Source organism: Azolla caroliniana, unplaced genomic scaffold, assembly GCF_043228905.1.
Source record: "Azolla caroliniana isolate FFs.n. ecotype wild unplaced genomic scaffold, voAzoCaro1.0.p SCAF_90, whole genome shotgun sequence".
Classification (NCBI taxonomy): domain Eukaryota; kingdom Viridiplantae; phylum Streptophyta; class Polypodiopsida; order Salviniales; family Salviniaceae; genus Azolla; species Azolla caroliniana.
Genome location: NW_028230525.1, coordinates 11,416 through 83,504, shown reverse-complemented (window position 1 = coordinate 83,504; position 72,089 = coordinate 11,416). Strand labels below are relative to the sequence as shown.

Sequence of the window (72,089 nt, the reverse complement as noted above, 5' to 3'; positions counted from 1 at the left end):
CGTAGAGTCGATCCTTACCGGTCGACTCGGAGTTCATTATCTTCTTCTCCGACTCCTAGTCGGCGAGCGTCTTGTCCTTCATGAAGATAATATCTCGACTCCGGAATACCTTCTTGTCGACCAGGTCCCACACTTGGTAGCCGAACTCATCGTCACCGTAACCGAGGAATATGCATGGCCGGGTCTTTGGGTCTAACTTTCCTCTCCGGTCCTTTGCTACATGCACGTACGCGAGACACCCGAACACCTTTAGATGCCGGTAGGACACTTCCTTACCGGTCCATACTCTCTGTGGCGTGTCTCCGTCCAAGGGTACTGAGGGTGATCTGTTTATCACGTATGTCGCCGTCGACAATGCCTCAGCCCAAAACTTCTTGGGTAGTTTTGCATGCGCTAGCATACTCCGGACCCTCTCCATTATGGTCCGGTTCATCCTCTCGGCCAGTCCGTTTAGTTCCGGCGTCTTCGGCACGGTAAATTCGAGCCGGACTCCCTTCGAGCGGCAGTACTCCTCGAACTGCCCCCGGTATTCTCCTCCGTTGTCTCCTCGTACCGCCTTCAGCTTCCGGCCAGTTTCTCTTTCCACTCTCGCGTGGAGCTCTTTGAAGACGGATAACACCTGATCCTTCGTCTTCAACGGTGTGGCCCACAACTTCCGGCTGTGGTCATCTATGAACGTCACGAAGTACTGCGCTCCGGCATGTGACTTCGTGTCTACTTGACACACATCCGTATGCACCAACTCTAGTGGTGCATTACGTCTCAATGGTGGCCTTGGTCAGAAGGAGGTCCGGTTCTGCTTACTGGCCAGACAATCAGTACACTTCTCTAAGTGCACGTTCTTTACTGGAATGAGGTTGTCGTCTGCAAGCCTCTTCATCCCCTTCTTGCTCATATGACATAGCCTCTTGTGCCACAGCTCACTAGCAGTGTCGGATGCCACGTTCACTTCTTCCGGGCATAACCGGGCATTCATCAGGTACAATGTGTTGACCTTCCGGGCCCGAGCCACAATCAGGCTCCCTTTGCTGAACTTCATGACACCGTTCCGGATGCTACCCGTGTAGCCTTCATCATCTAGCCGACTGGCTGATATCAAGTTCAGACGAACCTCCGGAACGTGTCGGACATCCTTCAGCAGCAACTTGCATCCGGTTGGTGTTGACAGCCACACGTCTCCTATGCTGACAATTCGGCATGTACCTTCATTCCCCATCCGGACACAGCCGTGGTCACCGACTGAGTAGGATGAGAAGCATTTCCGGTCCGGGGTAAGGTGGAACGATGCTCCGGAGTCTACCACCCAGGTCATCTCGTCGCCAGCAAGGTTTATCTCACTCTCCTCGGTGATGAGCATCAACTCTTCTTCACTTGCCGCGATTGTTGTCGTTCCCTTCCGGTCTTTACCGTTTCGGTCCGGGGTTCGCTTCGAATCGGTACCGTCGGTTTCCTTGTCTTTACGGAAATGCCGACAGTTCTTTTGGAAGTGACCCGGCTTGCCGCAATAAAAGCAAGTGGGCCTCCCCCTTGACTTTGATCGTGTCCCCGACTTCTCCCGGTTCTGGGGACTACGGTTTCTATGTCTTCCGCGTTCCGATTCGGTAAGGAGCGCTTTGGAGTCGGAGCTCGTATCTTTATCTTTCCGACGCGCCTCCTCATCTAGCAAGCTCGACTTTACTCTTGCTAGGGATAACCGTTTTCCTTCCGGTCCGGCGTTGCCCAAAGTGACAACCAACGTCTCCCAGCTATCCGGGAGGGAACCGAGCAGGAGTAGCGCTAGTACCTCATCGGCGAGAGGTACTTCCAATGACGTTGCCTGGTGTATCAACCCCTGGAAGGCATTCATATGCTCTGCCATGCTGGAGCCATCTTGGTATCGGAGTCTTACTAGCTTCCGGAATACCGAAACCTGATTAACAACATTTTTGTTTTGAAACATTATGCCGATCTTCTCCCAGAGCTCATGAGCCTTGCTCTCTTCATTGAAGTTGTTGTACAGGCTCATGTCGATGAAGCACCGTATGTACACCGTTGTCTTCATGTGCATCACCTCCCATATCGTGGCGTCGATTTTGTCCGGTCTCTTGTCCCCGAACTGAACCGGCAGCCAGAGGTCTTTAACCACGAGCATGTCCCTCATCTTCGACTTCCATACCGAATAGTTGGAGCTGGTAAGCTTGAACATGCCGCCAAACGATTCGTCCATATTTTTGTGTCGTTTCGACTCTGATACCACTTGACGGGAACTGACGGCTCCTTATGCGCAACACTCGGCCACAACCGAGCTTAGGATCATACACAGAAAAACGGGAAACAAATGCACGCGACACAAAGGAGAGAAAAAAGGTACACAGAATGTTTACGTGGAAAAACCCCAAAGAGGAAAAAACCACGGTAGCCCACAGGCTGCAAACTATCACTATGTTGGAATGTACAAAAGCAGTGAGTTCACGGAGGCAACGACCTCGTACTCACAATCTTCGCCACAGGCGGCGGTTACAACAGAGGCAGCGACCTCTTTCTCTCTCTCTCTCTCTCTGTACACTGTTACGTGCTCTCTCTTCTTCTTACACCAACAAGAAAAATAACAACAACATTTATACTAATATGACTTTTCAGCTATTTACAAATATAGCCTCGATGGGCTCTCAGAAACATATTTACGAATATGTCTCTTCCTCCGGTTCACACCGGGTCTGCACCATCCGGCTCTCCATAGCCGGGTACTCCTCATCCGGTTCACTCCGGGTCTGCTCTCCGTAGCCGGGTACTCCTCATCCGGTTCACACCGAGTCTGCACCATCCGGCTCTTCGTAGCCGGGTACTCCTCATCCGGTTCACATCAGGTCTGCACCATCCGGCTCTCCGTAGCCGGGTACTCCTCATCCGGTTTCGGCCTCGGCCGAGATTGTTCGTCGGCACTGTTCTTCTCCCTTCCCATCCGGAGGGACCTGTCTCCCAACATCATCAAATGATATCATCTCCATGTACCCCTTTATTGGCTCTTCCTCGCTTATAATCCCGATTTCTCTAAATTCTTCCTCTAGGATTCCTATTTTAATATCTCCTCTATTCATGTTGTTAAATTTACACATCCCATTTTCAGAAAACAAGACTTCATTTTCATTAATGGGGTGACAACTTTTATTACACTGAATTGGGGACATAGTTAGATGTCCCGGACTATTGTTGTCCCTCTCCCTAATAGCCCGAATTAAAAATCCTCCCTATCTTCTTTCCCTAAGCTATGCCTACTTCTTTCATGGTTCGGTCGTACCGTGAGGAATTGAACTGAGCTTGTCCCATCTTGACTTCGTATCCGCGCATATGCTGAACCATTATCAAGTACCTTTGTCTCCATCCGGGATGTTGTTATGTAACGCTCGCCAAGGATGACAAGATGTGACGCCGATTCCTGCACAAAAAAGTGTTTATCATGCTCAACGTCACCAATAGTTACCTTAACATTAGGGCAGGCCCCATGAAGCTCTTCTATCGCCCTGCTTGCCGCTCGAATCTTCCACCCATGCATAGTATTAATGGGCCAACAACCCTTTCGATAGAAGTCAAGAGATATGAGGTTGATCTCCAAGCCATGATCAATGAGCGCCAACACTGAATCTTTCAAATCTCCCATCCGCACCGGTGTCTCGGTAGTAGCCCTAACCCAATGTGGCCTTGCAAACTGGCTATCGACAAATTCTTGTTCAGTTTCGAGACCTTCTATTGTGATAGCGCTCGTCGAGACATTTGTCGGTCTAGTCCCTTCTTCACTTGTCATTAGTCTCTTCCTTTTTATCAAGTCAATGATGACATCGTGAAATTCTTTCTTTGCAATTCCTAAGACCTCTCGTAGTGTGAACTCGATTCGGCTATCTAGGATTCTTTCTTCCATCACACGCTTAAGGTCGGTGGATTGCTCTATTGCCGAGCGTAGTTTGAATGCTAGTCTGATTCTTTCCTTCCCTCTTTTGGTTATCATTCGGGGCGGTGATGATTCCTCCCTTCTTCGAACAACTTCTCTTGTGTCATATTTCTTTGAAGGGCCTGATTGGTCATCTGGTCTTTTTCGTTTCTCTTCAACTAGGACGTCGTAGTTTTGACACATGGCCTCGACGAAGCTAGACTTCTCCTCCACAGGGTCCTCCCATCTCATCATTTCTTGGACTCTTCGTTATGCTTTGAGTGCCTCGTTCATGCAGAGCTTCCCTTATCCGACTTGATTCAATATGATTGGCCAAAATTCTCCTACTTGAGATTCTTGGGCTCTCGTCTCGTGTCCAGCCCGAATTCCAGCTGATGAGGAATAGTAAATACTTTCACTTTGTTTTCTTCCATTTCTTCCATCAACTTCTTCATACCTCCTCGGCCAAAGTTGGTGTTGAGAGGACGTTGTGTCACCGAGGAGTGAATCTGATTGTTGGATAGATAAATGATATCTCGTCGGAGGGCATTTTGGAATTCTGAGCAATCTCTCCGCTAGTGTTCCAAGGAGTCACACCAAATACACCTATGGGGAAAGTCCAAGTGACGACCTGGAAAACTTTGAGTTTCGTCCTTTCTAATTTGAGAAATTCTCATCTCTCGAAGCATGTCTACAAGTTCATCCATTCTGGCTCCATCTGTGGGTTGAGCCACTTCATCATCCCTCGGTCTTTGGGCTTGTGGTTCTTGTCTCACGTTGTGAGCTTGCCGGCCAATTTGAGCTGCAACATTCGATCTTGTCTCGTTGTCCCATTGTTGACGCTTATCAAAACGTCCACATGCTCTCTTCACTACTGCCCAATCAGAAATGAGGCCTTCATCATTCTCTAATAGTAGCCCAAGATCTCTTCCGGATCTTTCTCATCTACTGATTTGATAAATAGGAGCACCTTGCTATCAAGAATCGTTTTGTCAAGTGCAAGCAAACAATCAAATCTTTGCTCGAACTCGTGGAGCGTCGCACTCGCACTCAACTCTTTGTTAGAAGACTCCACCCAGTCCATTAAATCTTTCTTCGTCATTTGAGATGAGTCACCAAACCCATATTCTTCAAGTAAACTTTGTTCGAAAAATGACCATTCAGGATTGGCATCTTGTAGCTCTAGGACCCGAGAGTAAAGACTTGAAGTTACAATCCTTGAGAAGCTTGCCACTTGTCTTGCCATAGAAATACCCTTTTTCCGCATTTCTGTTTTGTAGGTTTTAAGGTATCGTGTCACATCTCTACCATCAAAGCATCCGTTGGCATCCACGATCCTATCGCTGGCAACGTCAAGGCCTGCGACGGTGTCTCTCTCTTGAAGCATTTGGTCCATCATCCTCGCCATTGCTTGTGCTAGACTATCATTAGAGTCTCTAGCACTTGAAGTTCCGGCCATCCTCCCTTACCGTTCTTCATGTCGGGTTCACCAATTAATGTCGCGGAAATCCGCGCCTGCGGGTCGGTCGAAGGGGACCACCGGGGTCTTTGACCAAGGAGGATGGATCGGGTGACTTGTGCTTGTAAGGAGTCGACCGTTGTTTAGGTTTACAATTGGGTTCTTCTTGTTGTCGAAGATGCTTGTGTGGGTTGACTGAGAGAAAGAGAGAGAGAGAGAGAGAGAGAGAGAGAGAGAGAGAGAATAAAGAGATTGTGAAAATATTTATCGCACCACAAAGATGTCGTGAAGCACGCTACACATGTGCCAAACGTTGCGATGTGCGCGTTACACGTGCGCAGACAAGCACCGGCCTCTATCCGCAAGTGGTGATGGAGGAGCGAAAGGATCGTTGAAGACAATGGAACGGTGGAAGGATTAGCACTTGCGAGAAGTATTAAAGATAGATATGGATGAGAATCCCAACTCCCGGTTTGAACTTTTGACTTCAAAGTTGAGATACAAGACACATTGCCAATGAAATAACTAGGATTACTTTGCATACATTACTTGATTTCCTTTCCCTTCCTCTCCTTCTTATATAGATGCCCCCATGCATATGTGCATGTGAGGGTGTAGTACATGCATACAATGCATGAAATGCATGCAATGCATGATTGCCATTTGGCGCTCATGCATCACATGCAATGCATGATGACCATGTACCTCATCCAAGCTCTCATGTACCAGCAGTTCGTGTGAAAAGTACAATGAAGAAAATAAGTTTTAAAGGAAATAACCTAGTCTAATGGTATGTCAATTGCCTCTTGTCTTAGAGGTGTAAGGTTCAAACCTTTCCTTGCACCTCATTGTATGCGTTTGGCTTATTTTATATATTTCTGTAATGAACACCTAAACACACATTACACGTGCACATTCACGTGTTAACATACACGCCTAACCATCACTCCTTTCATACGTGTGCATATTGCATCTTCTCGATTTCCCTTGTTCCACGCGATTTTCATACTGTTGCCGAAAATCTTCACGAGATCGTTTATCTTTGTACTATCATTCACGCTCTTTGCACCCACATTCACATACGTATCAACTGGTTGTGGCCGAGTCGATTCTCAACAAACTGTACAATGGCTTATTAGGAATTTCCTTTGGGGATCTAAATATTGTTCATATGTCAACGTCAAGTGTTTTGGAAAGTTGTTATAACTCCAATGGAAGAGGGTGGTCTTGGATTGATTGACCCTCTTTTAAAATGTAAGGCTTTTTTGGGATAACATATTTTTCATTCTCATACTTTAATCATTCTTGCTCACATCGTGCTTACAATTTCATGATATATTGCTTTCAATTGTTATTCTCTTATCCAACATGTTCGAGTTGAGCAACTTGCTATAGTGTATGAGGTCTACAACAAATCTAGGCATTGTATAAGCTCAGACAAGGAAGCTCAACAATCCCTTAATCAATAGATAAATACACCCTTTGATGGTATCAACCCTTAACACAGTGACCACTCTACGCCACCTTGATACCACCACAACTAGCCACAATAGTCCTAACATTCATAGACACTACCACGGTAGAATGACCACCATGTTGATCTATATGATCATTGTGCAACCTCCCCTCACTAACAATTTGTATCATATGCTCTTGATCATTAGAGGGCAAAAGAAGACATAGCATTTTTTATGATTCTTTTCATTTTGGGTTCATTATGGCATTGTCTGACAAACATGGTGACAAATGGTGGCATAATGAAGTACAACATTCCACGATTATAAACTACAATGTAATTATGAATGTTAAGGAATATATTAAATATATAAAAAAGTAGAAGTTAAGAACTTAATGTAGTGCAATCGACGCGCCCGTTACGACATGTAAAGAATCGGATATGATTCTTGTGCAGCAGAAGAGATGTGTGTTATGTGTATGTGTGAGAGGAAAGAGATGAGAGAAGAGAAAACACATCGCACTAGAGATGATTATTGACCTTTTAGTGATCATAGATTCTCAAAGGGTGTGTTCACACGTCACACTAGGTTGAGCTTGATTCTCAACACAACACAAGTGAACGATATATGCAATAGGACTGCCAACTCTTGACCTCCTCTAGATTAGAGAGAAGAGGACAAAAAGAATAGAGAGAGAGAGAGGAACTAGAGCTAATCAGCCTCATAACACATCTCCTAGAATTAGAGTAGAACATGTCTCTTCCCTCATTGTTATTCATAGAGTTCTGCTCCTAATAATCATTTTATCACCTAAATGGAGCTTCCTTGAAGGAGTCAACACAACCTAGTGTTGAGAGTCGAATCTCAAAACTGTGAGAAAGATTAACTCGGAAAATACACAATAGCACATTGAAACAACAAATGCACAATGCACATGGAAACCCTAAATGGGGGAAAACCACGTGAACAGAGATTCCACTATACAGAGAGAAATACAAGGTGATATCACACAATACAACACTCTAAAACCGAATGTATTATTTGCACAGGGCTCTTGACATCCAAGCTCACTTAGTTATGGCGCTGCTCTCTCCTTTCTCGCTCTTCTGTTCTGCCTACACACACTTCTTAGCACACATTGTTTTTTTCTCATATTCTACGTTTGCCCTAGATGTATTTATACTCATACATCAAATGGGCTATTTACAAATGTAGCCCCTTCTATACATCACTACTATTATTATCTATAACAATAAGTCACCATTAGCCGACTCTAGTGTCGACTGTCCAGTCGGTCCGACTAGTCGGCCTGGTCATCGACCATCCGATCGGCCCGACTAGTCAGTCGTGTCTTCAACCTGGATCTCCTTTCTGTCAACTCACCCAGTTGACTCTCACAATCGACTCTTCAACCATCGACACTCGGCCCGAACAATTGGCTCCTCCTAGTCTTCGACTATCGACACTTCTTGGACCAAACAGTCGGCTCCTCCCACTGGAGGGACATATTCCCAACAAACTCCCCCTTCACTACAATGGATGGGAGTCGACTGGTCCTGTCTTTTGTCGACAGACTATCAGTCTATCCATTGGTAGGTTCTTCGTGAGTATGTCGGATCCATTGTCGTCGGTATGGATTTTCACGAGGGAAAACTCTCCTTCGTCTACCTTCTCTCGCAACCAATGATACCTCCTTTGTATATGCTTTGTCCGAGAGTGGTATGCAACGTTCTTTGCAATATGTATGGCACTCTGATTATGATAGTGGAGCAAGAATTATTCTTGCTTCATCTCGAGTTCACTGAGGAAAATCTTCATCCAAATCAGCTCCTTGCCAGCCTCTACCGCTACCATATACTCTGCCTCTATGGTCGACAAGGCCACAAACTTCAGCAGTCGTGACTGCCATGGCACTGCTCCCCCTGCATATGTCATCACGTACCCTAACGTGGATCGGCTCGAGTCCCCATCCCTCGACATGTCCGAATCGGTAAACCCTTTGAGCATGGGTTATCTGACACCATACTTTAGGCATACCCCCGAGGTGCCTTTTAAGTACACGAGTACCATTTCACTGTTGCCCAGTGTTCTCGTCCTGGATTACTCATATATCGGCTTAATGTTCCCACAACAAATGTTATGTCTGGTCTCGTGCAAACCATAGCGTACATTAAATTGTCGACGACTGAGGCATATGGTACTTTCCTCATCTCAGCCTTTTCTTTCTCCCATCTCGGGCACTGCTTTGCATTCAACTTGCAGTTGGTCGATAACACAGAGCTGATAACCTTTGCTTCCGACATGTTGAATCTTTCTAGGATCTTCGTCACGTATTTCTCTTGTGACAACAACAACACTTTCTTAGTTCTGTCCCGAACTATGTGAATCCCTAAGATTTGTTTAGTCGGTCCAAGATCTTTCATGGCAAACGATTTTCCTAGAGCTTTCTTCAAGCTTCCAATCTTCCTTGTATCTTGACCGACTATCAACATGTCATCTACATATAATAAGAGAATCAAGAAATCACCTTCTTCATACCTTTTGACGAACACATAGTGATCAACCGATGTTTTTTGGAACCGATGTTCCATCATGAAGGATTCAAACTTCTTGTACCATTGGTGTGGAGCTTGTTTCAACCCATACAAACTTTTCTTCAGTCAACACACCAAATTCTCTTTCCCTTTCTCCACAAAGCCTTCGGGCTACTACATGTAGATCTCTTCATCCAGCTCCCCATGCAAGAATGATGTCTTGACATCGAACTATTCGATCTCCATATCCATGCTCGCAGCAATGCTCATAACAGTTCAGATGAATGTCATCTTCACGACAAACGTGAATATTTCGTTGAAGTCGACACCCCTTTTTTGTTGGAAACCCTTCACCACAATGCATGCTTTATACCTGGGGGGGCATTGTCGACTTCTCTAGTCTTCACCTTGTAGACTCATTTATTCCTGAGTGCTCTCTTACCCTTCGGCAGCTCTACTAGGTCGTAGGTATAATTCTCGTGCAAGGAATCCATCTCTTCTTGCATCGCATTTAGCCACTTCTCACTATGCTTGTCGGTTGTGGCTTCTTCATAGCATTCTGGTTCACCTTCATCAATCAAGAGGATGTATTGACTGGCATATGTTGTCGGTGCTCTTCTCTCTCTGAAAGGATATCTCCTTCCATTCGTCCTTGGCTCCTGCTCGGATATCTCTGCCAACACTTCTCTCGACTTGGGTTCATTCATGTTGATCGGTTGTCGGATGTCCACTGACTCCGATTCGTATTCTTCAATCGACTTCAATAGGTTTGTCGACTCTGACTCATAGGTCGGTTACTCTAAGTCGACGGACTCCGATTCAGCTCTTCCATATAGTTGTCTCTGATTAGCCGATTGTGTCGGTTCAACTAGCCTTAATGTGGTAGTCAAGGGAGATTGGGGAGTCGATTCCGACATCTGTTTCTTCTTGTCCTCAATTGTTGTCTTCCAAGAAGAATACATCCAAACTCCTTACCACCTTCTTATCAACAAAGTCCCATAGCCTGTAGACAAACTCGTCCTCCGAGTATCCCATGAATATGCATGGTTTCGACATATTGTTGAGCTTCGACCTCTGATCCTAAGCCACATGCTTATACGTTGTCATGAAATTGACACTTCACGATGTGAAAACAATGTCAAAAATCTATAAAAAGAAATTTCCCATATGGATCTTGTGATGAGGAGCATATGCAAATTTTCGGTTCGTGAATCGGAGTTCAAGAGCCCAAGATACAAGCTTCGGAAGGATTAATGTTACTAAGGACACAAATGTAATTATGTCAAAAGGGATAGTCGAAATTAAATAAGGGTTATTTTTGTAATTTCTCAAATGTATAACTACAAAATCGAATTTGTAGAATACATAAATAAAAATAAAAAGATAAATAATATACAATAAAATAAAAATAAAAATAATAAATATAACCGCCTCAAGAGGGTGGTAGGGCGGTTGACCACCCTATATAAGCCACGTGTATGGTGGCTAAAGAGGGGAAAGAGGAAAGAGGGAGAAGGGGAAGAAGGGGAAGAATAAGAGAAAGGAAAAATGAGTGAATAAGCTAGTGTGGGTGTAAGATGCAGAGCTCGCCAAAGAAGATGGTGGCTTGCAGAAATCATGACAAGACTTAAAGAAAGAAAAGAAATAAAACAAAAGGAAGAAGTTGAAGTGGTGTATCTCAAATGCCTCCACGTAAATTGAATGTTGTGAGTTTGAATAACTTCTTTTGGTAATCAAATTTTGAAATATAAATTTAGTATATATAAAGTGAAAGAGAAAGACAAAAAAATAGGAACCAAAGAGATTGAAGTGGTCTATCTCAAATGCTTCTTCTCGAATAGAGTTTGTGAGTTCAAGTCTTGCCAAGTAACTTTTGGCAAATAAATATTGTAAGTGATTGTTTTACAAATAAAATTCTTTTCACGACAACGTCGCATTTATCTTGCCTTCTCGGCTTCTTGTCATCGCACCATCTGCGATTACGCGTTTTCACCCTGATCATCCCCGAGTCACAGAACCCCGGCAGTTGCGACACACAACCACAATCTTCTTGACAACGCCAACCATCCGAACACCCTCAAGTGTCAGTAGGAGACATCCTTCCCTATCCACACCCTTTGTGGGACATCACCTTTCAACGGTACTAAGGGAAACCTATTAATCAGATAAACAATTGTATGCATCCCCTCAGCCGAATACGATTTCAGCAGTTTAGCATGAGAGAGGTCACTTCTTACTCTCTTCATGATTGTTCTATTCATCCTCTCTACAAGCCCATTCAACTCCGGGGTCCTTGGAATAGTGTATTCGATTCGAATACGGTGGGCCTTGTAGTATTCCTCAAATTGCCCTTTATATTCACCACCATTGTCGGTTCGGACAACCTTCAACTTCCGACCCTACTCTCGTTTAGTTCTTGCTTGGAACTCCTTAAACATTGACAATACTTGATCCTTCGACTTCAATACGAAGGCCCATGTCTTCCGACTATGGTCGTCAATAAATGTCATGAAGTATTGTCCACCTCGATATGATGGAGCATCTACATAGCACATATCTGTGTGTACTAGTTCCAATATTGCTTCTCTTCTTCTTGGTGGTCTTGTGTGGAATGTTGCTCTATTTTGCTTTCCGACTAAGCAATCGATACACTTCTCCAAGTGTGCTCCTTTCACTTCTGGGAGAAGTTCCCAATTGGACAAGATGTGCAATCCTTTTTCACTCATGTGATCGAGCCTCTTATGCCATAACTCTCCACTCAAGTTGGTTGCCACACTCACCTCTGACTTACACAGTCGGGCATGCATAATATACAGTGTGCCCTCTTTCTGTGCTCGAGCCGCTATGAGGTTTCTGTTGGAGACAAAGTCGTCTGTGCGGAAGATCAAGAAGCATTCGATTGTTTTCTGTATACCTGCGTATGACAGTTTGTAGGTCGTTGCACAGAGAGAGTGAGAGAGAGAGAGAGACACAAAAGACTCTTTATTCCATAAAGCAAATAATACAACACCCAACCTCACAAAGAGGTTACAAGGTCACTATATATAGTGACCGACTTAGGGCAACTACCCTTTATGCTAATTACATAAATGGCCGAAACGGGATAGTGTGAATACGTCCATTATACACATGTATTCGACACTCCCCCGTAATGGGCGTATACATGGGTTATCTAAGATTACAGGTATAGACTTAGGTTCTCGGACATATCAGCTTTGTTCGAGTCGGCAGGGTCCGAAGGCAGAAGACCGAACTGGTCGGGTCGGAACAGTTGAAGCCGATCATTAAGGAACTGATGTCGGTTGTCGGGAACCATCCTGCTCTGTGTCCGGCTCTAACCGGACTGGTTTGTCGTTACGCCCATCTGATGCCGAAGAGACCGAAAGCGGTCTGCCGAAAGACATTTGGTCATTCCATCTGCGACATTGTCGGTTGTGGATATTTTCTCTAGACCGATTTTCCCTGAAATGACGCAGTCCCGAACGAAGTCATATCGAACGTCGATATGCTTGGAGGCGTTGTGGTGAACCGGATTTTTCGACAGGGCAACAACGCCTTGACTGTCGCTATAGACAACTGGGGCCAAGTCATGGTCGACTTGCCGAAACGTGTGCGCCAGCCGACCAAGCCATAAGGCTTCTTTTGCTGCGTCGGACGCAGCTACATATTCTGCTTCGGTCGTTGAGGTCGCTGTGCACTCCTGAAGTTTCGACTTCCACGAGATTGCTCCATTGCCGAATTTGAAGCAGTATCCGGTTGTTGATTTTCGACTGTCTATACAGCCGGCGAAATCCGAGTCGGTGTAACCGACTACGCCTGAGGTTCGGTTCGGACCGAAAAGAATGTCGTGGTCTTTTGTGCCAGCCAGATATCTGAACACATGCTTGACTGCGTTCCAATGCGATCGGCCAGGATTGTGCATAAATCTGCTAACGACTCCTACGGCGTGAGAAATATCAGGCCGTGTCGCGACCATCAGGTACATAAGGGAGCCGACTGCCGGTGCATATGGTACCGACTTCATATCTTCCCCCTCCGAACCGGATGTCGGGCAGTCTCGCTGAGAGAGCCGAAGATTCATGGGGAGCGGGGTTGAAGCAGATTTGGCTGATTGCATGTTGAAGCGTTCCAAGACACGTCCGATATAGTCGGTCTGAGACAAAAAAAGATGTCGTTTATCGCGATGCCGACTAATCTTCATGCCAAGGATGTGTCGTGCCGGACCGAGGTCCTTCATGGCAAACTTCAACCGCAGTTGCCGAACGAGATCGGCAAGTTCGCCCGCGTGGCGTCCAGAAATTAGCATGTCGTCCACGTAAATGATGAGGAAGATGGGTGATCCATCTTGAGCTGTGTTGGTGAAGAGACAATGGTCCTCATCGCTTTTTGAGAAGCCGATCGATTGGATGAAGTCGTCGAACTTCTTGTACCATTGTCGTGGTGCCTGTTTGAGGCCGTATAGACTCTTCCTGAGTCGGCAGACTAGATGTTCTTGGCCAGGTGCCACGAAGCCTTTTGGCTGCTCCATATAAATTTCCTCCTCAAGATCACCATGGAGGAAGGCTGTTTTGACATCTAGCTGAATCAGCTCGAGGTTGTCGGCTGCCACTACGCCGAGTAGAAAACGAAGGGTTGTCATTTTCACCACTGGTGAAAAAATCTCGTCGAAGTCGACGCCATATTGTTGTCGGAAGCCCTTCGCAACTAATCTGGCCTTGTACTTTGGGGTGGTCGAATCAGACGTCTCTTTTAGTCGATAAACCCACTTGCAAGGAAGAGCACGTCGGTTCCTAGGTAATTCGACCAGATCCCAAGTCTTGTTTGCCCGAATGGAGTGCATTTCCGACTCCATCGCCAGATGCCAGGTGGCTGAATCGACAGATGTCGATGCTTCTTCGTAAGACGTCGGTTCGCCGGCGTCGGTGAAGAAAATTCCAGGAGAATACCTCTCCGGAGGTTGCGACAGTCTCTCGGATCGTCGAGGTAAGATTGGACTGGTCGCATCGGGTATCGAGGTCGGATGGTCCGAAAGCGAATCATTCGGCTGTGCCGAGTCAGAGTTGTCCGAGTCGGTAGTGTAAGGTTCAGCTACCCGTGAAGCTGACCGTGTGTTAAGAGCGGGGCCTTCTTGAAGGGTCGGCACATCGGAAAATGTTACCCTTCGGACTTTGATCGGTTTTTCGACTGATGGATTCATAGCCGACTCGTTGAACACAACGTCCGAACTTCGAACGATTTGTCTGCGTTCGGGGTCCCAGAGTCGGTATCCCATTTCGCCGTCGGATCCATATCCAAGGAAAATGCATTTCCTGGACCGAGGTGCAAGTTTTCGGCGATCATCTTTCGGAATAAGGGCGTACGCCTCGCATCCGAAGATCCTCAGCTTGTCGTAATTCGGCTTACTGCCGATCCATAGTTCCTGAGGAATTTGAAGTCCTAGAGGTCTACTTGGCGACATATTGATTATGTGTACTGCCGTGAGTAGAGCCTCTGCCCAGAAGCCATCCGACAGTCCGGAGTGTTGGAGCATGGAAACTATCCGTTCTTGGATTGTCCGATTCATGCGTTCGGCAATCCCGTTTTGCTCCGGACTGTGTGGTGCCGTAAATTCACGTCGGATGCCGCGTTGTCGGCAGAATTTGACGAATTCTTCGGATTTGAACTCTCCCCCATTGTCTGTCCGAAAGCATTTCAGTTTTCGGTCGGTTTGATTTTCTACCATAGCGAGCCAATCTGAGAAGATCGAGAAAACACGATCTTTCGTGCGAATTGGATACGCCCACACCTTTCGAGTCGAATCGTCAATAAAAGTGACGAAGTAAGAGGCACCGCCAAGAGACTGATGCGGCATTGGGCCACAGACGTCCGAGTGGACCAAATCGAGAGGTCTCGTTTCTCTTGGGGCTGATGTCGGGTGTGATGCGGCTGCTTGTTTGCCATACTGGCAATGCTCGCAGAATTGATGGTCGGAGAAGGAGAGTTTGGGGATGTATCCGGCTCTAGATAGGTGCGTGATGCCGGCCTTGCTGAGGTGTCCTAATCTTCTGTGCCATAGTGATGACACAGGAATGTCCACCAAAAACAGGTTACCCTCTCGGAGCGTAACATGTAACGGATACAGGGAGTGTATCTTGGGTCCTCTAGCAAGCAGGAGGTTCCCCCTGTGGAGTGTCCACCCTCCCGAAGAAAAACCGGCACGAATGCCGTCTTCATCTAGTTGTCCGACTGAGATCAATGGCCTTGAGAGCTCGGGTACATGTCGGACATTGTGGAGTACAAGTGTAGAGCCACCGGCAAGGTTGAGCTCTACTGTGCCGATTCCGATGATGTCACAGTGTTGCGAGTTACCGACTCGAACTGAGTCGGAGTGACGGATCGTATATTGCCGAAATTGGGATCGATGAGGAGTCACGTGAAATGACGCGCCCGAATCCAAGAGCCATGTGCTCGATTCTTCAGTCGTGAGCAGAACTTCTGATCCGACTGGATTTTCGATTGATAGTATATTCGGGTCGTCCGGTAGTACATCAGCTGAGAAGCTGACGTAATTGATCTCCTCATGCCGGCCACTCTTCTTGTTGTTCTTGTTCTTGAGTGCGCGGCAGTCGGCTTTGATGTGTCCGGGTTTCTTGCAATAGTTGCAGATTCGGTTATCCCGTGACTGGCTCCGTCTTCGCTGATTGTTCGGCGGCCGTGAGGAGTCTCTTCCTCGTATGTTCGATCGGTCTGTCGAACCTTGCACTACATAAGCGTCGTCTGTTGAGTCTTTGGCGAAAGACTTTCTCCGAGCTGCTTCGGTCAGGATTGCGCTCGTGACTTCGGAGTATTTAACAGCCGTGGTTGACGCGTTGCACACAGTTGTGACGAAAGTTTCCCATGATGGGGGAAGGCTGCTCATGAGTATCATTGCTCTGAGTTCATCCTCGATTGCCGTCCCCTGTGACGAGATTTGGGAGCTTATGCTTTCGTACTCATTGAGGTGTGCTTGAACCGAATCGGATTCTTTCATCCGCAAGTTGTAGAGGCGCCGAATCAGAAACATCTTTGTTGCGGCGACCTTCTTTTCGTAAGTGTCCGACAGTGTTTTCCACAGTTCGAATGCTGTCGTACACGATTGCACCGTAAAGTATACCGATTCCGATAGGTGCATCCGAATCGTGGCGCGGACGATTCTGTCCAGCTTCTGCCACTCAATTGGTTTGTATCCTTCTGGAGGTTCTTCATTTTCGATGGGATCGATTTGCCCCTTGACTATGAGATAGTCCTGCATTTGCTCCTTCCAGAAGTTGAAGTTCGATCCATCGAACTTTCGTAGACTCATTTCTGACGAGCCGGATGTTGATGCCATCAAATTCGGTTTCGGTTGACGAAGCTCGGTTCGGAGTTGACTACGAACCTTGTTGGAGTGCAGCCGGTTGGCTCACCCGATATCGCTCTAGTCGGATTTGAACCCGAGTCGGTTCGGCTTCGGAACTTGCTCGAATTGACTCCGGTAACTTGAGGGACAGAACCGACTGGTCTTCCCGAATGTTGCCGAGTCGGAGTGAGCCCGGTTCGCTTCGGATATATGTGCCGAATACCGATTATTGAAACCGATTATCTGGACCGATTCTGCTTCGGGTGGCTGCAGCGACGAGAGAGACAGATCCAACTGATCCTCTCGAATGTCGATCAGCCGGATGAAGCACGAATTGGGGTTGTTTTCTTGAGACCGATCTGCACCGAGTGGTTACAACGAGCAGCGTTTGATTACCTCTTCGGATGCCGTTTAACCGAGTGGAGCACGATCGTGTCGATGTTGCACAAGGGGATTTCACCTCGAGTGGTTACGATCACAAGGAACAGAGTACAACCTGATGGCTTACTCCAAGCAAGAGGATCTAACGCGATGAGGTGCAAACCTCGTTTTTGTTCTTCTTCTCTCTTTCTTCGAATGACGCGAATACTGTGCAGGCCGTGATGAAGTGAAGAACCGAATGCTGTGCAGGCGGTGATGACGGCCGAACCTCTGCTCTGATACCAGATGTTGGAGACAAAGTCGTCTGTGCGGAAGATCAAGAAGCATTCGATTGTTTTCTGTATACCTGCGTATGACAGTTTGTAGGTCGTTGCACAGAGAGAGTGAGAGAGAGAGAGAGACACAAAAGACTCTTTATTCCATAAAGCAAATAATACAACACCCAACCTCACAAAGAGGTTACAAGGTCACTATATATAGTGACCGACTTAGGGCAACTACCCTTTATGCTAATTACATAAATGGCCGAAACGGGATAGTGTGAATACGTCCATTATACACATGTATTCGACAGTTTCCTTGGAAGAACTTCCACTTGTCGTTTCGAAAACTACCAATGTAGCCTTCGTCATCTAATCTTTAGTTGATATCAAATTCAGTCTGATATCGGGGACGTGCCACACATCCTTAAGAGTCAGCCAACACCCTATCGATGTCATCAAGTAGACACTTCCGACTCCAGCTATCTTGCACTCTCCATTGTCACCCACCTTGATATCGGGGACGTGCCGCACATCCTTAAGAGTCAGCCGACACCCTATCGATGTCATCAAGTAGACACTTCCGACTCCAGCTATCTTGCACTCTCCATTGTCACCCACCTTGATATCGGGGACGTGCCGCACATCCTTAAGAGTCAGCCGACACCCTGTCGATGTCATAAAGCAGAGACTTCCGACTCCAGCTATCTTGCACTCTCCATTGTCACCCACCTTTACAAAACCATGATCCCCGACTATGTAAGTCGAGAAGTACTCTCTCGACGGAGTTATATGGAAAGATGCACCAGAGTCGATCACCCAAGTGCATTCTTTGCTTGCAAGGTTTGCAAGTCTTGCTTGTTCACAAATGAACAAGAGTTCTTCATTGCTCGTAGCAATGGCCGAAGTGCCCTTTTCTTCTGGAATCTTCTTGGGTTCGACGCCATTACCGACACCTTTATCCTTTATCATGTGTCGGCAATCCTTTTGGAAGTATTCAGGTTTTCCACAATAAAAACATGTTAGCTTGCCTCCGGACTTGGTACTTCTCCCTTCTTTGTGGGCTCCTTTGCCGATTTCTTCCTCTGTCGGTGTGTTGAGTCAAATTTGTCTCCGACTGGACTAGGACACCCTTGTCCTTCCTTTTGGTCTCCTCGTTCAAGGTGCTTGTCTTTACGGCTTGTAGAGACAAGTTTTCTTCTTGACACGAGGTGCTAAGAGTCACCACTAGATTCTCCCAGTTGTCCAGTAGGGTACACAACAGCAAGATGGCCTGCATTGCATCTTCAAGGGGAAACTTGGTTGCGGAAAGTACCTATCACGGACACACCAAGGGCGGACTAGGATGGAGCACAGATGATTGTCATGATATGGCAAGACTCGAACCCATAACCTTATGTTATATGGGTCAAGCTCTTGACCATTACATTATCTATTGTAATACGTAGAATATTACTATTTTTCATTTAAGTTTTACTATAGAAAATTATTGTATATTCCAGATTTCTCTGGAACATTCTAGAAGCTTCAAGACTATTACTGAGGACACTATATAAGAGGCATATGGCATTATTTCGAACCAAATTGGTTCAACGCCAGTCTTAAGCCTCATAGCTATTTTGTACGTACTCTTCACATAATATATCATCTATTATCACCATTCTCTCTCTCTCTCTCTCTCTCTCTCTCTCTCTCTCTCTCTCTCTCTCGTGAGTCTTACGCAGTCCGTCCTCTTAGTACTAATAGTACTTCCCTTCTCTAGTATTAATTCTCTCTCTATTTTAGTACTATTCCTGAAAGTTTGAACCAAAATTTCCCTCTGGTTTTCTTTTCGGTTTCCCTCATCCTCTTACCCCTTTTTTCAATACTATGGCTACTGTTAGCACCTAGAAATATCAATCCGTTTTTTCCAAGCTACATTGTCTAAAAGAAAAATTCGTTGCATTGGAACAAGAAAACCAACGATTGTTAGGGGATCTTCAACAAATTGCTTTAGAAAAACAACAAACACAACAACAACATGGGGAGTTAGCGTTACGCGTACAACAACTCGAAGCAACCATCGTAGCGTTACAACAACAAGGATCAAGTCCCCAAGAACTTCATAAAGAGCCCAAGATTGGTCTTCCTGTGAAATTTGATGGAACACGCTCACAATTCAGAGGATTCCTTAATCAGGTACGCTTAGTCATGCAAATGCATCCTTCCCGATACCCCACTAATGCATCCCGAGTAGGCCTAATAGGCACGTTGCTCAGCGGCTTAGCCTTGACATGGTTCACTCCGCTTTTGGAAAAACAATCTCCCTTGCTTAATAACTTTGAAGACTTTATTAGCGAGTTTAAAGCCTGCTTTGGAGATACCGACAACATCAGGACGACGATCAACAAAATCTGACGATTGCGTCAAGGCGATCGTCTAGCCTCTGCCTACGCGACGGATTTCTGTCTACTCACCTCAGATATCCCCTAGGATGATCAAGCACTAATGGAGTAGTTCCACTACGACCTGCAAAACGACGTCAAAGATTTACTTTTAACCTTTCTCGAAGAACCAAAATCTCTTACAAAGGCAATAAGTTGAGAGGTCCAATGCGACAACCGCCTTTTCGAATGACGTTCAGAACGTCAATTTCAAATGCCACGGACTAGGCCAGAGCCCACCTATGCCTCAATCGCAGCTAAACCGGTTGCATGAGATGTATCTCAGGCAAATACTCCGACACCGATGGAGATTGACACCATGCGTCGACGTGGCCCGTTATCGGAAGAAGAAAAGCAAAGACGACATGCAAATCGATTATGTCTTTATTGCGGTGGACCAGGGCATATCACCATCAACTGTCCCCATAGGCCAAGAAGATAGGTAAATCAAATCGTAGCCTATACTAAACCCGAGTCAATTCCCCTAGCAGTTGACGGGAACCCAACGTTCCTTATGCGCAACGCTCGGCCACAACCGAGCTTAGAATGATACACAGAAAACGGGAAATAAAACGCGACACAAAGAAGGAGAGAATACACAGGAGGTTTACGTGGAAAACCCCAAACTAGGGGAAAAACCACGGCAGCCCACAGGCTACAAACTGTCACTATGTAGGAATATACAACAGTGAGTTCACTGAGGCACCGACCTCGTGCTCACAAATCTTCGCCACAGGCGGCGGTTACAACAGAGGCAACAACCTCTTTCTCTCTCTCTCTCTCTCTCTCTCTCTCTCTCTCTCTCTCTGTACAGTTACGCACACTAATCTCGTGCAAAACAGAAAATGACAACAACAACTAAAAGTTTACCCTAAGTCATATTTATACTAATATGACTTTTCGGCTATTTACAAATATAGCCTCGATGGGCTCTCAGAAACATATTTACGAATATGTCTCTTCCTCCGGTTCTCACTGGTTCTGCACCATCCGGCTCTCCGTAGCCGGGTACTCCTCATCCGGTTCACACCGGGCCTGCACCATCCGGCTCTCCGTAGCCAGGTACTCCTCATCCGGTTCATACCGGGCCTGCACCATCCGGCTCTCCGAAGCCAGGTGCTCCTCATCCGGTTCATACCGGGCCTGCACCATCCGGCTCTCCATAGTCGGGTGCTCCTCATCCGGTTCATACCGGGCCTGCACCATCCGGCTCTCCGAAGCCGGGTGCTCCTCATCCGGTTCATACCGGGCCTGCACCATCCGGCTCTCCGTAGCCGGGTACTCCTCATCCGGTTCATACCGGGCCTGCACCATCCGACTCTCCGTAGCTGGGTGCTACTCATCCGGTTTCGGCCGAGGCACTGTGCTTCTCCCTTCCCATCCGGAGGGACTTGTTTCCCAACAGGAGTGTCTAATAGTATTAATAATATTGATAGCCCAAGTATCTCAAACAAATTTGAAATCCTTAGTCAATTAGAGGAAGAGTTAAACACTAAGTTCAACCAAAATAGGAGTCATTTGGTTGGACAACCCTAGATCTGTGCAGCCCATTAGTGGTTCCATTCCCTCTAAGCAAGTTAGCAATGTGTTCTTAGCCCAAGTCATTATTAGTACTAAAAGTACCCCTCCAATACATGTCTTAGCACTTTTAGATTCCGGAGCCAATTCCTGTTTCATGGATCGCAATTTTGCCCAAGCTTCTCAGATATCCTTAAGAAAACTTCCTTGCCCCACATCTGTAGTAGTCATTGATGGTCGTCCCATTGCTTCTGGGAATATCGTAGAAGAGTTAGAACCCATTCAGGTTGTCCTAGATAGCTTTGTCTGTGTGGTATCATTTAATATAATTAGTAGTCCAGAGCATCCCATTGTCTTGGGATTACCTTGGTTTGAAGTACATAATCCAGACATAGATTAGAGAACAAGAGAAGTCCAGTATCGACAACCTCGAGAATCTATTCATCGAGTTTCGACCATTTCGCTCCATAAATTTACCTTGGTTTGAAGGAGTCAAGGTTTCTATTTGTAATATCAGTACATCCTTCCAACATATTAAAAAGGAATCCTTAGTTCAACTTCCTGCGAAATATCATCCTTATGCTGATGTATTTGACAAGGTCAGAGTTGGTACTCTTCCTCATCGTCGTCCCTATGATTGTCCCATCGATTTACAACCAGGAACAAAACCATCATGGGGACCGATTTACAACTTGTCACCAGCCGAGTTGGAAGTCCTTCGAGCCTACATAGAAGAGAATTTGGCAAGTGGGTTTATTCTTCATTCGAAATCTCCGGCCGGTGCACCCATTTCCTTTGTCAAAAAGAAAGATGGATCCCTTCGTCACGTCGTTGATTACCGCAGCTTGAATAAGGTCACCATTCAGAATAGGTATGCACTTCTTCCCCTTATATCAACTCTATTAGAACGTGTAAATGGTGCCAAGTTTTTTACAAAAATCGACTTACGAGGAGCATATAACCTCGTGCGGATCCTACTAGGAGACGAATGGAAGACCGCTTTTCGCACCCGATATGGGTACTTCGAGTCTTCCAACACATGGCAAATGATATATTCAGACATCTCTTGGATATCTGTTTGATCATCTACCTGGATGATCTATTGATTTATTTGAAGGCCCAGGAAGAGCATGATTCTCATGTACTATTAGTACTAAAACAACTATGAGAGCATGGTCTTTATGCCAAACTAGAAAAATGTAGCTTTGACTACAAGCAAGTGGAATTTCTAGCCTACGTCATCTTCTCAAAAGGCATCTCCATAGATCCAGCTAAAGTCCAAACTGTGCTAGAGTGGCAAACTCCACGTTCGTTACGAGATGTGCAATGTTCCCTAGGATTTGCTAACTTCTACCGCAAGTTTATACAAGATTACTCAAAGATTATTTTACCTCTCACACATCTTACCAAGAAGGGACAATCATTTCTTTGGTCCAATGAAGCGGACATGGCTTTTATGCATCTTAAGAAAGCCTTTACATCAGCTCTTATTCTAGCTCATGTGGATACAAACAAACCATTCATCATGGAGGCCGATGCATCGGATTTCGCCCTCGGTAGCATCCTTTCACAACAAGGAGATAAAGCAAAGTTACATCATGTGGCTTTCCACTCATGCAAATTTGATGCCGCGGAAATTAACTACGAGATACATGACAAGGAGTTATTAGCCATCGTGGATTCGTTTGTGCAATGGCGGCACTTCTTAGAGGGCTTTCCTCATCAGGTCATTGTCTTCAGTGATCACAAAAATCTTGCTTACTTCCAGAACGCTCGTGTACTAAATCGACGGCAAGCTCGGTGGGCCCAATTCCTCACGCGTTTTGACTTCAAAATCACATTTCGGGCGAGGAAAAGCAGATGCACTATCGCGACATTCATATCTTGCACCTCGTCCGGGTGATCCAACATTTGATAATCAAAGCAGGTAATCTTGGGACCAACACGTTTGCACACAACGCAGAGTTTTCACACTTCACTGGATTCCCGGATTATCGATGCCATATGTGCCAACTTGAAGATAGATAGTTTTGATTAAGCCATTCTAGAGCAAATTGATGCCTCTAGGGCATCCTATTCCCAGTCTCAACAACCAAGTATGGACTACCGACAATTCAAATATCATGATGGTTTATTATTCTTTAAAAAGCTCGTGTATGTTCCTGATTGCTCCTGTCACCTTCAAATCGTCCAAAGTTGTCACGACACCCATACAACTGGACATTTCGGTAGTACTAAGACGTCGGATCTCATTCAACGATCCTTTTGGTGGCCCCATATGCGACGTTTTGTGACGACTATGTTCGAACCTTTGATGCTTGTTGCCGAGCAAAAATGCCGCGACATCATCCATATGGCTTGTTGGAATCCTTACCAATTCCAAATAAGCCGTGGCAGTCCATTTGTCTTGATTTTATCATAGAGCTTCCAGTCTCAAAAGGTTTCGATGCTATCTTAACCATCGTCGATCGATATACTAAGATGGCACATTCTGTGCCTTGTACTAAGGCCATCACTAGTGAGGAAACCGCAACCCTGGTCATGCGTGAGGTATTTCGACATCATGGCCTCCCAGATAGTATCATCAGTGACCGAGGACCTCAATTCGTCTCCAAATTTTGGAAGCATCTCTTCAAGATGCTCAAGGTCTCTTGCAACCTCTCCTCCAGCTACCATCCCCAAACCGATGGGCAAGCGGAACGAACGAATCAAACGTTGGATTAATATCTTTGGTATTTTTTGAGTTATCAACCGGATGATTGGGCTGATATTCTCCACTTTGCAGAGTTTGCGTATAACAACGCTATTCACTCCTCGACTTGAGTCTCACCATTTACGCTTATACCGGTTCTCATCCTCACTGGTCTGTGATCGACACTCCGGAGCTACCTACCAATCCTCGTGTTGAGGGTCATCTAGAGAGGCCATCGGAGATCGAGTATAGCTCTTACGTCGTCACATCAAGACAACTAGACCGTGCGACAAATTGGATTATCGACAACTCGGTCCTTTCTGTATTACCAGCAAAATTAATGATGTCACGTTCCGCCTTGATCTTCCTCCGCACCTTCAGATACATCCGGTCTTCCATAGTTCTCTTCTCGAACCTTATTAGGCCAACATTATTCCCGATCATGTTACACCACCGTCGCCCCCGCTTGAGTTGGACACCGGCCTGGAGTATGAAGTTGTTGTCGTCCTCGACTCCAAGTTTGTTCGTAACAAACTTTATTATTTGGTCGATTGGCTCGGCTATAGTCCGAGCGAACGTACTTGGCAACCCGCCGAGTTTGTTGCCAATGCTCAGGATCTTCTTGCTGATTTCCAGCAAAAGTATCAGGACAAACCCGATCCACAATCAACGCCGACTCATGACACTCATCGTCTTAAGGGGGGGGATAGTGTCATGATATGGCAAGACTCGAACCCATAACCTTATGTTATATGGGTCAAGCTCTTGACCATTACATTATCTATTGTAATACGTAAAATATTATTTTCATTTAAGTTTTACTATAGAAAATTATTGTATATTCCAGATTTCTCAAGAACATTTTAGAAGCTTCAAGACTACTCCTGAGGACACTATAAAAGAGGCACAAGGCATTATTTCAAACCAAATTGGTTCAACGCCAGTCTTAAGCCTCATAGTTATTTTGTACTTACTCTTCACATAATATATCATCTGTTATCATCATCCTCTCTCTCTCTCTCTCTCTCTCTCTCTCTCTCTCTCTCTCTCTCTCTCTCTCGTGAGTCTTACGCAGTTCGTCCTCTTAGTACTAATAGTACTTCCCTTCTCTAGTACTAATTCTCTCTCTGTTTTAGTATTATTCCTGACAATGATGGGGCTACAATCAACGGATGAACTTGGAGCTAGATGTGACGAGGCTAGGAACTCTGGGTGTTGTGAGAGACATGAGGGCATGAAGACAGAAATAAAGATCAAGGAGACAAAGATGAGGTGAAATGAGAATACTAGATTGATTTGTCAATGACTAGTGTTGAATCCCTTGAAAGGAACCACGGATATTACATTATACAATTTCCGAGATTGAATATCTCTAGAATATACTCGAGAAATATCTCGAGAATATACCCGTTTAGAATATACCATAGAATAATTCTAGAATATACTAATGATGAGAATATTCTCAAATGTACTAGATACACTAGACTCTACAATATATAGAAGTTCACAATCGAATGTGGACAGTTCACAAGAGTTTCCATATGGTTAACACAACACAATGTACTGTGTGTGTTAAAAGTGAGAGGTTCAAGTCTAGAATGTGACATTATCCCCCCTCTTACGCCGCCTTCCCAAACCAGTCCTTGGCTTAAGGGGATACTGTTGATGAAAATCTTAGATCACCCCCAAAGTATTTTGTAAATCCTAGACAAGGAGTAACCCTTCCAGGAGACGAGGTATTGAACACCAACAGACATGAGCGACCATGTGCGGTCCTCACGGGGAGCACAAACACCAATGGGCATGAGCAACCATGTGCGGTCCTCGTCGGGAACTAGAACACAAATACCAACAGGCGTAAGTGACCATGTGTGGTCCTCACGGGGAACACGAACACTTATAGGCATGAGAGACCATGTTGTTCCTCGTTGAGAGTTGGAACACGACCACCAACAGGCGTGAGTGACCATGTGTGGTCCTTACCGGGAACTGGAAGATGAACAATAGCAGGCATGAGTGACCATGTCGGTCCATGCCGAGATCTAGAACATGAACAATAGCTGGAGTGAGCGACCATATGCGGTCCTCACTGAAGACTGGACCACGAATACCAGCAAGCGTGAGAGACCACGTGCGGTCCTCACAGGGAACAAGAACACCAACGGGCATCAAAAACCATGTCGGTCCTCGCCGAGAGTTGGAACATGAACACCAACGGGCGTGAGCGACCATGCGGCCCTCACTGAGAACTAGAACAGGAACGGATGTGAGCGACCAGAAAATGCAGTGCAAGCGAGCAATGATCCGATCCCCACCAGGAAAGTGAGTGGTTGTGACCCCCACCGAAATAGGTAAGGAAAGCGATTGAAAGCACTCCTCACCAAAACCTTGATGCAAAATGATACCTAAAAATGATCACAAGTAGTGTTGATGACGACGATGGTTGGGCGAAGAGGTGTTGAAAGTGATGACGTCGAAGACAAGGATGTTGATGACGGTAACTCCAGAAGCAAGGACAGTGATGATGGTAACTCTAGAAGCAAAGGCGATGACGAAGACGGGTGGTGCTCCCAGTTGGAAGGGATTCAAACTGCCACGTACACACCAAGCGCAGACTAGGACAGAGCACAGATGATGGGGCTACAAGCGACGGATGAACTTGAAGCTAGATGTGACGAGGCTAGGAACTCTAGGTGTTGTGAGAGACATGAGGGCATGAAGACAAAAATAAAGATCAAGGAGACAAAGATGAGGCGAAAAGAGAATACTAGATGGATGTGTCAATGACTGGTGTTGAATCCCTTGAAAGGGACCAAGGATGTTACAAGTATTTATACAATTTCCAACATTGAATATCTCTAGAATATACTCAAGAAACATCTCGAGAATATACCCATTTACAATATACCATAGAAAAATTCTAGAATATACTAACGACTAGAATATTCTCGAATGTACTAGATACACTAGACTCTACAATATATAGAAGTTTACAATCAAATGTGGATAGTTCACAAGAGTTTTCATATGGTTAACACAACACAATGTACTATGTGTGTTAAAAGTTAGAGGTTCGAGTCTAGAATGTGACATACCCCATGAATGTGTTGACGTGCTCGACTATGCTTTCCCAGTCCCTGTATTTTAATCTCACGATCTTTCTCATCAAGGATGTTTTGTTGAGGGTGTTCTTCATCTCATATAAGCCTGACAGCTTCTGCCACATCTCGTTGGCATTTGTGTTGTTCGCCACATGTTGAAGGACACTTACATCGACGCACTATCGGAGGGTAGCCACCACCTTTCTATTAAGAAGTTTCCATTCCAACTCTAATACCCCCCGTGGGTATTTCTGCTTTGTCAATCGGCTCGTACAGGTCTTTGACTATGAGAAGGTCCTCCATCTTTATCTTCCAGTCTGCATAGTTCTGAGAGTTTATAACTATCATGCCTTGGAAGCCACTCACAGCTCCTTCCATACTTGCACCTCAAGCTCTAATACAAGTTTGTTGAGAGTCGAATCTCAAATCTGTGAGAAAGATTAACTCTGAAAATACACAACAACACGTGGAAACAACAAATGCACATTACATTGTGATTTACGTGGAAACCCTAAATAGGGGGAAACCACGGGAACAAAGATTCCACTATACAGAGAGAAATACAAGGTGATATCACACATTACAACACTCTAAAACCGAGTGTAAAAGCCGCACATGGCTCTTGACATCCAAGCTCACTTAGTTATGGTGCCGCTCTCTCCTTTCTTACTCTTTTGTTCTACCTACACACACTTCTCAGCACACACAGTTTTTTTTCTCATATTCTTCGTTTTCCCTAGATGCATTTATACTCATACATCACATGGGCTATTTACAAATGTAGCCCCTACTACACATCACTACTATTATTATCTATAATAATAAGTAGCCATCAGCCGACTCTAGTGTCGACTGTCCAATTGGTCCGACTAGTCGGTCGTGTCTACGACTTGGATATCCTTTCTGTCGACTCGCCCAATTGACTCTCACAATCGACTTTCTCGCAGTCGACTCTTCAACCATCGGCACTCGGCCTAAATAGTTGGCTCCTCATATTCTTCGACTATCGGCACTTCTTGGCCCAAATAGTCAGCTCCTCCCATTGGAGGGACATATTCCCAACACCTAGTTTTTCCAACGGGAACTTCGAGTTTTGGATTGTTAATTTAGCATTAATACACACCTAATCTTTACACTAATCAAGAAATATGTTTGTCTTAACTAAATAGATAATTACTAGATAATAGACATGTGAATTGTCTAAATTAAATCAATAGTTGTGAGGTAAAAAAACATTTATGTCTAAATTAGTTGTTAGCATGTGAAAGCTGCATGGAGGAGAGTGGCTCTTAATGGATTTAAAAGGAAGAGAATCAAGACCAAATGATAGTCAATAGTTCAGTAACCTAAAGCCCCCCTTACATGAGAGTTGTTGTCCTTTTATATGTTTAAAACTCTCCAAAGTCCCTTTCATATTACAACCCCGCTAGACATTAGCCATTATAATTTAATAAAGGATATTTCCCCACACATTATAACATGGCCATGTTTCTTGATGAGTAATATTCTAGATTAGAGATATTAAGCCTCATAAAGTTGTTAAAACCAAATATCATGGCATTATTTCCCTTAATATTCCCTTCATATTAATTATTTATATTTTCTCCGTTGATATTGAATCCCCTTAATATTGTGTTTTTAACCAAACCGTTGCCGATTGTTACATACAAATCAATATTATTGGTAAAACAAGGGATAAAGGCAACATACTCTTACTACAAAAAATAATGTTGATATTTCCTTTTTATTGTATTGTGTCGTTGGTTTCGATTTCCATGTAACAAGCTTAGTTATCAATGCCTTGAGGGTTTGGACCCTAGTTTCCATGTAACAACCTTAGTTATCAATGCCTTGAGGGTAAATAAACAACGAGAATTGCTAAAAACTAAAGAAAAACTTCTTGTTGTGAGCATTTAGATGGAGTTGTGCGACACCTATCCTTTTTTGCCAACAATATAATACTAAATGCTCAACTATGGTCTTCAACATCCATCAAATACCTTCATGTAATCGAGGTTGTTATAGTGATAGTTAAAGTTTTAGAAACTCATGCACATTGGAGAGCATCAACAATGACAAAGGTTGCATGAGCTTCATTGGGTTACCGCGAGTCTTGTATATGGAATTTGTTACTTATACGCAAAATGCTACTTTTTTTAAGGAGCAATTATTCATACATTAGAAGTCATGTCCTCTAGGCTAAGGGCAATTCTCTTATGCACAAATCTAGTCAACAACTCGAGGGTTATATTTCATTTCCTGAGTTTATAGTCTTTTTTAGAATGGAGCTACACTTAGGAACAACAATAGTCAAGTGTTAAGCATAATTTGAGATATTTTACACTCTACATAGCACACATATTAGAACCATATGGTTAACCAATCTCGCATGGTTCAACGATTCTACCCGACCATATTGTTCAAGATTGTGGACTTGCTTGTTTATGTAGAGTACTTGTTTGCACCAACTTGCTCATCCTATAAGCACGTGATGGATGTTGACATGGACAGTTGCGTTATGTGGTATTGTAACACCAACATTAGTAGTAGGTCATGCATGGTCTCCATCCAACAAATGCTAGAATCATATAGTAGAGTGGTCTCATAGGGTTGATGACACTACATGATCATTGCACAATATTGCCCAATATTTCAATATCGACTATCAATGTGAAATATATTTTTTCATCAACATGTTCATCTTATTAGTATGTGATGGACGTTGTCATGTGCATACATTGTAAAGGTTCACGTCGATTTGTATGCTAACACCGAAATGTATCATTGTCCTTTAAACTTGGTGGATGAGAACCCCATGGAAGCCATTTTATGACTGGAATGGGTTAAGGGTATCAACCATCCCCGAAAAATAAATTGGTAATATCATAAGCATACAAATAGGACAACTTATTACACGTTCTTTTCTTTTCAAATACATGAAACTATAAATTATAATATCAAAGTCCTTGTGGATCTTAATGTTTGAACTTTGTTGTATTTTTTTGCCAACTAATGCTAAGTAGTGTTTTTTTTTGGTAAAAAAATAATGTCAAATTTAAGATTATCTCATTGAATACAACACAACCACTCTAGGTCTCATAATATTGACAACATACATGTTAGTTGATGTAAGACTGCCATGCTCCAACTTCGATATAACATATGTACAATGAATATTGAGGCTATAAATGAACATTAACATAGTACCAATAGCAAGAAGGTTATACCATGCACGTTGATTTGTAAGCGCAAACATCGCCATATTAGGTTCTTGAAAAGACATTTTTATGAGACATTGAACAAAAGTTTTGACAATCCTGACTACTAGGCTAACATCTTATTGTTCGATATTTTATATTCATTACGAAAGGTTGTATTACATCCCATTTGAAGTAGTATTGTATTTCATATTGTCTTACTTTTTTCAACAAATTACATAAGCTATGGAAAATTATATTTATTTCTTTATGTAATTCTAAAAAACTAGCGGAATGGACATCGCCAATGGCAAATGCTATTAACTGATTCTACAATATTTCTTTGTATTTCACTATTTAAGATGCACCGGGTGTCAAGGCCCAAGGGGAAAGAAGCAAAATGTTTTATTGATGTTGAACAACAAGAGAACAATGTAATATGTGAATACAAAGAGAATGTAATAAAGTTCATGTATAGCAGGCAAATAAATGAACCCAACCCTCAAAAAATCAAATAGTATGTTGTATGACAAAACCATCATTTTGGTCCTAGAACAGGCCCAAGGGGAAAGAAGCAAAATGTTTTATTGATGTTGAACAGCAAGAGAACAATGTAATATGTGAATACAAAGAGAATGTAATGAAGTTAATGTATAGCAGGCAAATAAATGAACCCAAGCCTCAAAAAATCAAATAGTATGTTGTATGACAAAACCATCATTTTGGTCCTAGAACAGAGGAATTTGAAAGCATATTTAGAACATGGAATACCATGTGTTAAAGACTTGAAGAATACGAAAATGGAACGTCATGTATTGCATTTAGAATAGACGGTGTTTATCATTCCATAAGTTAAAGGATAAGATGGGAGGTGTGGTTGTGAAATTGGCTAAAGAATAAACATATTCTAAAAATGTAATATTTTACTAGGAGGTAAACTTTCATGCATTTCTAGAATCGAAGACTTCCAAATCATGAATGCTTAAAGTTCACTCAATTGTTTTTGGTAAGGAAATCTACCAATAAGTCTCAAAATCTCGAATTCACTTCATGTTTTGCTCCGAATATTTAGATTGTCGTGATTTCATATGCTAGGTATCGTAAATTTAGACATTGTCTCTTGCTTGGTATTAAATTCTATTGAACATATATTACAATTGGGATAAAATTCTTCCAACCAGGAGACATGTTAAGTTTTTTGCCTATAAATGTTAGGAACGTACATACGGCATGTCATCATGGAATACTTGGGTATGAATACATCCAAGAATTGGCTTAATTCTTCATACAAACTTGCAGCTAACTACTAGGTCATAGACTTTAAAAACTTAAAGAACAATTAAAATGCCGAAAGGAACTACGCAATGGTACAAATTCTTCAAAAAAGACACTCCTATTCAAAAAAGAATGGGAAAAAATGCAAAGGCGATTTTATGTCAACTCCACGTTGATGGAATTTCAAAACAAGAGTTTCGTGGGAGGGGAAAAGGGCAGATGTGATATGGTGAGGAGTGGACTTATGTGAAAGAAACATTTAAATTCTTTTGAGGACAAAGGAAGATACTTATAGATGGACTCAATTGTGTGAATCGTGATAATCTGTGAAAAAGCTGATAAATTCAAACCAAAATAAAAAACATCATGGGACTTTTTGAGAGGAATCGTTGTTTGGGACTACTTACACATACACGCACACGCACACGCACAAAGCAACTTTGGAAGGAGTTTAGAGAGAGATGCAAATACCTTTGTCGATGGAACCTTAGAAAGATTGACCGTATTGTGGGTTGAACTTTAGAGGGAGGATAACCTCATGTGTAACTTTAAAGAGCAAGACATAATTGTCAATTTAGGGATGAACATTGTAGGTGTATGGAAGTTCGAGAGAGTGGCCTCGTTATTGGTGGACATTAGAGAGGGAGGGAGTTGTGCTTCATGTCCACTCGAATATGCACACGACAAAATGTTAGTCGAGTTTCTCATTATATGTGCACACATAATAATAATGAGTACCTACCTGCATTGTTATTATTATCATCACTTGATTTGTTTATTGTTTTGGTGTTGTAGTAGAAAGGAAGCAATGTCTCTTGTGTGTTCGAATCATCCCAAAAGTTGAAATTAAAACAAAAAGAACAACAAAATAGAAAAGAAGAGGATACAAAGGACACTTTTTTGCTCTTTTTCTCATATACAAAGACAAACAAGAGAGAGGGGGAGAATTGAACTTGCTCTTTCTTTTCGAATGGAATCACGAGCCAAAGAGTGAATCGACGAGCAAGTGAACTCCAAATGTGTGTGTGTGGCAATATGTTGTCCCATCAACACATTCAAAATGACAAACTTGCAAGGAAGGAATATGTTAGAAATGTCAATAGTTTCAACATGGTTCCAAAGGGACACAATGTTTTGTCTATGATGACTATAATCACATTATTATTGTAGTAACAAAGCGGATCATGCGAATGAGAATGATCATTACTGCTATTACCACAAGGTTAGTTGCACTTGTATGCATACCTTGGTGGAAAAAAACTTGTTCTTATTATGTTTTTCCGCTTGGTTTTTTCTCCCCTTCACTTACGTAATAATGTGTTGGTGAATAAACAAGAGGATCTTCTCCAAGATGTTCACACATTATATGCACTCAAAAGTTGTTCTTTTTATGAACTTCACAACATTATGATTAGTTACCGCCTTTTGGAAATTCCCCAACTTTCTCACCAGAGCTTATTCTTATAATCATGTTGTCATTATTAAGTTATTTTAAGTGAGTGCCATATACTTTGTACGATCTAATGTTAGTATTTCCTAACAAACATATTGAGATCTAATAATGTTGAACTTCTCTCCTTTCAAAATGTTCGACCTCAAAAGTTTTAGGTAAAATTGGGCAAAATCCATTGAAGACTCCTTTGACATTCAACATTTCAAAAAGCATTGGGTTGGTTTTATATGAGCATTTATACAATAAACTAGAAATGTTGGTTTATGAGGTGGACCCCATTGTTTGATTAAATATATTCATTAATACGACATTACACAGAAAGTTAAGGATAACATGAGGATAGAATATTGTTTTAATGGCAGTTTTTGAAAACTAAAAGTTTTAAAAATCGTGCAAGCACTTTGTGCACATTTGAACTCAACATTGCCTTTTATTACCTCTATCCATATTACAAAATGGTATACCTTATCCGAAAAGAACTCAAACATTCCATGAAATGTTCACGTCTAGAAATAAGTGTGTGTGATCGGGTCATACATACATGCTCATAAAATGACTTAGTAACAATGGAGGAAATTTCTATACAATCGATGACACTGTTTCCAAACATATGGCCACCCTTTTATTTGATAACCTTCTAGACTAGTCATCTTTCAAATATCAACAAGTGTTGCGTGTCTTTTAAACTGAAATTGAGATATTAATTAGATACAAATGGTATTGAGTTGTTAGAGATGGCGTAGAAATGGCCTTGGTCTTATATATGTGCTTATAATATGATTTAGTAATATGTTACGAGAATTCTATCCAATTGATGAGATTCTTCACACCTCCATTCATTTGTTTCATTGCCCTCGAGACTCACCATCTTTTAAATCTCAAGTAGGTGTTCTATGCCTTGTCAAGTAAAAGTTGAGATAATTAGATAGCTATTTGAGAAGGATGTGGGTATTCACTTATTAGAGATGTCACAGAAATGAGCTTGTTATGACCAACAAATGATTGTATTTCATTTTGGCCAATACGCTACAATACACGAGAAGTTATTATATAAATTTAGCAATTACTCAATTGAGTTCTCACCATGGGAAGACACTTAAGAAGTAACTTTAACAAAGTATCTGATGGTAGTATTCTTTTGATATGCTTCTATTGTATAAATATCCTAAGGCTTATGGTTTGTGCTCATAGCATACACAATAATATTAGGTTGAAGTGATTTTAAGCACAGAATCCCATAGCTTTGAAAACAAGTAAATGTGTTCATCTAAGTCCGTTCAAGATGAGACACTTTTTCTTGTGAGTACAAGACGCAAAATGTCTTTGTTTGAATGCTAAGAATTTATGCACTAATTATGCCAACACGCAACACTATAAAATTTCGCCAAATGAATGTGCATGCATGTAGAGTTTGTATCATGCATGACCTTCATGCCAACATGTGCTTGTGTATGCATATGTTTCATTCTCGATCAATAGCCTACACAATCATCTAAACACAATCACGCCATACTACATGTCTTTATGTTCATTCACACGTGCATGGGCATGATACACGTAAATTGGTGAATGTGTGAGAAACAAAACTCATTCAATTCAATGTGAAGTTTATAAATCATTAACCATTCATGATAATTCACAATCATACATAGTACAAAGACGTGACCATGAAATTATGATCATGATAAATGGCCAAATGTGATTGCCATACTAGATTAAATTTCCCACAACTTTTCCTGCCATAGTCTTGAAGAGGCTCATAAATGGAAGTTCTAGATATATCCATCAAAGTTTATAAAATTGCAACGTACACTAACAAAAGCTTTACCCATGTTATTATGTAGATCTACTAAGAGTAAATATTGTCTAATGTTGATACAATGGAGGGTTCTATCTACTCGCATGCTTTCTTTTGCCACATTTGTATCCTTTTACCCCCTCCATCTTACCAAAGATGATCCAAATCTTTTCTCATCGATGTATAACCCCAACTTATTATTTTCTATGGGAAAATCCGTGTAGGATGACACTGTACATTCATAATCAATGTGGCAATGCTTAGTTACGTGGTTGGCGAGATAAATATCATCCTACTTGAAAGCTATTAATCTAGGAGCTCCAAAAATTGTACAAGACCATTGTTTTTCTTGCTCCTAACATGGGATGTACTACATAAATTAAACCCTAAGCATATGTGTCTAAGGATGCACGTACAATCAAGCAATCATTATCATACAGAATGGTTATGAAAGCCATTGTGTAACAATGAAATGAAAGTGTTCAAATCTTTTATTGTGTGTGTGTACTCCATCTAATGATGACACCATATAGTTGGATTACAAGATGGGCTTGGTGCATGGATAGGATTCCAAGATTTAATGAAAGGCTAAAAACTTACCCAAGTACCGCATGTAGTTTGCAAGTGTGCATGTGTAGATCACTGTTCAAATGCTTGCTTGAAGTAAGGAAATCACATAGGATTTTGAGAAGCATACCAGAATGGGTGTATAATAGGTAAAGAGCAGTTTATGTATAATAGTTTGTGCCGAACGTTTGTAATATATAAATTGAGGTGTTGTTATTTTCATAAGATATTGTTATCCAAATTGTAGTGGTAATATCAAGATCTGTACAATTCATGACACTCCCAAGCCATTACATCGATTGTGTACCCATTATTAAAACAAAGATAAGTTATGATGTGCTTGAAAGTCAAAGATCTTGACATAAATCAGCTCAAGATTCTAAACACATGGAAGCATTTAATACTGCAAGAAAGTTGCCACTAAAATTGCAAAATTTTAAAGTTTCTAAAGTGAATTTTTAGTGTAAGAGTATTTTCATTGTCATTTACATCATTGTGATCACTGAAGTCCTACTTATATATATCTTCCTCCTGACTTCTGTCATTGAAGCACTATATGTGGCGTTAAAGTCTCCATGTTGATTCTACATTTCGTCAAACCAAGTGTGTTTAGATCTTGAAGCTTGTGAATGGGTAAATCACCAAGTGTGTTTAGATCTTGAAGTAACATTGCCGAGAAGAATCCAAAGATAACAAACGACCAACCAACCATCGGAGGGTGTAGGGGGGGGGATGAGAAGAGCTTAGATTACAACATCATTTGTTTCTAATGTTATTTGCTGTCTTCTTCTCTGGATCCGACATGAATAAAATCATCATCCATTTGCATCGAAGAGAGACAATGCGGGAGGGGGGCTGTTAAAACCCATGAAGGCCACGCAGTCCAATAAAAAAGGCAGCAAGCAGGTTGGGGGGGTAGTTAAGTTGGTTAGAGTGGGCTTGGCCTTGGGCTGGTCTGCGTTGGTTGGTTATACATACATACATACATACATACATGTACACATATATTACATGATACATGTAGCAGTTACACACACATATACATAATATGTATATGTATCGTGTATGTATAATGTAAGTAAGTTGTTGTTAACCTTGTTTAAACTGGGGGAACAGCTTTACGAAATCCGAGGAATTATAGCAGCAGAGTGTGAGATTGATGGTGACGTAAAAACAAAAGAGAAGCAGGCAGGCAGGCAGGCATGCAGCCGAAATCTAAGCTAAAAGCCTAAGCTATATACCTACCTACCTACCTACTTCTCTTATAATTCCACGTACGACCCCTCCTTAGCAGCGTCTCCTTCTCTTCTCTCTCTCTCTCTTCCTCTTTCTCTCTCTATTACTCTCCAGTCATCTCCGATCAATCCATTCCTCCGTATTTGTTGTTTTGAACTGTGTGTGTGTGTGTGTGTGAGAGAGAGAGAGAGACAGACAGACAGACAGACAGAGACAGAAGTGTGCAAGCAAGATCACGGGGGACAGGCAACTAGGCATCCATTGCCTCTAATATATATGTATTATTATTATGTAGCTGCTAAACCTAGAGAGAGAGAGAGATAGAAAGAGAGGATTAGATTAAAGATAGGGGGAGAAAGAGAGAGAGAGAGAGAGGGACATGTACATGTCTGTGTGAGTGGGTGGTTTTTCTGTGTGTGGGGGGGTATGATGGAATTCGAGCACCACATTTATGAATAATGCCGCTCCAGATTCCCGGGCAATGAATGGATCAGAAACGGCTGGCTGGTAGCTTAACACCACATTTCATCCCGCCGCCGATCATTCCATACCAGCCGAACGTAAACAGCCTTTTTATTCTTCTATTTCTTTTGTTGTTGTTATTCCTCCCTCCGCTGCCGTTTGGGCATCCGTAAGTGGTGGTGATGGTGATGGTGGTGGTGCTCCTCCTCCTCCTCCTCCTCCTCCTTCAGCAGTGGCATTGCCCAGCCGTCCCCGGCGCCGGGCCACGTGGCGTCCATCCCGAGTTCGTTGACTTCAAATTCAGTTGTCCGGCAGCGTGGGCCGGAGACAAGCGGCGGCTGCTGGATAACGCCGGTCGGGCTCGGCGGCGACTTAGCGCCGTCGAAGTCGTGGGACGACGTCAGCATCGCGCAAGGTGATGTCATGGGGTCCACGACGAGCTCGTCCAGAAGTCCAGCACAGTGGACCACCTCACTCTGCGTACGCAAACACAAACAAAGGGGAATTCTTTTATTCAGACCGCGACTCAGACAGAATTTTAATTGTAATAAGTAGGGACATCATTTTAAATGCTCCCCATCTTCTTTTTTGCACCTGATCAGCAGGGATGCATTTTAGCAAGGCTTCTCTTCGGCCGTGAGATGTGGCTTGGATTGGGAAGCTCTCGTCCAGCGCACATTGGATAGACGTCAGAGCAATCACTGAAGCTCGAAACTCTAGGAACTCTAATCCTGCAACACATTCATTCTCCATCGTTAAGCGAGATTCATTAATCTTATCTGTGGAGAGAGAGAGAGAGAGAGGTAGGTGATTGAGATAGAATTATTTACCAGGCAAGGTTCCCAGAATCAGCTCCGAGACGCGCTCTAACAGCATGCCCTTTGCCTGATTACTGAGGTAATTAAGGCCATTAATAGCTTTCTCTGCGAATGCGATGGGAGTGATGGATCGAAGCTTCCAACCTAAGCTATTCATGACTGCTAATTCCATCCTTTGAACCGTATTATCGTGGAAATAGTGTTCCAATCCATCCACCTGTCCAAAAATAAGATAAAATGTATGAGTAGTTAGGTGATGGCCGTGCCGCACTAGAAACCTTTCTAATCATATTTCTTAACTTCGGGATGACTCAAATGTTAATAGGTTACCTGTAGATCTCGTAGTAAAGGCACATCTACTTCTTCCATCTTCGCAGCTATGGACAGACAAGCCACAGAGAGCAGCTCGAACATCCAGGGCTTCCATGACTGTCATATAGATAGTAAATAACCAGGTAGAGACAACCATTAGGTCAGTAATCACATATCAAGCCACATGGCATTACACAAGCACTAACAGCATTCGCGATCACAATCTTGGGGTCAGTTGCCATGCTTACTTACATCTGCAGAGTAGAGATTCTGGGCCAGATAGCGGTCGAGGTAATTAACAGACAGGGCAGCTGTGAGCGGACAGAAGCCGAATGTCTTGCATGCCTGACACGTTATTACAGAGATTAAACGAGATTTAACGATGAAACTACGGAGGTGATGAGTGTGGACAGATACTCAAGAGCAGTGGTAAACAGTAATGTACCTTGAGGAGCCAGTGGACTGATCTGCAACGCAATTGGGCAGACATCTGGTTGATTATTTCATCATTGGCTCGCAATTTAGGAAGATAGGAATTAACCCCAGGATGGAATTCACATTCCTTTTCAAGAAGGATCCCGAAGGTAATCAGGTCGTCCTCATCGACATCAATGTGATCGTTAATTAGCTGCGAGCTGTTATGAGAAATGCAGCTAATTAATGACACATTGTTATCATGAGCATGCATCGGATTATATTCATCGATTACAGCCAGATCATCATCAAGTCCGCCACCAATATAATCATCCTCGTTAATGAGTAGCTCTTCGCAGTAGAGGAGGAGATCGAAGTCCATTGCACTGGATCTGTAGACTGAAATAGGGATCAGCGGAAGTAGGATTGTATTATTGAGATTATAGGATGTGAGTATATCTGTGAATGTATGAGAGAGTAATGATGGAGTGTATGGGTTATAGAAAAGGGAATGGCGTAGAAGATGAGGAATTTGATAATATGTATGAGAGAGCGAAGGAGGGATACAGATGTAATATATAGATAGATAGATAGATAGATAGATAGATGTGTATAAATGAGAGAAATGTAGTATGATTGTGATGGGGCAGTGTAGTGCGACAAAAAATGGCGCAGTAAAATTTGACGCAGGGAGTGTGAGAGTGAAAGTGAGGGAGGGGAGGGAGTGATCGAGCAGAGCAGCTTCTTCCTTTTTGCTGCTTGAGTAGTAGTAGTAGTAGTAGTTTTGTATGTAAATGAAAGCCCGTGAGTTAATAAAAACGACAATTACAGCAGCAACTACAATAATAATAATAACAACAGTTTCTGAGCAGAGAGCTCAAAGGGAAGGGAAGGGAAGGAGAGAAGGTACGATACAATATAAATTATTATAACTACGAGGACTATATAGTATAAGGTGAGAGGAATTTCAGCGACAGTGAGGATTACCAGATTTTATGAGAGCTCTCTATTCACACACACACACACATACATACATATATGATATACATATTCATATATATATATATATATATATGTATGTATATATAAATGTATATGTATGTATGTATATTATATGGCGATGTGTGTAGACAGACAGACAGACAGACAGACAGACAGATTGACAGTCAATGAGAGAGAGTGAGAGAGAAAATAAAATGGTCGCGGAAAAAGAGGAGTCGGAGAGAGAGAGAGAGATGAGAAGGAGGAGGAGGAGGAGCAGAGCGCGTGTTAGTGGCGAGGCCGCGCTTCTGCCGTACACGTGGCAGGCGTATTTGTCGAGAAAACGTGAAGACAAATAGGGTTGGGACGGGAAAGTGAGCCGCCGGGAAACCGTTTTTGCGGTTTCTTTCCCTTCCTTCCTTCACTATATTCATTCCTCCTATCCTTCCTTCGGTTTAGGGTTTGGCTGCTTTCTGTGTGTCTCTCTGCATGAAATGAGAAATCAAAGGAAAGAAAAAGGGGTCGGGGCCCCCCGGGAAGAGGGATGATCATCTCTCTCTCTCTCTCTCTCTCTCTCTCTCGTTCATATCATATACACACACACACACGTGCGCCCGGTGTCCGAGGCAATTTTGGTTTTGAGCACGCCCGGTCTGTGGAGTCAGAAGCACGCAACAGAAAAACTAAAAATACTACTACAGTCTACTACTACTACTACTACTTCTCTTATTATTATTATTATTAGTATTATTATTTATTTCTTAGAATTATTATTATTATTAGTGTAGTGACATATAAAAAAATAGACGTAGTTCCTTCCGCTGTCTCTTCCTTCAGATCATCTGTGTCTATTTGATTTTATTTATGTTTTCAGCTCCCCTACCCCTCCCTACCTCTTCTTTGTTCCTGAGGGAGGGATAACATATTATGATTATATACACACATATAACTTTTTTCACAGTGGGTGTGGCCACACCGCCAGAGAGAGAGAGAGAGAGAGAGCCGTGCCCCGAAAAGACCCTCTTCTTCTGCCTCTGCCTCTGATGCTGCCCTTGACCTTTGACCCTTGACCCTTGACCAATTGGCAAAATATATTTGTTTGTTCGTTTGTTGGTTCTTGTTCTCTTTACCCTCTTTATTTTCCTCTCTTCTTCCAAAAACCAAATCTTCTGGATTTGGTGGACAACATCTTCTATACACCCCTCCCCCTTCCTTACACATCATAACCGACGGCTTATCTTCTTAGATCAATGCTCCTCCTCTTCCATTTATTAATACTGCCCTCTTTACCTCTTTAAATTCACACACACACTCACAGAGAGAAAGAGAGGGTGTGTTTTTTTAAATATGTAAAGATGTGTGTATGTTGGACGTTGGAGGAGTTCATTTGACTTTGAAATTTGAGTTTGGCGGTTAGTCAAAAACGTAGATTTTATTGATTCCCCAAAATCCTTTCGATCGGCGAAATTTATAAAGATGTCACCAAAAGGAAAACGAGAAAGCAAATGTCCAAAAACTAGACTCCCATAACGTAGGCTTTGTTGTACAATGGTTGTTCATTGTTCATCCATCCCCACACACACAGCCCAATTCTCAAGATACAAATTGATGCTTCGGTTACTTATCTTTCTTGAGAACAAAATATTTGTTGTTGGCATGTTTGATAGATTTGCGAATTGTTCCTTCAACACCCTCATTCCTACTGGTATCCTAAAAGACCCATTCCTTATTTCGACAATTTGTCTCTTGTTTAGGTAGGACACCACAACCCATTAACAATGACGCATTAACATAACCCATGATATGTTAGGTCTCCTTGCATAAAAAGGCACCACAAGAGCCCTACATTTGATATGCGTGCAACAATCAACTTGAGCCACTGTAAACAACCTTAATGATGATTTTGTTGCCACCAACAAATTGTTACACTATGGGCGAGTCCTAGTATTACCATGTCACAAATATTCCACAAATTTCCATCCCTAACATATCGGGTGCCTCTTTGTATGTTTTGTTATATCTAACCATTCATTACCAAGTTTTGATCATGTATGCTTATTTATATCAATAGTAGTGACTTGCAAACCTTTTTCAATTTATACGGATTGTAGTGATTTGTGAGCCATCTTCAATTTCTCACTAACCATTCTATTCTTCACTCTTAGTGGGAAGAAGAATCTACCCCTCATGACATTCTATCCTAAGGTCTTCGTTGGTCTCATTTTCTTTAGACTTTCATCAATTCAAATTAGATAGGGAGTGTTAGTGTTCTTGCAACCCCAATTTTGACCTTTTTCCTCCTCACCAAATGATATGATAGGTAAAGAATGACAACAATCTTCTCATCAAAGGAATCAACATAGAACATAGAGAATGACAACAATATCCTCATTAATAAGAATTGAGATAGAACACCCAAAAGAAGCGTTGCTCATAAATGGAACCTCTATTGTTTTCAATGTTCATAATGTGCTCTGGCATCTAATGTTTTGTTTGGGAAATTCTAATGTCATTAGTTTTTGTAAACATTAAGCTTTTCACACTTCAAATTTGGTTGAATAATTGTCCACTTTAATGCCTTTCTATATGCTAGTCCAAATTTGACAAACCCAAGTGAATCATGAGAATAAATCCACTCCTCCTTACCATGTTTGGCTTTATAACTAATCTATAAACAGTTCTCCGTTGGTTCGAGTCGATCTTCTTCTTCATTATTGGGTTGATCTTCGTCTTCATTTTTTACATCCTCAATGTTGTCATCAACAAGGAATAAACTATGATGGATAACCAAGTCTAGACTATGCAGTTCATGAGTTCTCTAAATGATGAATACATATTTTCTCCTTTTGTAACTTGATTTTGACTTTATAGCTTATTCCCATCCCCGTCTACATGGGACAACGTACCTTGTTGCATGTGTGTAGAATGTCTTTAGTAATGTTTTCCCATGCACACAAACTACCATAGAAAATATTTTTGATGGAAGTCTATTTTTGGGGTCTCTCATTCTAACCTTCAACAACTATATTACTTGGATTTTAATATGGTTCGTGTTTCTTTTGTCCCTATCAATCCAAATCTTATTGGGTGGATGTACACAAATCTCCATGTTATCCAAGGGAAATGTCCATGTGTTCGATCATTGCACAATGTATTTTTATTTAATCCATTTATGAACACAATTGAGTTCATGAACGATGATACATTCAATATCCAAAGTGATAGTTAACAAGGTTTCCGTGATTAACGTCATCTTGAGATACATGGGAGGCGTGGTTTCCTTGATTAACGTTGTCTTGATTTGCATGCAAGGCATACTTAGGCTTCCAAAATGCATAACATAGAGAGTATCGTTGTTTGTGAATCTCTTGTTCTCTCTTTTTATTCATTTATTATAATGAGCCGTCAAAAAACATTTGCTATTGTTCATTTCTACCATAGAAGAAAAGATTGATGCAACTCCATAGACATGATATCGTGTAGGGTTATGACTTTGTTTTTATGAAAGACAATAAATCTTTTGTACAAAGATTTGTGCATCAAAATGAATATATTCTAACGCTTCTTAATGTTTAAACGAACTTCTATATGTTTTCATATTAAGAAAAAATTGGGATATTTGATTGACTTGTACAATTATGAGCTCAAATCGTGCTAAAACCTATATATTCATGCTTCAAAGAATATATGCTAATATTGGTCGTAATTAGACATTAATTTCAAGTGTCATTGATGAAAGTTCACTTGTCATGTGTCCAACTCTTGTAGGATGCACACAAGTGCGTGTGCCAAGAGAATGTACCTACAATGCATGAGCTTCGCAGTTGCATCATGTTAGCTTATGCATGATCCGAACAATAGAAATACAAGGGAGAAAAAATGCACATTTTCCATCCCTATAAATTATGGTGTCTTGCATGGACTCTTTGGGTGTAAAGAGGGGATAAGCTACCTATACATCCACCATTGTTGCTATTGTTGTCTCCATTTGACAATCTTTGACAACTTCGACCACGATCAAATTTACAAAGTTGACTACACATTATACGGTATATTCTCATCATTATCAATGCCACAACTATAATTGTGAACATGTTCATTCGTCTTATTTGCAATGCCATTATCCCTAATATGATTAGCTCCCATATGCCAAAATACTTCCCTTATTTACAACACTATCCTCCAAATAATAAATAATATTTGCAAGCGTATGAATTTGTAAGCAAGTAGGGTAATAAAAATGTGGAGAGGTCATGTATAGCCACACAACTTAAAAACTTTCGGAACAAGCATATTCAAGGTTTCGAGCTTCAAGGTGAAACGAGAAGAAGGCACATATGAGGCCAAAAAACACCAAATCCTTAGACATTGCTGAAGTAAAGAAGGGCTAGAAGATGCTCTAGAGGACCTTTATATTGCTCATATTAAAGCCACGAAAAAGTGAGTTGTAAATGCTTGATGAAAAAATAGGTATAGAGAGGGTTGGGGAAATTAAAGTCTAGATGTTCCCGGATAAAATATAATGGTTGCACACTCCCAAGACTCAAAAACTATATGGATCAACAATCCTTAGAGGGAATTGTAAACGGGAAGATAACATGCTTCATGACCAAAGCAATAAAGCATTAGGTTTACAAGGTACAAAGATAGCTAAAGAATATATCCAACAAAATAAGGAAACAATTATAATAGATAAGTACCTCAAGAAAAATTTCTTGAGATCATAAGAGCTGAAGCACTAAAAAGGCAAGTGTCATGCATTTTTAGATAGGGGCGTCAAACAACATAAACAATGTTGATGAAAATCATTATTAGCAAAAAGGTGAAGGACAGGATATCTAATCATAGATAGGGTAAGGAACCATGTTTTGGCCCTTTTATGCAAAGTTGAGAATGGAAGAAACTAAGGAGGTCGTACTCACTAAAAAGAATATGAGATCAAATATAAAAGAGGAATAAAATGCACAAGAACACTATATCACTTGGTTTTCATAATGTTTCTAACCTTAAGTCTCAATATTGACTCCCAACCCTTGGTGCAATGTATAAATATGAAGTTAAATAGCAAAGCTACCATTCCAACTTACCTCTACAATCGCAAAGGATGTAGACAAATGGTAAAGGGCAAACAAAAGAAAACAATTGTCCCTTCGAAAAACTAACTGTAAATTTCCCCGTCCCACATTAGTTGCCAACTACATCAATGACTACTGGAGAACAACGTCAATCTGCTAATCCAGCATTTTCAAATTTAATCATTCTCACATTAGTATGAAAGGTTGACTTTGAAGGCTTGCTAATTTTTAATTAAGCTATCATTTTTTACATCAATAATTATCAAGGTGTTTCCCTTAATCGAATGAAAAAGATCAAAATTCCATTATCTACAGCTAAGAATGCTGTGTTTATGAATACAACTACCATGAATTTACAGGCTATATTATACAGTAAAACTACCTAACAACTAAAAGGGAGAACTCTTCCATACAACAAATGGAAAAATCTACAACAATTTTATACTTCTATGGAAACTTACATTATCCTAGCAAGGAATACTTCATTATCCCCACTGACTTTCCTATTCCCTACTCTGCTTTCCTACACCACTGATGCACATGTTTATTATGATTATTCAATGTTACACTAAAACACTGCAAATGAAAGTTATAACAATTAAGTATGGTGAATCAACACATACAACAGAAAAGCGCATGTATAAAACCACCATGCAATGTGATCATAATCATTCAACTTAAACTAAACAAACAATAGAAAAAGCATTAAAAAAACGCATTATTAAGTCAACACCTACAGCCTGTGATATATCAATAGCGCAGATGTTTATGAATGTATAGCATAAACCATTTATATGTCAAGCCTTCCCAAAATCGTGCTGCAAAGATTGGGACGCAACACACTGCCCAGTGTCTCAATAGAGCTACGGATTAATATTTGTAAGCATATGTAGTGAGTGCTTACACTTGAGTTCGAATAAGCTCTGAAACAAAATCTTCTATTTATTATCCACCTTTTGGCATTATGTCCACTCAGCAATCTAATGAGTTAGTGTTTAAAAATTCAGGAACCTTTATTAGCCACCCAAAATGCTTATTTCTTCGCAACACCTCCAGTAGTTGGCCTGAAATTCAGAGAAGGCAGCTTAGATGAGGCCAAAAGTTCCTTGCAAAAGAACACTAGATAATTCTTCCATTTTGTGTTAAGTCAGAGACAATAACAACTTCGTCTGTCTAGAGCACATATTTATCTATTCAGAATGCCTATAAATGAATTAGATGTGCTCTAGAGAGCCATTTGCCTTTACCTGAGACTCTGAAATACTTAAAAAAGAATATGCAATCTGGACAAACAGCCATGCATAGAGCAGCATCAAAAGAAATTGGAAACAACGTAAGAAACACTTACAATCCCACAAACACTTTGAAGGCATCGTAAATTCCCCATTGTGCACCAGTCAAAGTACCAATCATGACAATTCGAAGAGGCAGCCCTCGGGTGAACAATCCCATAAGGCCCATCTTCTTTACAGCCTTCAGATAGAAAAGCAAATGTGAACAACAACAACCATAATTAGATTACTACAAAAGTTAGGCAAGTTACAAAATAAATAGCCAAAGGGAACCCAAAGAGTAAAGATTTCAATAACTTACATCGCCAACAGTAGCACCCTTTGAATTGTTCAAGAAGGAGACAAGATTATCAGCAGGATGAGACACAATAGCACAAAAGACTCCAGCAATGTAGCCTCCAGCAAAACTAACCCCCAACTGGGTAGTCTTCGAGCATTCATTTTTAGGGATTGGCACAACATGTTGGTAAAGCAACTCCACGGTCTTCTCAAAGCTTGCAAACTTCATCATTGTGTCTGCATTCAGCATTATCAAGTCTTCATACTTGTCCAGCGAGAAAGCAAAACCAAGACTCCACAAAATTGACAATAAATGGGAAGAACAGATGCCAGAATTTCCAGAACTGAATAGAAAAATAGCAATCAATGGAGACAAAAAGGCTAACTACATCTTATATACTTACAAGGAATCTGTCTGCCCCATAGCGGTACAAGGCCCTTGTATAACCTGCCAAAAAAATTCAAATACAAAATCATCAAATACCCAGTAACAACAATTTTTTTTAGCAACAAAGAAACAAACATAGAGGGACTTCTATAAACAATGTTTATAAGTATGAGTTAACCAATTATATGAATGAGGTATTATGAACTTGTATATTGGAAAAATACCCCTAACTTGTACGGCATTTACTAAAATATGCCCTAAGCTTCTAAGACATTAGAATACTATAAAGTATATTAGAGTTCATTACTGTAGAGAGATGATCTGACAGCAACCATCATAAATATCCTCATAGTTACAGATTCTGGTAAATATCCACAAAGTTTGACTTATAAAAACAAGACTAAATTGTGTACACGCTCACTAAAGTTTACAACAATAAAGAATCAAGTTTATTAGGCTACTCTTCGGTAGTAAAAGGCATTTTCGTACTACAACATATATTCAGGTCTCTTTCAGAGACAAGAGGGTTTAAAATATTCTAGTATATCTAAAAGGATGGTGATATTCTTGGCATTTATTTTGTTAATTCACTGTTAAAGGTACTATGTTCTGTACATTGTATTCTGGTGTTCTGGTATTATGGTGTTATGTACATTGTATTCTCAGTTGATTACAGCAGAACGTGAAAAGACATACCCGGCATAACCCTCAGAAGCAACAAACTTGGGGAAACCATCTGACAATCCTCGGGCAAATCCTGGTTGGGTCTGGACTCGAACTTTGACAGCCTCAAAAGGACATAGAGCGAGATCCGCAATGAACTCAGCTGAGGCTGACCCTGCCAAATAGATCAAAGTCTTGTACTTCTCAGCATTCTCAGGACCAGCAAGATCAGCATAGTACTTCTTGAAGTACTCATAAAAGCCAAATTTGCATGCTCCTTGGGCACTGTAGCCTAATAGAGTGGGTACCCATCCTCGGAAGAATCCCTTGGGTCCTTGTTCTTTCAATAGAATGCCAAAGCCACTACCAATTGTCTTGTATTTTACTGGATCTATCTGCAACATTTACAAAAAGGATCGAATGTCTACAGGCATGCATACTTTAAAAACAACTTTCTTACAGCGCAATCCCAAACAAACAGCAGTAATTTTTGTAAAATATTCGGAACTCAATAGAAGATCTTCTTTTCAGATATCCCACTGTATACAGGAAAGCTTCTTTCAACTATCTGAGGGTCTAATGGAAACACTAAATACATCAAAACAGTAAAAAAAAAGATCAAGTTTTGTTTTTGATATCGCCCAAAAGGACACAGATAAATACGGTACTATAGAGAACAATAATAAACACTTTAAAAACGTTCCTAGCATTTAAAGGAAAACCCTATGGTGTGATATGAACACTTTAAAAAAACACCTTGCATACAACGAAATACAGTAAATACTAATATAGAAAAATTGAGAGTAATCAATGAAAAGGTGACTCTCAAATAAGATATCAATATACTAAAATAAGACAAACCTAATGCTACAGGAAAATGGCTACTAATACACAGATTTCTATAAACCACAAATCATTTTCCAACTAAACCCGTGAAACAAACAGTCGTCAGAAGGCTAAACTTACATACAAAAATGCTAATCATTGAGAGAAGTTCTTGAAACACCATAACACATATTCAGACCCTTAATCCTTGGCAGGCATCCTTTGAGTCACCTCACCATATACTCCGAATCCTAACAAATGGCGCACATCCTACCAACCACTCAAGCATATCCTCAATAACGTACTAGACAGACCAAAAGACTGATCTAGAATGAACAAAAGGCCCAAAAATATAGAAGATTTTGAGTCTCTAATTTGGTATTAGCTTACAAAGTAGACGGATAGATAAGAAATACTATGAGATGTGCAAAGAGAAAAAAGGGAAACGAGCCCAAAATACAAAAGAAAACCCTAGAAGATGCAAAAACAGAGGAGTTCAAACCCCCTAAGACACGGATCTGGAATCATATCACGTCAAAACCATCGCAAAAGGAAAACAGATTTGAGCACAAACAGGGCGAGAGCACATACGAAGACAAACTGACCTGCATGTTGCATTTGACAAGATCGAGGGGGGTGACGGCCATGTGGGTGAGGCCACAGCTCAGGATCCCTCCAACCGTGCATACGGCATAGAACTCAGGGGAATACATGGTGATCTTCTTCCCTACCGCTGGTTCGCTTGGAGCAGCAATAGCGAAGCGAGTGGAAGGAGAAGGAGGAGATGGAGAAGGAGAAGGAGAAGGAGAAGGAGAAGAGAAAGAAGAGGCGACTGAAGGAGGTCGGAATGCTGCGATTGCGCCATATCCTCCTCCGCCGCCGCCGCCGATCCTCCTTGCACTGTATGCGTAGAGGCTGCTAGGGATCAAGGGAGACGAAGATCTCTTGTCGGAGGGAGCCATCGCTGTCTGTCTAGGAGAAGAAGAAGAAAGAAGCAATTCTAAGTGTGTGTTGCTTTCTTCTTCTTCTTCTTCCGCTGCTGCTTGCAGTTGTTTCTTTCCTCTCTCTGTGTGATGATGATTAAGCTCTGTCTCTCTCTCTCTCTTTCTCTCTGTGTGTCTGTCTGTGACTGTGACTCTGTCTTCTCTCTCTTTTCTCTCTCTCTCTCTCTGTTTGTGTTTCTGCTTGGCTTCCCTTCTCTGACGATAGTTAGGTTTTAGCCCTAAGGAAGAGAGTCCCTTTATTATTATTAATTATTAATTATTTAGTTATTTATTCCTTCCTTTATTTTTCTTGCCTTTTCTTTTTTGCCTCCTACTTTCTTGCCTTCTCTTTTCTTCTTTGGCTTCTTCCCTCTCTTCCTACTTCTTTGTTTTCTATTTTTATTTTTAAACCTTTCCCTTAACCCTAACCCTAACCCTAACCCTAACCTTAATCATCCTTCTTCTTGTTTGGTTGGTTAGTGTTGGGGGGCTGGTGAGGCGGGGTGTTATTTAACCTGTGATTTTACACTCATTTTTGTGAAATGTTCATTCTTTCATTCACATACATATATGTACATATTGTTAATACTGCTCATGCTTTTTTGCTTTTTGTTTCTCACAGACCGATGATGATGATGTTCGTTGCGTCTTGGAAACAACCCTTCCCTCCCTCCCTTCAACCCGATGGATACTCGCGTGAACTAAGGTTGAATATGAATGGAGAGGACATATAAATTAATAATGTGCTTTAATGTTGCTTTTCTTGGTCCAACATCACTTGTTAATTTCATTCGCATTAACTTGCAAATATTCGTCTTCATCATTCAGGTTTACACTCGAAAGGACTACTCCCAGAAGTCTTGTAGACCAACAAGTCTTTCTCCCTCACTCACAAGTATCTCATTCATTTTCCAGATCTCTCCTAGCAATTACCTTATACTCAAACTCTTAAGTTATTGGTAGCATGTGAAAATGATTAGCCCTAAGCATTTTTTGCGCTATATATACTCCTTTTCGAAAGTTTGGGAGGTTTCCTCATTGGGAAACTTCTATAGAGGGTCTTACCCCTTCTCCTACTAGTGCTCTCTGGCATCTGCTCTTCGTAGAATAATCAATTTGTGACATGATATGGCCATTTCAACTTCTGTTTATGCCCTACTTCTTTACTTCTCGAACCCATAACTTCCCAAGTCATACTTAGTGGATGTTGGAAGATTCCCAATAAGAGTTTATGTCTTGGCTAAAAATGGTAAAATAAATTTGAATTATTAGACCTTTGACTCGTTTCAATCAAACAAAAAAACATGCGCATTGCATAAATAATATATAGTTGGAATGTTGAAATCGGCTTTCAAGTACATACTTTCGTAAGAGAAAAATGTGACCAGGCCAACTTGACATCTTCGTCAAGTTAAAATCATGCAATTCACACCTTTCCAAACAATCACATAAAATACAATTATTATGCGCATGTTTTTATGTGTAAAAGGAATAGTAGGAGCTAGAGTCCAATGGTGGCTTTGACCATGATCAAACTTCATGTGATTCACATCTTTTTTAGCATTATTCATTGACATGCATGGTGGTGAAACATTTGTTTCCTAGGTTGTTCATTCGTGCTTCACTTTTTCTAGAGAAGCCGACATCGTATTTTGGCTAACTTTTGGTACTCCATCGACCCACTAAGAAAAACCATTGATCATCATGATAGTTTGTAAGAATATTGGTTAGGAAAACTTAAGAGGGGAATGCACCACCACAAATGTGTGACTTAATGCAATGGTGTTGCAATAGAACAACTTGAAATGAGAGGAGGATTCAATTATATTACCAAATGCAGACAATATAATGAACACTATAGAGTTAGACCTTACTATGATAGAGAGAGAGAATACATCTCAACCAGGAAGAGAGAGAACTCTGCAAGGTTACATATCATCATTTTCGCCATTTGAATTGGTGTGTAGGGTGACATTGAGTTTGGAGTCGTAGTACTCTTTAGATCCCTAGATAGATAGATAGATACAAGAGTTCTATACTTTTGTAGTAAGTTAGTCATGGTGGTGGTTTTTCTTTCGGAATGAAAGCCATTATTTACGAAAAAGAAGAAGAAGAGAGACTACATCTCTCATCCCTTAATTTTCTTCATAAATCCACTCGTTCTATAGCTTAGGATCCAATATGTATGTATGGATGGATGTGGAGGAACGAGCATAGGCACTCGAGAGAGTTGATGATCACACATCTTCCAGTCTATTCTAATCATTCATGTCTGACATTCTTAGAAGAATCTTGATGCTTTCATTCCTGCAGAAACAATGCTTTTCATGATCAACAAAAAGGAATGAAATGAAGCAAAACCATCTTCCTCCAAACTTAGCAACAACACCGCCACAAGAGACCAAACAGCAGTTTCCAATCACAACGCCACGCCATTCATTCACTGCCAATATCCAAAAATTAAACCGTTAATACCTGGACAACAAACCGATAAGACCCACCCAACAACAATAACCACAAAAAACATCCTTTTGCAGCTATTGTAAACGACCCAACCAAGACACTAGCTGGAAAGGGATTGAACCCTCCACAATGCAATTTAGAACACCACAAATTGCAGTTTTAGGTTAGGCGACCCACACGTAATATCTGAAAACAAGACCTTGCAAATGGAATAATTGGATCTTTAACCCACTTGTATTTCTTTGAAGGTTGTCTCTAATTTAGAAAAGAAGGGCATCTCATCCATATGCTTTATCACACTCCCAGTCCACTCATACACAAATCTATGCATACCTATATATGCCCATCTTATTTCAAATAGAAGCTATATTGCACTTCCTCACTTCCCTTCATGGTTTTTCCCACTTTGCTATCATTATCTGTCTTCACAAGAAAACTGAAATTCAATCCCACTCCTCAATGTACGAAAACTTGGTTGGAAAGCAAGTAAATTGAAGAATCAAAATTGTATGAAGTGGTAATGGTGGCAATTTCACTTCAGAAAACTATGACAAAGTCATACAAACTCATGAATATTTCACCAGTAATCTGTATCTCATTATATTAATCCTCAACAAAATGGGTAGGGTGGAGGAAAGTATAAGAGACTTATGGATATTACTTGTTCCATGCTAAAGCTTACAATCCAACTATAAGTTCCAATTTAGCTGAAGTTGCATTTCTTTGAAAGTTAGGTTTTATTGCCATCTACACACAACTTCTCCAACCACAACACCTTTGATAATCATTCACATTATCCAATCATCGATGAAGACGATTCTAATTTAGATTATGCATTAGATATCTATCATCCGCCACATAACTTAGTGTTGACAACTCTACCAGATATTCCAATAACTACTCTTGAATTAATTCACAACATCCTTCAAGTTTTCTGGAACCTACATACTACACTGCCTAATATCTCACTACCTTTGCATTCCATTCCCAATCAACTTTGCACCCAAAACCACTAGCATGTTCCCACTTTCATGAAACCTTCTCACCAATGCTCATCATCGCAAGTGTAGATGTAGCTACCTAAATAGAACAGCATATCCACCATAATTGATAATATAAAAACAACTTGCCTTAATGGTGATTTAGGCCAACCTATCTACACTGAGCAACCAAGTACTTCAAGGATACCTGCAAGCATCCTAATTATGTTTGTGTCCTGAAGAAAACCTTATATGAATTGAAGCAATCTCCAAGAATTTAGATTGCAGGTAAATCACATTGGAGCATACCAGTAAAACTTGCACTCCGCTACATATTAGGCATTGAGTTTAACTTACAAGATCTAGATGAAAGCGCACAGCCATGCCAAAGAAAGTTTAAAGAAATGATGAGCATAGGAAGATCACCTGTATGAACCTGTTGATCCAACTCTTTCTCTTAGCTCTGATGTGGCACCAAAGGACCCTGAAGAGATAAAGGAGATGGTAAATCATCCTTGCAGAAAAAAGTTAGGCAGTTTACTATATCTTGTACTAGAACTGATTTCTGCTACATTGGGATGCCCTGATCCCAAGAAGCTACTTTGGGATACTCTAATCCCAGAAAGCATTGACAAATGTCAAATCAACAAGTACAGTCAGCTTATCTTATAAGCGTCAAAACAACACTACTCTACAACTAGACACCCCTACAAATAAAGAAGTTGTTGATATTCTTACAAATGCAATACCAAAACCCAAACTTCCATGGCGCCACAATGTAATTAATTGGTATGAATATTTCACATGATATTAACTATTTTGTTTACTTTTGCATAGGCCATTTATAGCCATTATATATCATTCTAATACAGAACGTTCTATAATGTAATCACAGTATGTGCATTTGTCAGCGTGGCTATAGATAAATTAAAATTTCTCTCTATCCATTCTCCTCATTCTCTAGAGGCATCATGAAATTTGCATTTTGTTTCTCAAAATGAGGTTCACATCAATCAGCCAAGGGTCTCCCACCTCAATGACAAATGGTGTTGAACAGCAACAAAGACATGATGCACCTTTAACCATCCTGGAGTGGACGCCAATTAGAAGTTCAATAGGCAAACACAAAATACAACATAATCATATGTCACACAAGTTTCAACTAAACAATGATCTTGAAGAGTTATTTGTGCTCATCACATGGGCATTTTTGCCACCTCCCTATTTTTCAGCTCAAATTATCCGTCCATTGTGAACCAATAATCTTGGCATACTCATACCTTTTAGTGAGAATTGTGTTTTTTAAGAAACTTTGAAATAAGTAATCGAACCAGCCCCAAACCATGCTGCATCTCTGAGATCTTGTTATTCAACAAGTCGGATTGCATTGTGCCAATGCGGCCATTTGGCTAATCCAATAATCTTCATTTGTGGACTCAATTTTATGGGCATAGTTAATACAAATTCAATATGCTAATCATTTATCCCTGGAAGTCATGTGCCATTGTGGCCATATGAATATCCAATCATGTTACTCTTTTGAAGGAACCTTATGGACATAGCTCATAAACATATTTGACATACTGGCCATCAATCCTTGCAAGAGCATTCTCCTCCTTGGAAATGGTGAAGGCAATAAGTGTCCTTAATGAAGATCTCACGTGCTTCCATCTTGGAAATACACTTTGTGGCACCATGGCAATCAGGACACATCCTAAGGTTTTTGAGTATCCTAATACTTGTCCCTGAAGGTGTTGATAGTATCCCAAATGCCAATGCCATACGCTCACAATGCCCACATAAAACATCCTCTTTATCACTTTCTGAGATTAGTTGAGGATCTAACATCAACTCCACCTGTGGTCTATACCCTTCTTGCTTCATCTTGAGATTCAATTCCTTGAGCTTGCTGAAAATAAGCTCACTTTGTGGATGCGAGTTGTCTGCCACACCAAATGCATGCACTATCATGTCCACTTCGATGAAGGCCTTGCCTGCCTTCTTGGATGCATTTGCACATCTTCTCATTCTTTCGATTCGCACTGCCTCATTACGCATTCCCACGCTTGCATAGATGCTTGACATAAGCATATAAGCTGCACCATGATCACAATCCATTGCCACTAGCCAATTAAAGCATCGAAACCCAACACTCACGTCCTTTCGCTTCTTACAAGAACCTAGTAAAGATCGCCAACCCACATGGTTGGACATATACGGGATACATTCAAGTAGGTCTTCTGCTTCGTTGAAGCGACCTGCACGGCCAAAAAGTCCCACCATAGAGTTCATATGATCAATTGTCATAAAGATTCCATGCTCTTCTCTCATTTCTTTAAAGACCTGGCATCCTTCTTGTACCAAACCTAATCGACCATAAGCAGACAGGAGGCATAGGAATGTGATGCCATTCGGTTGGGCGCCGACTTGTTTCATGTGTGAGAAGCATCTGAAGGCCATGTCATGATTCCCATCTATTGCATATCCTGATACCATGGATGTCCATACCACACTATCTTTGTTATGCATCCTATGAAATACCGTGCATGCATCTTCAAGACTACCACATATAGCATACATCTCAATGAGAGCACTACAAATGAATAAGTTTGACTCAAATCCTCTTTGCACAATCTCAACATGAATCTGTTTGCCATGCCCTAAGGCTGCCACACTCCAACAAGCTTTAAGAATGCAAGCAAAGGTGACCTCATTCGGTTCTTGATGCTCTTTCTCCATTCTCGAAAGAAGTGTAAGTGCCTCCTGACCATGACCCTCTCTCACATTTGCTGCAATGAACGCATTCCAAGTTGCAACTGTTCGCTTTGGCATTCTTTCGAATACAGCTTTCGCATCATCGAGCAATCCACATTTTCCGTACATGTCCAATAAAGTGCTCTCTATGTGCACATCCCACACAAAACCACACTCTATAGCATACATATGAATAGCATTGCCAGTCTCGGCATCCTCAATCATCGAACATGCCTTCAAAACAGAGACAAATGTAGCTTGGGTTGGATTGATATGTACCATCTCCTGATCAAGCATGTGACCAAAAATTCGAAGAACTTGTTCACCCTGTCCACTTCGATTATAACCACTGAGCAAAGCATTCCATGCGACGACATCCCCTTTGGGTGCACCATTCATGCGATCAAACATCACACTAGCATGATACATACTTCCAGATTTGGCATACATGTGGATCAAAGTGTTTGCCACAAATACATGTGATTCAAGACCACACTCAAGGGCATTGGCATGGATGGTCCTGCCGTCTGATAGGTTTCCAGAAGAAGCACATGACTCGAGGGCAGCCACCAAAACATGCTCATTGAGCATGGTGCTACTCAATCCTTGGTGATCCTCCAGCTGCTCAAGGAGGTGAAACCATAGGGATATGGCTTCTTCATGTTGTCCAAGTGTGGAATGAGAATTGATGATAGCTCTCCACACATGCACATTAGGGGCATAGATCTTTCTAAAAGCTTGTTTAGCTTTAGGAAGACAAAAGAAAGACGTGAACAGGCGAATAAGATGTGCTCCAAAGAAAGCATGGGAATCAAGACCATATTCCACAATGATCCCATGAAGCCGGCTTCCTCCCACCTCATCTTTCTTCTCTATGCACTCCTGTAAAACCTCATAGATAGAATTAACATCATAATCAGAATTACCAAGACTAGCTTCTTCTTCTTGATGACTTGAATAATTGATTGGAGCAAATCTGTTTAATGGGTCCTCATTTCCGACTAATTGTCTTAACGGATCTTCGATCCTGATCAATTGTAGTGATGGGTCCTTGATAAGTCCCGATTTCTGGCTCAAGGTAGGATAAGTTGACAAAATTGGAGAGGCTGGGTGATTATGTGGTGGTGTCGTGGTTAGGATGGCGAAGGAGAATGCCATGGATTTAGAGTGTGTGGCTCTGCCACTACTAACATTGTGTGTCCAAGTGTGAAAGGGGATTTGATGTAAATTTGTAATATATCCAGCCCAAATAGTGTCCAAGTGTGAAAGGGATGGGCATCCCGTATGCAATGAGACTAATTGCCCGAAAGTGTGGAAGCTATTTAAGATGATAGATAACTCACCGCCATTGCCCGAGTCACCTCTTGTTGGGTCTAAATATGGTTGCAGAGAAGGTGGTAAATATGGCCGCTCCACGGCATCAACGTTTTCAAAATAATGTAAATAGATAATATGCCTCTTTGATATCCAACAACTAAGTAGCTAATAAGAATCGGCGATGGTTTGGTTTTAGCTTAACCGGTTTGATAGTTTTCAAGTTTGAACCGAACTGGTTTCTAAACTGGTTTGGTCAAACTTGTTAATACTAAACTGGTATGGTTTAGTAACCAATTTGGCCAAACCGTTCAAGCCTTAATCGGTATAGGAACTAGTTTTTGCACTAAGCAGTTTGATTCGGCTTGAGCTTTGCCAAATTGAGCTCAAACCAGTCAAGGAGCCTCAAGCCCGGTTGAATCGAACCGAGCTTTGAAACCGTTAAAAAACAGTTTAATAGCTCAATTCAGGCTTGAGTCGAGTCGTTGCCGACTCCTAAAAGCTAGAGCTCCTAGTGACGTCAAAATTAGGTGGCGGAGGGGGGGATAAAAAATAGAACTTTTGCATACAAAAAGATGGCTTTCTTTCAAGCATGGGGACAACCTTTTGAATGTATATATGAACCCAAGTTCCTTCGCCATGAATGTAGTTCTCCTATCATATATATTATCCAAACACTTCTCTCAAGCTATTTCCTTTGCCACAAAATTTTCTTCAATATTAAAAGGAGTATTTGTGCCTAATAATCTATGAATAGCCTTTGCTTTCCTCCTATTGTTATTGTTTCAAGAGCATCACCATTATCATATAGAAATCCTCCAATCATCGTTCTTAAGATTCCAACTTGAATCAACAATGCAATGTGTCAAGTTTTGAACCTCCCATTACTAAGACTTGCCCTTCCTACTAAGTGAAGAAGCTTGATGTCACTACCATCTCAGCTAGTAGGAGTTGACAAAGACTCGACTAAAGCTTAAACCGTTGTTAAACTGATTTAAAATAGTTTGGCGGTTAAGTTTGGCATAGTTCATGCTTGACCCTCCTTAACCGGTTTGAACTGCTTTGGCAAGGCTCAAACTGAACTGAACCGTTTAGGATCTAATTGGTTCCTAAACAAGTTAATGTTAAACAATTTGGCCAAATTGGTCACTAAACTGGTTTTGTGTTAACAAGTTTGGCCAACTAGGTTAAGCCTTAACTAGTTTAGGAACCAGTTCGGTTCAAGTTTGAAAACTCTCAAACCGATTAAGGCTTAACCAGTTTGGCCTTATCCACACCAAATTGGTTAAGCCGAAACTGGACCGTTACTACTTCCTATAAACTAGATGGAAATCCAACTTAAATTCCACCAACATTGTTTGTTCACCTCTCCCTCTTAGAAAACCGAATTTGTTTTCTCTCACCCGACTATATTTTTGCTTTTTGCAATGCATATATTGTCGATGAGAAAACGTAAACGAAAACCCACAAAAATGAAGAAGATACAAATGTTGACAAACACTCAAAATAAAGCTCAAAATCTGGTGGAGACATTTTTGCAAATTGTGGACAATTGTAAATAGATTGTCTCATAAGAGCACTAAAAGGAAATGAAAGTCTAACAATAAGCAATTTATCCAATACAGAATAATTTTCAAGTTATCCAAATGGTTCATAGTGGCAAAATGCAATCCAATGGAAAATGATGGCATTTGTGATGAGCCTACATGCAAAAGATCTAAAAATTATGTCACACAATAATCGAATTCGTGAGATCATAGTTAATGAGATGGACATTTTTGCCAATCAATGAGGAAATAGAGGTAATCAAGTAATTTTTACTTGGTTCAAGATTTGCAAAAAATTAATATTCCTTGTCTTGGAATGTAATTTTATCTTTCAACTACTTTATTGTGTTATATCGTTTCTCACAAGGTACCATCTTGGGCATTCTCAAATGTAACGTAGAACACACACCACCATATGATCTTTCCCAAGCAAGGATTCTTGAAACCTTTAACAAAGTTTGGGCAAACAATGTGTTTCTTATTCATTTATTTTGATATGCTAGCGTATGATTGGGACTTCTAGTTTCTATGTGTTTGATGTTCTTTGTAGCAAGTCGGTCACACACAATAACAATGGCTTCTATATATATATATATATATCACAATGACTCAGGAGTACATTTCCCTTTGATGCTTTTATCATTTATTTCTTTATGCCTTATAGTTGCATGCATTCCCTTCATTAATGTAATCAATCCACTTAACACCTCTTGCAATTCTATGTTAGATATTTGACTTGTGACTATTCATCAAAACTTACATCTCAACTGATGCTTGTAACCTTCTGTTCCTATCTTTCAAAAGTTTATAGTAACTTATTCATTTAGCATAACTAATTGGGCTTCATTGCATAAAGGACATCACATGATTTGTTATTTCTCTCATAGTTATTTCATGCCATCAAGGGTTAAACATATAGAGCTTTGGTTCAACTCTTTGTAGCTCTAGCACACTCATAAGAACCTTTATAATCAAGCAAATTGGGCTATGTAACTTCAAGTTAGGATCCCATTTTAAAAAACAAAGAATTAATCTCTTGATTCAATTGTGGTGCAAATTAAAACCTTAATCTTGCATGGTTTTCTTATACAAATTGCAACGAGTAGGCGAAATACAATTATAGGGACCATGTGCATTCTTTTCTGGAGATAGAGAATCTAACAAAAATAACTTGATTTTGAGTAAAATATGCATTCAATGCGCGTTTAGAAATTTTTCATTGATGGTGGTGACTCGTGAATTTGTGAACCACTACTTTTAATGTGTACCCTTTGTTCTTTTGTAGGAATGGTGGTTATAGCTCTTCGCAATTTTACTATTGTTATATGCTCCTTTATTTTTTCTTTTTTTGCATAAAGTGCTAATGATTCCAAAAACTTTGTTTTTCGTGTGCCTCTAAGATGCCTTCATTAACCTATGAAAAGCAAAGGGACATTTTCTAGATTAATATTTAGCTCACTATGTATTTTTCATTGTTTCAACTAGGACAAACCATTCAAGAATGTATTTTCACAAAAATAGGTTCATAGGTAAAGTGGACTCAATGATACATAGGTAAAGGTTGAGCATCCATTTTAAAGCACTTCTGGATAGAAAAAATACTAGTTATTACTCAATATCTGAGTTATTTTATGTGCGTTGTTGCGTTATAATGCAGTAAACAAGTTATTCTAGGTACAAAGAGCTTGTACGCAAGAAGAAAGAAAGGGTCTAGAAATTTTGTAGTTTGTCACTTAGATAAATCCATACATGGGTATTCTTAAGAATGATGGTACATGGTATTGCTATGAACTAGGCTAAAGAACAAAAATAAACTTCTACATCCAAATATTTATAAAATGATAACAAGTCTTGTATCCAAGGCTAAAACTAATATTACAATTTCCTCTCGAGGACATTATCGCCAAAAAGAGGGGCTCAACCCCATTTTTTATAAGGGTTCCAAGCCTTGAAAGTCCCCAACATAAGCGAGATGTTCCTTTTCCTCGACAAATTCGCATGTTCCTTTGCCTAATTTAGATAGTTTCCTCCATGCTTAGCATAATTACAATAGCTCCATTATCGTTGTTCACTTGTTGTATCAAAGATTATCGTTACAATCGCCAATTTTTGCATTCCATTTCGTCCGTCAATATGGTATCAACATTTATGATTATGCAGTACACCCATTCTTGATTGGCAAGCCGATATGGTATTAGTTGTGTCAATATTTGGTGTTGATGCGAGTCCCATTGACACACATGTATTGGTGGTGGCTCCACAGGAACATTCCAGACGAGACACGGTGACGATGACAACGAATGGCAGCCATGATAGTCATTGGTAATGATACAATATTGTTGAAAAAGGAATTGGAAAAAGAATGAGAACATGCCAATTGTAACAGCCCCCAAGTTCCAACCAAAAAAAAGAGGAAGGAAATCCCCCCCCCCCCCAAAAAAAATAAAATAAAAGCAAGCTTGTTTTTTGGAGCTTTTTCCATGTCTTTTTTGGAAAGGGAATATAGGGTGGGGGGAAACAGAACGCAACTACAACATTATTCACAACAAGAAGGCTGAGGAGGATGAGGATGAGGATGAGGCTGAGGAAGAGCTGTGTGCCTACTTTTGTAAATTACCCAAAAGAAGTTGGATGAGATGAGATGATAGATCATCATCATAATATTAATAGCGGTGTAGGATGGATTAATGCTTAGTTAGACGTACGTGAAAATTTGTTTAACAGCAAAGGGCCTTCTGAGGGAAGAGGAAGAGGAAGAGGAAGAGGAAGAAGGAAACAAAGGACCTTCTCAAGGAAGAAAGATTAAAGAAGAGGAGGAGATTCAAATGAGAGAGGGAGAAGCAGAGATGGTGCATAAGGAGGAGGAGGAGGAGGAGGAGGAGGTGCATGTAGGATTATTATTGGCGGGTGCGCGACCCTTCTTGAGAGGATGTGTGGAGGATGTGGACCCTTTGTTGCCGTCGCTTGTGCGTGTCCTCCGAGAAACCGGCGCCGCCGAATGTTGGCACAAACATGGGACCTTCTTAGAGCACCTCCAACACGTGTACCGCATCCTCAAGCTGTGGCACGCTCCCGACCCCGTCGCCCTTTGTGGCCTCTTCCACTCCGCCTACTCCAACTCTTATGTCAACCTCGCCATCTTTCAACCCGATGTGGAGCGCACCCGTGTCTCTGATCTCGTTGGCCCCGAGGCCGAGACGCTCATCCACCTCTTTTGCATCGTGCCACGCCACGCGCTCATCCATGACGACCTCCTGGCCAAGTCGGGCTCCGACTCCGACTTGCTGGCCGCCCTCGCCGGTTCCCGTCCCGTCCACGACCTCATCCCCCCACCCGAAGGTCTCACCGTCCAACACATCCGCACCGGCCACGATGTGCACCTCCCCAGATCCGTCCTCGCCTTCTTTCTGCTCCTTACCATGGCCGATTTCATTGACCAGCTCACTGGGTGGCAGGATTCGCTCTTCGGGAATCACGATGGGAACCTCCGGTGGAGTGGAAACAACTGGGCAGCCCTTTGGCCCGGCAATGGCAAACCAGGTCTCTGGATGTCTGCCATCTCTCGCATGGGCCTCCTCCTCCACCTCATCGTACGCGAAGAGAGGAAGGCAACAACCTCAGCCTGTGACAGAGATGGTGGAGCCAGCAACTCATACCATTACTTGAACCTGGAGCAGCTTCCTCCCATCTTTGATGGGTGCACACAGATACTTGATCCCGATCACCAGATACAGGCGCGCGATGCATACTGGGAAGCAGTCCAACTCTCGGACTCTGACACCGATGGTGAAGGTGGAGGGGATGGTTTGCAATCATCCTCCAGGGGGCAGCGGCGGGAGGAGCTTCTAAGTCGTGCATGCAAGCTCAACCCATGGATTGGCGAGCCTCATGTGCTCCTGGCGCAGATACATGCATCGCGGGGCCAATTCGAGGTAGCAGAGCAGGAGGCCCGGCGAGGCCTCACCCTGCTATTGCAGTGGGGCACCAATTGGGACAAACGTGTGTCATGGGAAGCTTGGGTTGCCTGGTCTCGTGTCCTGCTCGCCAACTCCAAACTCAAGACTTGGCCCAACTCTTCATGGGGCATTATCAACCTTGGCCTTGTCAAATAGCCTCCCTCTCCCTCTCCCTCTCCCTCTGCTTCAATATCTTGATCACCACTCTTGGGACGGACATCAGAAGGAAGAAGGGAATGGCCGGCTGGCCGTCTCTATTAATTTTTAATTAATAAATCTTCGTTTGTAGTGCTCAAATGTTGTTATGTAAGATGTAATTAATACAACATCTTTCATGCTGTGATGAACTTTATTGGTGTTCCGGGTTATTAGTAAATGAATGTGCAGTTGGGTTAATTGATCAAGGCCATGTTTTACCTAATATAAAGTGCCTTGTAGAACAGAAGATCCGATTCAACTTGTAATTATATTATGCCAATGGCCTTATTTTTGCTAGTATTGATTGCTGTTTGGTCGCTCTCTATCTCTCTCTCTCTGATATACTATGGGTTCGCCCTGCTTAAATGTCCATTTTATTTTTCAGAGACCATGCCTCATCAATTCACAAAGTTTTTCACAGTATGACTAAACTTCTTCTAAAACAGTATCTGAAAATTGCAGCTGATTAATGCATTACGTTTTGATCTCCTATGTGATTTCTTTTCTTCCATCGGGAACTGATTAAATCACTTCAAATTAATTCATGTTTTCAATATTTCTAGTTCACCTAGCGTGTACATGGTTGCTGGCAATGATACCCCTACATACCTTTTATCTATGATGATACTTATCACAGTGGATGGAACGTTTTGCCTCGCTTCACAACAAATGATAACACTTGATGGTTATTATGAAGTCTTCAGTCCTGTTTGCTTCAAATTACAATGTTAACTTCTTTTTTACCTTTGTATTACTTGTATAATAGGGATCAATATTGAGAAGGATTGTGAACATAATTATTTAAGTGTTGAAAGGAGCTTCAGATTTATTTACCATTTCATTAAAACACCGCATGTCCTGGCAGAACCATTACATCCTCATGTTTTCTACTCAAAGAGTCAATATGACACAAGAAAGAGTAGGTTATGACAGCAGAAATATGAGAAATCTATTGTCGGTCATTAGCTGCCTAGATGAAGTCAAGAAATTGATTGCACAAAGCCTCAAGTTGATTAGCAGGGATAAAAAGACAGAAGAAATGAAGAGATAAATATCATGTCGTGAGTACACATTCTGAAACTATATGCCGCATGCCAGATGAAAATTGCAACCAAACATATGATGATTATCTCATCCTATGTTTTAATATATTCAATTAGCGGATATAGAGAAAGGAGATCCTAATGGTTTCGTATAGGGATTCAAGTACAACATGATATCAGTGCATAAACACATAAAAAAGATATTTAGAACTTCAGTGAATATCCATACAAATCATCATACATCAATCACAAGCAGTAGTGTAGCTTATTCTCAGCTTTTTCTAGGCATTGTATTGAATGACTTACTACTGAATGTTATTCATTCCAAATGAAGAATGAGTAATACACAAGTGAATAATGTTGTCTAAAATAGCTTGTCACTCCTGTACACAATGTCTTTTAACAAAACAATATACAATGCACAAGAAAGTCCATGCAAAGCAAAGCATCTAAGCACTGAATCCAAGCTCAAGAGGATTTAACCGTCTTGATATTTCATTCGTTGCACAGACCTCGTGTGCAGCTTCTGAGAATATATTAGTTGCCACTCCTGCATTGCATATATTTGCAAATGCTCTTGTGTGTCTCATCCCATAATCGGCCAGATACCCGCAATGCAACTCAAAGGTACGAATCTGAATCAAAATCTTTGGGTTAGAAACTGAACAACGCACCTGAATTCTTTTTCTTAAAATTCTTAGGTTACCTGATTTATTTTTCTTAAAACATAATACGAAATCAGTCATTTCATATTTACCATTGATTTTAAGCACGACCAATCATCCACCAAGACAGTGCCCTGTGGTCTTATTGCATTCAGAATTCTCGGGCCTTCCTCATCGCCAAAAAGAATCTTTCCAATGAGTGTTACACTGTTATCCAGGTGCATTCTGTAAGACATCTCGTTAACTAGCTCTTTCTGCGCTTCTATCTTCTCATTTGAACCTTCTTTCCCCATCTTAAACTGATTTTCACATAAAAAAACATCAAAATATTTGATATAGAACACCTCGAACTTTAGGTGAAGCAGTATGAATAATACCAAAATCTCTACAGTTGTAAATTTTCTATAAACATAATAAACAGATATTTTTCCATCTCCAATCCAATCATTTTTTTCTTCCCCTTGGTGTGGATATCCAATATAAATAACACTGCTGAAAGCAAGCCCTATGAAGTATGTCACGACATACATATAAACGGCGAAAAACATACCTTGTGCCAAAGAAACAGCAGATCAGCATCCCTTTGATGCACACCTTGAAACTTGCTCCCCTTGCTGAAATGTAGATTTATAGAAGAAAGTAGATCCTCATGGGACCAGGAACTGTTTGCATTCGCAGGATCACTACCCAAATACACGTATACATTTTCAGCACTGATGTTGTCATCCCCATATTTCATCACATGTGAGCCAGTTATGTATGTTTCTTCGTTTGAGGTCCTTGATTTAACCTGGAAAAAGGAGATATTACAATGACTAGAAAGTAATTGCCATATGCAAGATCTAACCTCTGCATACTTTTCTAAAGAGCAGGCATATGAAAATGGAGGGATAAAACATCTTTGGTCAATGACAAAGTCACCTATCCTGTGCTTGACCTATGAATCTAGTGATACGGATCAAAGTAGCATATTAAGTTGACCTATGAATCTAGTGATACGGATCAAAGTAGCATATTAAGTTGCTGATGTGAGGTTGTCAATGTGGGAATGACCAGCTCATACAATATGTATATCTACCTATCTATCTAGATATATACACATGCACATTAGATCCAAATAGTTTTGTACTATGGAGGCTGACACACTTAAATACATAAAGCTATGGACCCACTGATTGAATACAAGTTATCTTGCATTTATAAGTTATGCTTACAATACGTAATCAAGTAGTTTAGAAGGTGTACAATTTTGGGTTGTTATATTTAGAACTAAAATGATTTCTGAAGTCCTTTTCACTGTCAGTTTTACATCAAAAATTTATAATGTTAAGACCCTTACAATATTGTACTGATCCTTCAGTGTTTCCAGTTCCAGATTGTGAATCTCACTGAAATTGCAAAAATGTTTGCTGTTTAGCATAATCTTATTGTGCATTTCTTGTTGTAAAAAATAATGAGAGAAGTATACCTGTCTTCCATCCAAGCTACACTATAGAGGTCTCCAAGGCATGTAAAATATTCAGCTGGTGGTGAAGGTTCCATGCCAGGACAATATGTTCCCCAACTACTTTCTTCTGCATTTGATGCCGTTGTAACATATATATTCAAATTATTAGGGAGCAGCCCTTCAAATATGCTTCCACTCTCACATGCTTCCACATAAATGACCTATATCACAGACAAAACAAAAATTATTTCCCTTATATACGTAAATGAGTAACCGTTGGCCTTATATAGCAAATATGGATACTAGTCTCATTATAACCAACAGTCTTCCATCATAACAGGAAGTTCTTATCCTATGATGAAGTTATGAACCTCATGAATTACAAGATTGGCATTCGCATGAAGGGTCCACTATTAAGATTCTCCTAAGACTACTGCCTGAAAGAACACGCCTGGAAAATATACCATTTCTTTGAAAGCTGAAGCATCATGCTTTTGCTGCAAAGTTTTGACGAAGTCATCTGCATACAAATTAGGATTGCTTGGCATTCCTAAAAGACATTTACAAACTAAACATCAGTTAATCACGAAACAAACTTTTATCATGAAGGTCATAGAGCAATATAAAACTTATCCAGAAGCAAAAGGGTGAAAGAAAAATCAAAGTAAAAAACCAGCTGCTTTTCAAGATGCTTCCAAGCTAATTAATGCAACCTTGAGGTCAGAAAATATCCTTGTCACATGATTCTTAAAATGTGCAGGTACAAAGAAAGACATTATAACTTAAATAGGAGAATCTTCCTCACTGACAGCAACACTATGTTCTCATTTTCCTTGTTGACTATGATTTTGAGCAGCTACATGGCCATTGCAAAAGATTTACATAGTAAAAGAAATCGAGTTTTGTTTGTTTTTAGATGTGTGTTTTTCCATGCTAACCTATACATTCATGTGGTAGGAAAATTCATCCTCATGGTGAAGTAAATAACTTAATGAGGATTTTGTATCTTTGTGGAGACCATACACAAACTTGAAATCCCTCAGGACCTAAGTTTCTCTCATTAGCTTTCTCTTCTTCCACGGAACTAATGCAGTTCAAAACTCCAAGATAAACAAAGAGAACGAGAATATTATGAAACTAGTCAATGTTTCTAAGTCAGACATAATAATTTTCTTTCTTCATATATGGATAATCCATGGGTCATGTAAATTTCTTATGCTTGGCTTGAGAAAGAACATGTAAACTACTTATATTTCCTTTCATGAAAATAAATGAAACCCATACCTAGCACTCCAGGACCTCCATGATCAGAGTAAAAGATGAAGATGTGGTCATTGGGACCACTATTGACAACTTTCCCACTCCCACCGACAACCGCGCTCTTGTTTCCAAGAAGAACAGCAAAGAAGTTGTCGACTGTCACATCATCTCCAGTGTAATCCTGGCGCATTGTTTTAATCTATGAGAAATATTCCCTTATAATGCAAGGAACACATACAAGGGCAAAAAAGACCCAAAACTTTCCTGGACAACTAGATAATGCAGAGTTTGCTACTAGAGAGGAAATTCTGCCAAATTTTGAAACCCTACAGGTTTTCTGGTAAATATTCAGGTTATTATGATGTTTTGCCCTAAATATAATTCTAGCACCTATATAAAGACATATACCTTGGGAACACCTGCATACACATCACTTCCCAAGGGATTATTGATGATCACGCCAGGATGAGGGTTGTAATCGTTATCTGCTATATCATCATACATGAAGACCACAATGTTCTCATCTTTCAAGCCTCCATTCTTCAACACATGATAGGCATGGCAAACATCGGCCTTTGGCGATTGATTATTATCACCATAAAAAAAAAGGTCAAGAAAGAGAAGGATTTTACCATAAATATAAAAGGAAACAACGAAAAAAAAACAGATTTGCCAATGAAAGATAAAGAAAAATACCTGATGTCTATAATTCCAATACCCTGCTGAACCCGCGATTAAGATGGCCCATCGTGTACTGAAATCTGAATCTGTAGTAGCTTCATCTGTAGGCAACAATATGATACCATCACTCTGAATCCCAACTGAAGAGAGGCGCTGATAAGACCTGGATGATGATTCTACCTGTACTAATACAGTAGCTAAAAGAAACCCTAAAAGGGCACCCTTCATAGATACCATCTCTCTGTGTGTGCGCGTGCGAGCGATTGATTGAAGTGAGAAAGTCGTCTGTGACTACTTTACCATAATCAAACCCAAAGACATGTATTTTTCCTCATCCTTTTATCCTGCCTTAGGAAGAGATGTTCCTCTTTGGATAAGTGAAAGAAAAAAAGCGCCTGCAGGTAACAATCGGCAACGGTTCGGTTCGGTTCGAGAGGGTCCAAACCGAACCGTTTAAATTTTTTGAAACCTGAACCAAACCGAATCGAACCGCGAAACCGTTAAACCATTAAACCATAAAAATTGCGGTTTCGTGGTTCGGTTTCGGTTTTCAACATAGGTCAAATTTTAAATTTTTTAAATTTTATAATATTAAAATTTTTTTTTTTAAAGATGTTTCTTAAATGTGAAAATAAGGTCTAAAAATGAAAAGATTGTTTTAAAATCATTTTAAAATTTTTTACAATTTTTTAAAATAATAAATAAATAATAAATAATAAATAATTGTTAAACCGTTTAAACCGCGGTTTTTTACTGATGAAACCGAGCCGAACCGTTGAAACTGTTAAGCCGTTAAACCACAGTTTCACAATTCGGTTTCGGTTCAAACCAAACCGTTGCCGCTTGATACCTACAGGGTCTCAAGAAGAGCTAGATAGATAGCTCTCAAGATTAGAGCAACGCCTAGCCCTTTCGTTGAAGCCTTCAGCCCTCGAGAATTGCACATGGATTGAAGGGGAGGGTAGGTCCAAAGCTTCGTTCCAATCCCCACATAGCACACTTCTATTCCCACATGGGGGTCGTTCCCGCCCCTCTTGTCGATGTCCACATGAGATTTATGTCCATGGCCTCAGGTTAGTGGGCCTCCTCATTTCACATTCACTCAATTGACACCTCAAGTTGACATTAACTTATGTAAAAAACAAGCGGGGGGGGGAGGTAATGTTCACGACGACTTTCTCCCTTCCCTTTCTTGCCAATCGGTAGACCCTCAGATTCTGTGGCCCAATCAATAGTGATTTGAGTTATTAAGTTGGGTTTCACAAAGGGGTTTTAGTAAATGAACAAGAACAAGCGCAACAACAATGGCAGTTCATAAGGTGGCATTGTTGTTAGGTTTTTCTATCCACATTAATAAGTAAATAAAATGGGCCTTGGACGCCCAAAGCTTGTAGATTTTAAAATAGTGTGAAAGGGGTTCACACAAGAAGACATTACATATCTACACTATGTAACTCATTCTTTTTTGAGTGTGTTAAAAAGGGAAAAACGAGCATTTCTCTGTAGCAACAGAGAAAAACAGATTTCAGAGAGCCCATACTCTCTTTCTTAGCTGATTCCTTCAATCTTTCTCAAGTACACCAACACACTCAGACATCTGGACATCGTCGCCTCCGTCATCAGCTACGTGTTGTGAGTTTTGGTGGTTTTTGCGTTCCTTTTTGTTGAGTTTTTATTTTTGAGGAAACATCATATTCCTTGACTTCTCATAGTACTCTAACTTGTTTAGAGTAGAACTTTGGTGTATCAGATTTATATTGATAGTGAATTAGTTCTGGACTAGGTCCCGTGGTTTTTACCTCTTTGAGGGTTTTCCACGTTAAAAATTTGTGGTGTATTGTGTATTGATTTGTTGTGTATCTTTCTTGTTTTCTTTTTAAATCTTGCACAACATAGTTTTTGTTTTACATAAGTGTTTGAGTGCTACTAAGTTTCGGAACAAGTGGTATCAGAGCAGAGGTTGAGCACTTCTTATGGAGACAAATTTTTCCACAATGGTTTGCTTGAACGACACCAACTACCACAAATGGAAAGGTAAGATGAAAGATCTTCTTTTTGTGAAAAATCTACACTTACCTGTTTCTGCAGATGCTAAACCGGAGAGCAAAACTGCCGAGGAATGGCTTTTCGAGAATCAACAGGTATGTGGTTTTATTCGACAATGGGTGGGAGACAATGTCTTAAACCATATTGTGAATGAAACTAATGCCAAAGCTCTATGGAATAAACTTGAAACATTGTATGCATCAAAGACAGGTAACAATAAGTTATTTTTGCTTAAACAAGCAATGCATTTAGTGTATAAAGAAGGTAGTTCCATTTTAGATCATCTAAATGAATTTCAAGGATGTTTCGACCAACTTTTTGGTATGGGAGTGAAATTTGATGATGAGATTAATGCATTATAGTTGTTAAACACTCTCCCTAATTCGTGGGAAACTTTTAGGGTATCTCTAACTAATGCAACCCCAAATGGAATTGTAATTACGGAATATGTCAAGAGCGGTGTTCTAAATGAGGAGATGAGACGAAGGACACAAGGGACATCCTCACATTCGGAGGCCTTGATGGTTGAGAGAGGAAGGAATAAGCATACAAGCCAAGGTCAAAACAACCGAGGGAGGAGTAGAAGTAAATCAAAACCAAGGTATAAAAATCTAGAATGTCATTTTTGTGGTAAAACAAGACACATAAAGAGGTATTGTTACAAGTGGAAAAAGGAGAACCACACATCTAACGGTAAGCATGAAAACAAAGGTAACGATGACAATTCTAATCGTGTTAATACAACTTCCTCAAATGATTTACTTGTTGTTTATGATGAAAACGTGATTAATCTTGCTCACAATGAAACTAATTGGGTTGTTGATAGTGGAGCATCGTTCCATGTCACATCTAGAAGGGAGTTTTTCACTTCTTATACTTCAGGGGATTTTGGAGTTGTGAAGATGGACAATGACGATCTTTCAAAGGTGGTAGGCATCGGGACTATTTGTTTGGAAACCAACACGGGTCCAAAGTAGATTCTCAAGGAGGTGACATTCGCTTACATCTTATCTCAACCGGCAGATTAGATGATGATGGCTATTGCACCATCTTCAATGAGGGACAATGGAAACTCACTAAGGGCTCATTGGTTGTAGCTTGTGGTAAGAAAAGCTCTAGTTTGTATTTATTACAAGCATCTATTTCTACTAATCTTGTGAATGCAGCTGAAAGCAACAATATGTCAAAGCTATGGCATAAAAGGTTATCTCATATTAGTGAGAAGGGGCTTGATTGTCTAGCAAAGAAAAGCTTGCTTCCGGGTCTAAAAGATGCCAAGTTAGACATGTGCAATCATTGTGTGGTAGGAAAGCAAAGAAGAGTCGCGTTCAAACAACATTCTTCTTCAAGAAAGGAAGAGGTACTTGAGTTGGTACATTCAGATGTTTGTGGTCCTTTAAAGGTAAAATCAATAGGTGGTGCACTCTACTTTGTTACTTTTATTGATGACTATTCTAGGAAACTTTGGATTCGAACATTGAAAACTAAGGACCAAGTATTTAATGTGTTCAAAGAATTTCATGCTTCTGTAGAAAGAGAGACAAGAAAAAAGCTTAAATGCATTCGCACCGACAATGGTGGGGAATACCTTGGAGCTTTCGATGCATACTGTCGAGAGCACGAGATTAAGCATCAAAGGACACCACCAAAAACCCCACAACTAAACGGCTTGGCGAAAAGGATGAATAGGACTCTAGTTGAAAGAGTTCGATGTTTGCTCTCGGATGCGAAGTTATCCAAATCCTTTTGGGGTGAGGCTTTGAGTACCGTTGCATATGTTATTAACCTATCTCCTACTGTTGCATTGCAGGGCAACGTTCCTCATAGAGTTTGGTATGGTAAGAATGTCTCATATGATCATTTACATGTGTTTGGGTGTAAATGCTTTGTACATATACCTAAAGATGAACGGTCTAAATTAGATGTTAAATCTAAAGAATGTATTTTTATTGGTTATGGCCAAGATGAGTTTGGTTACAGATGTTATGACCCAATAGAAAGGAGGTGCATTCAAAGTCATGATGTGGTATTCGTTGAGGATCAAACTATCGAAGATATTGAGAAGGTCAAAGAATCTAACACTCAAGAAGATGGTGGGCTTATTGATTTTGACCCGATTCCTACGACCGAAGATGCTACATATGGAGATGTTTCCCAACAAGATGAAAACCGTGAGGATGTTGATGAACCAGGTATTATAAATAATAGGGTTGAAGCTAATCATGATGATATTTTACCTCAAATAGGTTTTGAGCAGGGGGAGAAAACTTCCTTACAAGAGGTGGTCAATGAACAACCTAGAAGGTCTACTAGAGAACGAAAACCATCTGTAAGGTATCCTAGTTCAGATTATGTTTTAATCTCTGACAAAGGGGAGCCTGAAAGTTATTATGATGTTTTAAATCATAAAGATAAGGATGATTGGATAAAAGCCATGCACGACGAAATGAACTCATTAAAGAAAAATAATACCTTTGATTTAGTAGAACTTCTTAAGGGAAGAAAAGTTTTGAAAAATAAATGGGTGTTTAAGTTAAAACAAGGTGATGGTAACCTTGTAAAACATAAGGCTCATTTAGTTGTAAAAGGTTTCGGCCAAAAGAAAGGTATTGATTTTGATGAAATTTTCTC

General features: G+C 40.9%; 5 protein-coding genes across 6 annotated transcripts; 1 reads left to right on the top strand and 4 right to left on the bottom strand.

The window, feature by feature from the left end:
• Window positions 1–35,810: 35,810 nt before the first annotated feature.
• LOC147849284 (cyclin-D2-1-like) lies at window positions 35,811–39,295 on the bottom strand. Its single transcript, XM_087337685.1, has 6 exons — window positions 38,650–39,295; window positions 38,457–38,549; window positions 38,223–38,321; window positions 37,905–38,109; window positions 37,669–37,805; window positions 35,811–37,550 (listed from the first exon to the last, which is right to left on the bottom strand). The coding sequence occupies exons 1-6, from the start codon at window positions 38,998–39,000 to the stop codon at window positions 37,212–37,214; spliced, it is 1,224 nt and encodes a 407-aa protein (XP_087193811.1). The 5' UTR covers window positions 39,001–39,295; the 3' UTR covers window positions 35,811–37,211.
• Window positions 39,296–45,313: 6,018 nt separating this feature from the next.
• Window positions 45,314–49,110, bottom strand: LOC147849283 (mitochondrial phosphate carrier protein 3, mitochondrial-like). Its single transcript, XM_087337688.1, has 6 exons — window positions 48,727–49,110; window positions 47,330–47,691; window positions 46,650–46,693; window positions 46,268–46,482; window positions 46,023–46,147; window positions 45,314–45,738 (listed from the first exon to the last, which is right to left on the bottom strand). Exons 1-6 carry the CDS (start codon window positions 49,081–49,083, stop codon window positions 45,708–45,710), a joined length of 1,134 nt encoding a protein of 377 aa, XP_087193814.1. The 5' UTR covers window positions 49,084–49,110; the 3' UTR covers window positions 45,314–45,707.
• Window positions 49,111–51,326: 2,216 nt separating this feature from the next.
• On the bottom strand, window positions 51,327–56,500 carry LOC147849282 (pentatricopeptide repeat-containing protein At5g04780, mitochondrial-like). 2 transcript variants are annotated; one of them, XR_015531811.1, is made up of 3 exons: window positions 54,132–56,500; window positions 52,974–53,031; window positions 51,327–51,547 (listed from the first exon to the last, which is right to left on the bottom strand). XR_015531811.1 is itself a non-coding variant. In XM_087337687.1 (1 exon), the coding sequence occupies exon 1, from the start codon at window positions 56,457–56,459 to the stop codon at window positions 54,138–54,140; it is 2,322 nt and encodes a 773-aa protein (XP_087193813.1). In that variant the 5' UTR covers window positions 56,460–56,500; the 3' UTR covers window positions 53,327–54,137. The 2 variants fall into 2 exon arrangements, 1 of the variants encoding a protein (XP_087193813.1); XM_087337687.1 differs by lacking the exons at window positions 51,327–51,547; window positions 52,974–53,031 and having other exon boundaries at window positions 53,327–56,500.
• Window positions 56,501–60,978: 4,478 nt separating this feature from the next.
• Window positions 60,979–62,610, top strand: LOC147849281 (E3 ubiquitin-protein ligase). Its single transcript, XM_087337689.1, has one exon. It carries the CDS (start codon window positions 60,988–60,990, stop codon window positions 62,272–62,274), a length of 1,287 nt encoding a protein of 428 aa, XP_087193815.1. The 5' UTR covers window positions 60,979–60,987; the 3' UTR covers window positions 62,275–62,610.
• A 960-nt stretch (window positions 62,611–63,570) lies between these two features.
• Window positions 63,571–67,783, bottom strand: LOC147849280 (vacuolar-processing enzyme-like). The gene is made up of 9 exons (XM_087337686.1): window positions 67,428–67,783; window positions 67,140–67,304; window positions 66,756–66,912; window positions 65,936–66,021; window positions 65,493–65,692; window positions 65,364–65,412; window positions 64,575–64,814; window positions 64,117–64,323; window positions 63,571–63,994 (listed from the first exon to the last, which is right to left on the bottom strand). Exons 1-9 carry the CDS (start codon window positions 67,647–67,649, stop codon window positions 63,809–63,811), a joined length of 1,512 nt encoding a protein of 503 aa, XP_087193812.1. The 5' UTR covers window positions 67,650–67,783; the 3' UTR covers window positions 63,571–63,808.
• Between the last annotated feature and the right edge of the window lie 4,306 nt (window positions 67,784–72,089).

Bases quoted from the DNA above. Each gene is read 5' to 3' on its own strand.
- LOC147849284 (XM_087337685.1), bottom strand. From the start codon at position 39,000: ATGGACTTCGATCTCCTCCTCTACTGCGAAGAGCTACTCATTAACGAG. The intron at 38,550-38,649 runs GTACATTACTGT...ATAACGTGTCAG, and splicing joins CAGTCCACTGGCTCCTCAAG to GCATGCAAGACATTCGGCTT. The intron at 38,322-38,456 runs GTAAGTAAGCAT...TCTATATGACAG, and splicing joins AGAATCTCTACTCTGCAGAT to TCATGGAAGCCCTGGATGTT.
- LOC147849283 (XM_087337688.1), bottom strand. From the start codon at position 49,083: ATGGCTCCCTCCGACAAGAGATCTTCGTCTCCCTTGATCCCTAGCAGC. The intron at 47,692-48,726 runs GTCAGTTTGTCT...TAAATGTTGCAG, and splicing joins TTGTCAAATGCAACATGCAG to ATAGATCCAGTAAAATACAA. The intron at 46,148-46,267 runs GTAAGTTATTGA...TTCTATCTGAAG, and splicing joins AGGGTGCTACTGTTGGCGAT to GCTGTAAAGAAGATGGGCCT.
- LOC147849282 (XM_087337687.1), bottom strand. From the start codon at position 56,459: ATGGCATTCTCCTTCGCCATCCTAACCACGACACCACCACATAATCAC.
- LOC147849281 (XM_087337689.1), top strand. From the start codon at position 60,988: ATGAGAGAGGGAGAAGCAGAGATGGTGCATAAGGAGGAGGAGGAGGAG.
- LOC147849280 (XM_087337686.1), bottom strand. From the start codon at position 67,649: ATGGTATCTATGAAGGGTGCCCTTTTAGGGTTTCTTTTAGCTACTGTA. The intron at 66,913-67,139 runs GTATATGTCTTT...ACAATGCGCCAG, and splicing joins TGTATGCAGGTGTTCCCAAG to GATTACACTGGAGATGATGT. The intron at 63,995-64,116 runs GTAAATATGAAA...ATTTTGATTCAG, and splicing joins GGTCGTGCTTAAAATCAATG to ATTCGTACCTTTGAGTTGCA.